At 46.7% G+C, this 72,089-nt stretch overlaps 2 protein-coding genes across 2 annotated transcripts; both read left to right on the forward strand.

The window, feature by feature from the left end:
* The first annotated feature begins 14,353 nt into the window (after window positions 1–14,353).
* Window positions 14,354–20,273, forward strand: LOC109770897 (tau-cadinol synthase-like). The gene is made up of 8 exons (XM_073495890.1): window positions 14,354–14,384; window positions 14,466–14,614; window positions 15,623–15,884; window positions 16,099–16,474; window positions 17,427–17,645; window positions 19,362–19,497; window positions 19,653–19,901; window positions 19,989–20,273. Exons 1-8 carry the CDS (start codon window positions 14,354–14,356, stop codon window positions 20,271–20,273), a joined length of 1,707 nt encoding a protein of 568 aa, XP_073351991.1.
* Window positions 20,274–29,383: 9,110 nt separating this feature from the next.
* Window positions 29,384–34,635, forward strand: LOC109770909 (zealexin A1 synthase-like). The gene is made up of 2 exons (XM_020329627.4): window positions 29,384–30,182; window positions 33,878–34,635. The coding sequence occupies exons 1-2, from the start codon at window positions 29,400–29,402 to the stop codon at window positions 34,511–34,513; spliced, it is 1,419 nt and encodes a 472-aa protein (XP_020185216.1). The 5' UTR covers window positions 29,384–29,399; the 3' UTR covers window positions 34,514–34,635.
* Window positions 34,636–72,089: the final 37,454 nt, after the last annotated feature.

A 72,089-nucleotide genomic window follows, 5' to 3' on the forward strand; every position in this document is an offset into this window, starting at 1 on the left:
AGCGTGGCTTCCACGGATGCCCCGCCTGGTGCTAGTGCACCGATGATCGAGATTCGTGCACCGGAGCCTCACTACCCCGTGGATGATGTAAAGGAGATGAAAGAATGTGATCTGCATTATCCCGTGGGGAACGTTTCCACGAAGGTAGCTAGCGGCAGTGCTTTACCCTGTACACCTGGAGCAGTCCACCACAACAACCCCATTGCATATGGCTATGCTCGTGTCACGGTGGATGACATAGTCCAAGGGTTTGAGGACCTGGAGATTGACAAACCTACACCCGAAGGGGAGAGAAGACTTGGAGATGTCAAGCGCCAGTTCATTCTATGGAAAAAGAAGTACATAGTGTTTCCAGGCGAGGCGCCAAGGCTAGCAAGTCCACCCCCCTCCGATGGTGGTGGTGGTGGTGGTGGCGGTGGTGGCGGTGGTGGTGGTCGTGGTGGTTCACCTACACCTCCTTCACGCCATTCGACGCCGTCCCCCGATCCACAACATCCGGCGGGTACGACGCCCCCCAATCCTCCTCCGGCGGGTACGACGCCCCCCAATCCACCTCCGGCGAAGAAGCAGAAGCAGGCGGACAACAAGGAAACCCGCTCCTGGACTATTAACCCGGACCCTTATGTACCTAAGACCACAAGGGTACCGGAGCCATCACTGAAGCCTCTCCTCCCAAGGCCTGGGGAACTTAGTGAAGCTGAAACCAAATTGGCCGCGTCTGCTGATTATGAGAAATGGAAGGCGGATATGAAGGCGAAAAAAGAGCCTAAGCCCAAGCAAGTATTCACTGAGAAGCAAAAGAAGTGGGCTAAGGATTTTTTGACGACACCGTCCCAAGCCGAGCTGAATATGCCTGACGACTATGGACATGAACTTCGTAGGCAAGCAAAAATATTGAAGAAGGAGAAAGAAGAAAGCAAAAAAAGCGGGAAACAAGTTGACCAGCTCAGGATGCAGAAGAAACAATCGATCCCCCCGCTCATAGTGAAAGCCGGTCCGGAAGAGGACCCCGAGATCATAGCAGCTGCGGCAACACTTGGATTGACTGTAGCGGGTGCCATGAAACAAGCGTCCGAGATGGGTTTGACTCTTCGTGCCTTCTAAGCCTTGAGGATGCGCCAGTATGTGAGATAGCATTACAATATGTGCGGAATGGGCCTCTCGTCGAGCCTGCGCGGGAAAAGAGTCTACCACCACAAATGTGAAATCTGCTACGTTGGTACAAGCAATTCATAACATGGGCCGACAAAGAATATGTTTATGCGGATGTTACAGATGAGCATCACACCAAACGGTACTCTGTAGAAGTTCATATGAGTGAATTGTTCCAGCTGTTCAATCTGCTCGACCTCGACAAATCTATGCTGAGTTGCTACGTTCTGTAAGTGATTTATTTCTACCTCATCTCGTTCTTCATTGCCTGCACTATATATATATTGTCCTAACTATATTGTTGCGTACGCTATTATGCAGATTGAAGATTTGGGAATGCAAAATAAGAAACATCCATGATGTTGGGTTCATTGACCCACATATCGTTAATGGACATGTGTTACAACATCACCCCGAAGACGTGGAGAAAGACTTGTACAAGTTTCTTAGAAAGCATCAACTCAAAAGTCATATTCTATTTCCTTACCATTTTGGGTGAGTGTTTCTCTCTTGTGCCCATTCTCTTTTGTTTACTCCATGCATGGTATGTCTAATCGATGAGTTATGCATGACTGTGCATGTAACGTGTCCGCAGGTTCCACTGGATTCTGCTAAATATTAAACTTCACACCTCCAGAGTTCTAATCATGGACTCTATGGATTCGGATCCAAAGCGTTGGGCCGACATGAGAAAAATGCTGCAAAAGTAATTATTTTCAATCATTTGAGCTCTATATCGATCGGTCTCTTTCGTTCATTTCCTAATATCAAGTAACTAATAACTCCCTTGTTCATTTAATTTTCTTTGCCCTGTAGGGTTTGGAGACGGTTCTCAGAAGAAATTGTCGGTGAATTCAAACATGAGCTAGATTTCAGAAGGTTAGTTAATGTGGATAAGCAGCCACCGGGGACCAATCTATGTGGATACTATGTTTGTGAGAACATCCGGAGACACACCTCTGAGCGGAAGGCATCGGATAGCGTGCGGAACGCGACGGATAACTTGCGGAGGAGGCTTAGTCCAGAAGCTCGCTTCCGACCAATTCAAGAAGAATTAGCAGGATTTTTCATGAGGGAAGTCATCAATCCTAAAGGAGAACACTATACCGAGGACGAAAAAATTTATATGCATACCCGAGATTGAAACTTGTTCGAAGTTGTATATGGTCATCCATCCTAATTGTGTATGGAAACTTGTTCGAAGTTGTATATGGTCACCCGAGATTGAATATATATTATATATTCCTCTTGAATTCTTCTTGTTTGAAATTTCATATGCATGTATATAGTAGCGTAGAATATGTGTACTGAAACTTTATCAAAATTAAAATAAAACACAAAATAAAATATAAAAGAAATAAAACACTCCAAACTAAAAAGAAACCAGGTTTAGGGGGTTAAAACCCTAAACCTGCGGTGGAGGCCTTTAGTTCCGGTTGGCCACGAGAACCGGGACTAAAGGTCCTCCGCCCCGACGGACCACGGGCGCCCACGTGGACGGGCCTTTAGTCCCGGTCAGCCACAAGAACTGGGACTAAAGCCTTTAGTCGCGGTCCGTATGAGGCGCGACTAAAGGGGGGTCTTTAGTCGCGCATATTTAGTCCCGGTTGCACAGCCAGGACTAAAGCCTGTTGCGAACCGGAACTAAAGGGCTTTTTTCTACCAGTGGCCGCTGCTGCTCCCTCGACAGTGCCGGGAAGAGGCAGGTTGCTGTGTGCTCGGATACGACGTGCCACAAGGCACACAGGTGGTAGTGAACGCCTGGGCGCTCGGCCGCGACGAGCGGTACTGGCCTGATTCACCGGAGGAGTTCCGACCGGAGCGATTTGAGACATCGGAGGTGGATTTTAGGGGACCGGACTTCGAGCTTCTGCCATTCGGCGCTGGGAGGAGGATGTGCCCTGGCTTAGCGTTTGGGCTTGCTAACGTGGAGCTCGCGCTTGCTAGTCTACTGCTCCACTTCGACTGGGAGACGCCGGGGCTAGATGATCCGACAGGGTTTGACATGACCGAGGCCTTCGGTCTCACTACAAGGCGGAAGAATGGACTCGTGTTGCGCCCTGTCCTCCGGGTGCCGTTGTCAGGTGTCTAGTTGTAATTGTCAAAATATTTTATAATGTATAATAAAAATGTGTAACGTGTAAGAAAAAAAATAAGACATCAAAACATATATACAAAAAAATGTTAAACGTGTATAAAAAAATGTTTCTCATGTTTAAAAAATATGCACATGGTGTATGAAAAAATGTTGATCAGGTGTTTAAACAAAGTTCACCAAATTGAGAAAAGTTCACAGACTTTGTAAAAGTTCATGAATTTGTGAAAATTACACAAATTAAAAAACGAACTTTAAAAAGTTCGTGCGTCTAAAAAAATGAAAATAAAGCAAATGAAAAATGGAATGCAGAAAAACTGAACAATAACTGGCAAAAAAAAACCAGAAATAGAAATGAAAAAACCAAACCAGAAGCTTCTGGAAGCTTCCAAAACCGGTTGGGAGCTTCAAAACCTTGAAACCTAGCGAAGGGAACCTGGGTCTGGATTGTGTACCATTTTGTCGTTGACTGGCGTTACTGGTGCCAAACGGGACTTGTTGTACTCACATCTGAGTCTCCCCTATCCGCGGCTTCCAAATCCTAACCCGTGTAGCTGGCGGGGCGACACTTGTCTTGACCCGGCAGTTAGCTGACCTGTGGTGTCGTCGCGGCAAGCAAATTCAAGTTTGGCCCTCGAGCCCACCGCCTTCCTCGGCCCCTGCTGTTGGCAGACCACAACTTCGCTCCAACTGGCCAACTTTGCGGTCATCTCTGCCGCTTGCCCTCGACGCTCACCATTGGAGAAATTCACCGAGGTTAATTTCTTCACTGATTTAGAACGAAATCACAATCTTTATGAAATTTAGACCGAAAACATTTTACTATTTTGAAGAAATTTATATTGGAATTGTTTGTCAATGCCACTTACGTTGATTGCTACTTTGTTTGACGAAATTGTGGAAAAAGAAATGATTTCCCCCCTTTGTTCTTGTAATGCAGATGAAGAAGGGTGTTAGCATATTTGAATTGTGGGAAAAAAACTCAAATGAATGGAAAAAAAACTTCTACATCAACACCAACTCCTCCTTCTATTGCGGTTGAGAGCAACCTAGAGATGGCACTAGCGCAAACACATGACGATGGTGTATCAGTCGATGAAGTTCCCCAACATGAGAGGGAGGGAGGGAGAGAAAGAGGGAGACACACACACGTGAGCGCACGCGCACGCCCACACACACACACACATACACACACACACACACACACAGAGAGAGAGAGAGAGAGAGAGAGAGAGAGAGAGAGAGAGAGACTATTGCATACTTTTGATCCAAAATTATTGAAGTTGGAACACACCACACACTTAATTCAGATTACTTTTCGAGTCCAAGAACAAATAGACGATAATGTCTTAAACGTGACAAAGGAAATTGTTAAAACATAGAAACAATCTGCAAAACATGATGATTGACTGAGGTTTCCAAGCACACATGCACAAATAAAGGTAAATGTGTATTAAGGTGCTAGTGTGCAGCTAATTTTCAGGGGGAATGCTGCAGAAATCATCAGCTCTTTTATTAGGCGGATTGCTAATGAAGTCTCAAATATGTGTCAATTACTTTTCCATGGGCAAAAGAAATTTAGTCCCAAGAAAACCAGATATTAGTTGTGACTTGCAAGCATATAGGAGCAAGCGCAGCTAAATGGGAGACAAGAGGCTAATGTTGGTGAAAAGAAGGAAACACACATATGTGCGACTATTTTTCATGTAGCAAAACCAATTCACACGAAGATAACCAAATATTACAGGAGATCACACATCATATGAGAGAGAGAGAGAGAGAGAGAGAGAGTTTTCGACCCCAATTATAGAAGATGATGAAGCAGTTCGATCATGAAGATGGTGAATCAGTTCCCCAATTAATTAGAATCAGATTTTTTAGCTTTAGAATATGATCCTGACAAGCGACTTCCCATCTCAAGTTATGATGTCAACGATGAGTATAGATTCAGGAGATACTTTGAGTTGCAAGCATGTCAACGAAATGATCATAAATTTGAGTTTAGAGATATAAGTGGACACCCCCATCGATTTTTCTTGCTTTACGAAATATAAGTGGCTTGAGTATAGTGTGCAGGAAGAGGATGTTTTCTGCTTTGTTAGCTATTTAAGGATAAAAGAAATTTTCCAGTGTAGATACATTTGTGGAGGGTGTATTAGGAACTAGAACACGAAACCGAGATTGAAGAGGCATATTAGTGTTGTTACTAGTGCTCACGCTGAAACTCAAGAGAAATATGATATGTTCACTACACCTACAACATCAATGCGGGAGCCTATTGCTTTAAACACCACACAATACAAGACTCCATATAAGCTCCGCTTGGCATGGACACTCAAGTGTTTGAGGTTTTTGGCCAATGTTTGGAATTTAGAGGGCATGGTGAAAGTGAATACTCACTAAATAAAGGAATTTTCCTTGAGCTTCTAAATTGGCTACCATGAAATTTTGAAGAGATCAACATGGTGGTTCTAAAGAATGCTCCACACAACTATAAGATGGTGTGCCATGATATACAACATGAGCTAATCAAGTGTTATGCTCAGCTGACTACTAAACCATACATTGAAGATCTTGATGCAAAATGTTTTGCAATACTTGTCGATGATCCTAGTGATGTGTACCAGAATGAACAACTAGCTGTTTGCTTGCATTTTATTGATCAGATAGGAAGGGCAGTTGTGAGATTTCTTGGTCTTGCCCATGTTGAAGACACTTCCCTTGACACTTAAGCTGCAATCAACTAAGGAAAAAAATTGGGTGATGAATATTTGAACAATTTCTTGGTTATATTTGTTGAGAAAGAATTCTTCAAGCAAGTGAAATATGAGGATGTCATCAGTCTATTCTAAAAAGGAGTCATAGAGTTATATTTCCTTCATTATTTTGTAACCTTTCTTAATTGGTATAGATATTGCCACAATTATATTTGGCTTCTTTTATCAATATATGGTCATTGACTTAGTGATGTTGCTCGGTTACAAGACATTTATTTTTTATGATGAATACCAATGAGAAAATTCCTGGCTCAACCACTTCGTGACGGGTGGTACGATCCTCCTCCTTGGATTGAGTGGCATGGGCCTCCTACTTTGCGAAGGCGGTGCGCTGGGCGGTGTGCACATCCTCCTACTCCTCGTGGTTGAGGGCTCTGCGCTAGGGCTGCATTTCTGATGGGGCCAATTTATGTGATGGTTTTACATTTTATTTCATGCCTACACGGTAGGCTTTGTTGGATTTTACTGCGTTTGTGTACTTCTTTTTGTCCATTTTTCTCAGGATGTGTTCTCCAAAGTATTTGAAATGCTAAGGAAAGAATTTCAGGAGAAGGTGATAAAATCATGTCAATTGATGTGATAAATAATGACCATAAAAGAATGAATCGCATTGGAAGAAGCTGGGGGAGGGTGGGGGGCTTGTGCAGGGCACCAGTGCAATCGATGTCAATTGGTATGAGTGCATGCGTTCATACCAGCCGGCACCACCCCATGGAATTGGAAGAAGATCAAATGTATGCAGATGCTAGAAACTCATCCTGAACATTGAATCCTAGCCTCCGGATGGCATCCCGAGGGGGAATTGGTGAGGAGATCGCCATCTTGAACACCACGCGCAAGGAGACGTCAACATCAACCATCTCCGTCAACCACCTTCATCACCATCCACCTTCATCTTATTTTAATACCGAACCTTTCGTGGATCACTTCATGCATTACTCGTTCATTCCCTTAATGTTAAACACCGCTATCTATATGATGTTTGTCGTTTGCTTGTGCGAGTAGGCCCCCTAGTTCTCGGGGATATGGATGAAGCTTGGTATGCATAGATGTGAAACGTTAATAAGGATATGGGATTCTCTGTTGAATATTTGGTTTAATAGCCATGGTGAATGTTGTAAAGGGGCCCCACTCAACATTTTAGCCGTGAGGCCACAAAGCATATTAATTTCGTTGTAAAGGTTAAGATGTCGAGGTAATTAGAGTTGATAGTAAAAGCCTCAATTTCATGCCTTTACAACTGATATGGGAATAATGAGAACCCTTGGCGAGGCCGCGTCCACGGGGAAACCCTTAATTACCGATGTGATAACCGGTGTGGGAAAACTATGATAGTGACATGCATGGTACAAAGTTTACCTCAAGTAGAACGTATTCTCTACCCGGATCCGCCCAATCACAAAAATCAAGAGTGGCTCGAGTATCTAGTTAGGACTATGGTACGATACATGTCGCAATAGACACATACCAATGGAAATTTCACTCTCCCTGAGTACGCCTTAATCCTTTGCCAGTTCTAGTGTTTTACTCACTCCCTTGTGCTCATTTAAATTAATTTTTATTATTTACTTTTGTTTGAACACTTCTCAAAATTATTATTTACTTCCGCCCTCACTTTGTTTCGAGTTTCCAATTATCTTGCATGTATAATTCTGTAAGTCTCTATAAGGGACAAAGTCCAATTTCTGTGCTCCATGTGAGATCGATACCCTTATTTTAAAAAGGCTACAACTACACCATGTGCACTTGCTGCCTATCAATTCCATGGAGTGGCATATCGACGCAGAGACGGGGGATGGAGACTGGGTGTATACCGTGGGTGTCATCCAGTTTATAGCCCTAACAGGCGCGCCCTGATGGGAAAAGGAAAAGGCGTGCTAGGGGGGTGGCATTTGTGGGTTACGCTTGCATGTCCGAGATGATGTGGCTGACAGTACAATACGCCTGGATTGCCCCCATTTATGCCTCCAAATGTGCTAGGTTTGGCGGAAAATTCGGACATATGAATCTGGTTTTTTTTGTGGGAGCATGTGTGGTGGGTTTTTTTGTGGTGACTATGTATGGACTCTCCGGCCAGACAACAGGGCGAAAGTAGGATATGCCCTCACAACACAGTTGCGGGTGGGTGTAATTAGCCGCCAACTATAAATATAAATTAAGGTCAAGTTGTTCGTGTGTGACCCGATCTAACTGCATTTTACTAAGGCCAACATCACTCATCCGACTGCTAGTGACGAGAAAATGCATATACCTATGTGCAGTTAGTTAGGAGCTCTTACTTAAAGTCTAGTCTTGAAGTCCTACGATAGACCAGAAGGATTCTTGTGGCCATCCCTTTCCTTTTCAAGCTAATTAACTAGCCAGGTGCAGGCTTCTCAGCATTTGATTTCATTTTCTTTCTTCCTTTAGTTCCATGACCCAGCAACATTGCTTACCTCTTGGAAGAACATGGATCCAGCAACATGCATGAAATTATGTGTACGCAATAGATGTCTGGACCAGACCAGCTTCTCTCACTTCCAACGGAGGCTACTTTGTCGGTTGGCGCTCATGGCTTGGCATGGGCCGTGCGTCGAGCTCTCAACTAGGAGGTGGACCGTGCGGCGAGGTGATGGACTTCTGCGTGGGTGGTGACCTGCCGACAATGCTATGGTCCACAGCTTGGTGGTGGTGATTCAGATCTGGTCGGCCAAGTGGGAGTGACTGCAGACTGTGCTGCAGTGACCTCCTAGGGATCCACGACTGTCGTGGTCACCGAAAGATTTTTGGGAGTGCTCATCTCTCAAGATCTAGTGGTTGTCTTTGGTGATGAGATGCAAATTATGGATGACTACTTCACATAGAGGGTTGGTTTTGCAGTGGCAGCATCACATGGAGTTGCTGGGATCGTAGAAAACTAGTGGCGACAACACTTGAGTGACTTTGATGGTGGTGCTACTCGAGCAACCAGTCCCGAGCTCTTTGGTGAAGTAATGCTACACGTTTCAGTGTTGAAGTAAATCCGCCGCCGACGGGAAAGAGCATTGGCCTAATCTCCAAAGGAAGACTTTAAGTGCTCTCCTAATGCAGGTTTCTTAGCACATTTTCATATGTATTTTGCTGATATGGCATAGTAGTAAATGAGGAAAGACAGGAAGGTTGTAGCTTAGCTAACATATAACTCTTGCACGTTTCCATTGAAAAAAATGTTGCTAGCCTAATCATATGTATCACTACTGGAAAAGGGATTATAGGTGATTACAAATTAGTGGCAGGTGAGATGGATCACCCGCCAGCTACTTTGAAAAGTTAGTTGTGGTGGGTGCTAAAGAGCGCCCTCCACAAGTTGTGCAGAAGCACTGGCGTGCGTTCTTCGCAGCCCGCCACACATACGGTCTCTTCGCTTGTTTTTATTTGTATAACTCATGTGTGGCGGGCAGGCCCTAGTGCCCGCTACAGCTACGTGCCCTGGCAGTGGCGGGCAGTTTCTTATGACCGCCACAAGTTGACCTTGCACAATGCCCACTGTTGACAGCATATTGCGGTGGCGGATAAGTAAGCATGCCCGCCACAGGTAGACCTGTCCACTACCTACGTTGCAGTTTTCCCCGGACGTCTCCCCCCAAAACCACCCTTCCCTCTCCCAAAAATGAAATTTCAAATCTCTCCGCCGCTCTCGCCCCAAACCCCATGCCTCGTCGCCACCGCACCCATCCTCCGCCCTCATGGCACGCTCGCCGCCATGGCCGTTCTCCTATGCCGTGTCCGCACACCCTCGTAGTTGCACGCCTCCTCTGCATCGCCCTTGGCCTCTCACCACTGTGGCCTGGCCGAACCCGAGGTCGGACACTCCTCTATCGAGCCCTCTTCTATCACAGCCCACTTGTCGTCGGGACTCCTCTGTCGTCGCCCCTAGTCGCCGGGCCTCTCCTCCGTCGCCGCCACCTACACACAATGGCTTCCTCTGCCAGCAACCGGGGCAGGACACCGCCGCCGGCAGTGGACTCCTCCACCTCCGGGGCTGCTACAAATCCCTCCCCAGCCTCCCGCTCAAGCAGTTCAGAGGTAAATTTTGGACGGAACCGAACTTAATTTCATGTGTTATGTTATTGTAGGAATCCCTTGTACCGATTCTATTGTCACTGTAGGAATTAATTATGGATGATGATACATGAATTTTTTAATCCATAAATATAATCATCTCATGAAGCGTCAACATTTAATTGGATTTCTCCAACAATACAGGGCTTCAAAAGAGTGCAGAAAATGATGAAATGTTGATTACTTTCTGTTTTGCGAGATTTCAGACACTCCATGTTTCATTTTTCAGCATAAGTCATGTCCAATTTTTATGTCCATCTTTTAACTTATATAGTTATTCCATAACATGAACTTAGGCAATGAATGAAGGATGCCCCTTCTATGGCGACATGAGGCTAGGCGCATGTTACAAAGTTCACCTAACTTGCAGTGAGATATGTATCGATCTTCAGGATGACTTTATGGAGTGGGCGGTATGTTCCATTTAATTGCAGTGAGATATGTGTCGACCTTCAGGACAACCATCAGGACGCCCACAATTGTCTAATTTAAGTTTTCTTTTTATCATGCTCAGCGCATCCCTTGTTGGGGAAGGGAGGATTTCATGCGTGTGACCAACCTGGCCATGGATAAGGAGTGGAAGATTCAGTTCGACATGAAGCCGCTTAAGAATGGCATTCCCTTAACCCTCACTTTCACCAACGCGGGAGGGAGAACGTATTTCCATGGCCAAAATTGGATGAACATTGCCAGAGAATTACAGATGCAAGCTCGGAGGTCGTTCTTACTTTTCCTTCACGAATTTGAGGAGGGTCATCCGGGCGGCAACAACAACTATCTTTTGTACGGTGTCCCACAATCATCGTAGTACCGCATCGGAGAATACCTGCGCCCACGAAAGCTGTGAATACCGCCCTAGCCGAGATTAAGAAGATGATTGGAGAGATGATGGACTTAGTTTCGTGTTGTTATGACAGAGCTGAATTAGTTTCATCTTGCTATGTTATCTATATGATCTGTGTGAACTTAGTTCCGTATGCCTTTATGTGGTAAATAAGCATGTTTAATTTTCTTACAAAAGAGTCTGCATTTTTTGTGTTGGTAATGCAGTGTTGTTAATGTGAGATTGCATGAATATTATTCTGTTGATTTTTAATCTCACATCTATGAACACAACAAATGAACGATGAGAATGAGTTCATTGGGATCCCCGAGTGCGACTACTTAAAGAGGACTACGAATATTATATGTTTATTTCTGCACATATTTCCTTCTGAACTTGCATTTTCAGATGATTAGTGTTCTTCTCCGAGAAGAGTTCAAGGAATAACGACATTTGGTGAGGACTAAGTATCATTCTAATAAAATGAGTTAAAAACTTAAAAAACTAGTTTGATGAATCAGACAAACGGGATACTGAATGCTCATGGGATCCATTATTTGCGGCAAGGCAACTAACTCTATATTGCGTACACATCGAACAAAGATTTTGCTGGCATACAAACATCGTTTCCAAGTTACAATAGCAAGTTTGTATTGTGCCCTTGCTTCTAATTTGTAGGGTCTTTCTTGTATTTTCCGGCAAAGTGTTTTAAATCGGTAGTGTACAAGGCACTTGGGCAGGAGAAATACAAGTTGCTCCCAGCAAATGGGAAGGCAAAGGCACATTAAGAACTTGCGGCTATCGCATGTGAACAATGTTTGTGTGGGAGGAAAATCTTTGCTTGGTGTTTGCGAAAGATAGGGCTAGTTGTTCCGTCACAAGTAGTGAATCGGGTGAGTGTTTACTACCTCGTCTATCTGATTCATCATGTTAGTTTTTTAGTCCATTGGCTCATTTTGTTAAAACGGTACACAGCCTTCATCTGATGTTCTTATTTTATGAGCAACACTATAGATGTTACCGTCAAAGTAGATCCTTTGAACGCTAATGTATATAATGATGAACTCTTCCATGCATCCTAGAAAAACCCATATGCTAATCGAGTACTAATGAATTACTGGGATAGGGTTGAGGACCGCGTGTCATCTCTCTTAAGTTGATTCGAGTTCACATCCGTATCTTTGGAGCGTTACTTACTCTTCTTCTGCAATAATAGTACAATGAGGCAAAAGACTTAACAAGCTAGATAGATGAACAGACGGACGGGATATTGAATGCTCATGGGATCAACTATTTGCGGAAGGATAACTTGCTCTTTCCCTTCCTTTCGTACACATCGAACACAGCTTTATCAGGTTTAATACCTGGTCTATCTGATTTATCAGGTTTGCTCTTTGAGTTTTTTGACTCATTTTGTTAAGGGTATGCCTAGGGCACATCTAGATGTTCTCTAAAACCGTACACCACCTTCGTCTGATGTTTTTATTCTATGAGCAACACTATAGATGGTACCGTCAAAGTAGATCCTTTGAACGGTAATGTATATAAGTTGAACTCTTCAATGCAACGATCCTAGCAAAACCCATATGCTAATCAAGTACTGGTGAATTACTAAAGTACTAATTATGTAGTGTGAACATTCATGCATAATTTTAAAATGCGTGTTGTGTATATTGAATTTCCTAAATTGTTTTTTTGCAAAACGCCGTCATGTCAGCACAATTGTTGCCATGGCTGCAAAAAAATTATTTGGCATGCCTAAGCTTTCAGTGCCGGGCGCTCCAGTAAGCACGCCACTGCAACTAGAATAAGTAGTGACAGGCACGTAAGCACTGCCCGCCACTGCCAATATTCTGCTACTGGCGGGCAAACTCCACCACTCGCCACTGATGAGGCTCTACTAGTGGCGAGCGCCCGCCCGCCACTGATGTGGTCATAGCAGTGGCGGGAGGTCGGTGGCGGGCGCCCCTGGGAGCCTTGGCCGCCACTGCTGGCCTTTTCCCACCCGCCACTGCTAGGCATTCCTGCAGTAGTGTATGCATGAGTTCCAAATCGTTAAATTTAGATGCAGCCCCTAAGAAACAATGCATTGGTCTAGTTGTGTCTTAAGCATTTATAGCTCCTATACATGAGAACGTGCTAAGAGACGGTTCATTGGAAGAGGCCTAAGTTTCGATGGTACCTCGGCTTTCCATAAGATAGTCCAGCCCTTCTCCTCTACTGCGTGGTTTAAAGGAGTTGTGTTTTCCTCAAGCCAACTTTCACTTGTGAACTTTGTAGTCACTAACATGGGATATGTACGGATCTGACTGAGACCACTGCTGTCCTCTCCAAGTTCCAAGACCAACAATTCTGAAGCCATGTACATAACAGAGTTCTCAGAATGGCATCCCCGTCCATGGGCGGGAAAGTATCAGGGATTAGTCCCTCTCTCCATTGAGCTGAAGTTTCATCTATCAGATCTTCAACTAGTTGAGTAGCTGAATTGGTGAGGCATACAAGTGGTCCATGAATTCGTCACGGGGGAACCAATTTTGGCACCACATCTTTATTGTCGACGGGACACCTATCCTTCGAGTAACACATCCCTGCCATGGACTAAGGATCCACATACCTGGGATGGATAAAGTCCAGTTTCTGCTTCTACATAGACGCGTTGGGATCTAGGTGACCCTGACATGCGGGACCCTGGCGTGGTTGTGGCTACACATGAGGGACGACGTAAGTATGATGTGTGACCCTAAGATGTTGAGATCTAAGGCTGCTCATAGTGGAAGTATTATATACTAGCATCACGTATATGTTAATACCTCCATAGTGCATAGTATCTTAAGTTTGTCTTTAGATGACCTCATTTATATGATACACTCGTAGGAGGTCTAAAAGAGCGTGCGTATGGTTGGATGAAGTCTACAAATCCAAAACCGGTGCAGTCTAGGCCTCACAGGTCAGAACCCACATCGGCTTTTCCAGCTGTGAGATTCTCATCTTGAGCTGCTTCTAAGCTATCGAGGGCGATTGGCGCATCTAGGCAGGTATATATAGGAGTCAACGCTACTCTAGAACCGGTGCTTGTTTAATAGTCGACTCCAACGAATTTTGTGTTAGCACTCGACTTAGCACTGGGTTTTGACCAACTCTGCGCTTGCTGAGGTGACCCTGACATAGTGGCTGCTATACACCATTGAAAACTGAAGTACAGTGAAATTTCTCCGGCTGCTAATGATGAGAAGATGCATACATATGGTGGCGGCTATGCATGAATATTCCAATGAGCCCCCTTGATATAAAGGCCTCTCAAACGCATGCATTCTCGTACCTCCCAAAGCTAACTATAGCGAGCTCGCTAGCTTTTTCCTGAAGAAGAACAGCACGCGACACTCGTAAGCTCTCATGGCATCCGCCGTTGCTGCCGGTGGCGGCGCCATGGCCAGAGCGTCCATCAAGCCTGGGCAAGGTCAGGCAACTTTTGTCTCAGCGACCAAAAGCCCAAGAAAACTAATGGCGAAACCATCGTGCTGTATGAAAATTGACGGAGGATTCGCCGGCGGAGCCCGGTCAGCTGTACAGGGTCGTCGGTCTGTGGCCTCGCCACTGGCTGCTGCCGCGGCTCCTGAAAAGCAGTCCGGCTTTGAACCCTCACCATGGGGGGACTTTTTTACTGGATATGAGCCAGAACCACTGCAGGTATACATGAAAAGCTGAAACCAAGCTAGCAAGGCTATTAAATCAAACCCCCTCCATTTCAAAATACAATGCATATATTTCTTTTTTCGAAGTTAAATTTTGTGAAGTTTGACTAAGTTTATAAAGAAAGGCAACATCCACAATACCAAATAAATATCATTAGAATTATCATTAAGTATATTGTCACATTGTATTTATTTTGAATTTTTTAAATGCCAACATGCTGAAACTTCACCAGACTTTCACTTAAAATAAATCTAATATGCTCTGTATTGCGAAATAAACGGAGTATACCCACTGGCATCTTTCCAATCAAATTGGAACTTTGGCTCCTTTTGGTATTATTAATTTTGGTTAATCCTATGAACATGACACACCATGTGCCAAAAAAGTTTTTTTCTTCAAAACAACAATATTTATACATGATTAGAATGAACTTGCTTTCACAATAACTAGATGATACATTGTCCCATAAGAAAAAAAATTGATGTGCCCGAAGAATATGACAAAAGTGCTCCGTTTGTTTTTTTTTTGACGAAAAAAAGGCTAGTGTGAAAAGGTAAGAAGAAAATGCCATACTGATGACGTGGCTCACCTTTGTTGAGAATCAATCGTGACATGATGTCACTAGCTAAAATTTTTTTGGGGCTAATCCGGAGGAAAATGATAGTTAGTGCAAAAGAACAACATTAGCGGTATTACTCCCATAATCGTGTGTGCATAGTGACATACAAAGATTTCCCTTATGTTTTTGCGAAAATATTACACAATTCGTATGCTTATAATAGAAAGAAAAACATTGTATTTACATGCTTCTGTTATTCTCACATTAACACCATATGGTGACCGAACAAAAATGGCTACGAGTCTTATTCATTTCTAACATGAGTACATTTATACAGTTTTGGTGGGAAATTTCCACCACTATTTGGATACCAACTGGATAACTTGATCATGGATCTATGTATTGCATCCCTTTGTTTTGTTAATTTAAGAAATCAATTGCAGAGGTCTGAGGAATGGATGTTGGTGAGAGCTAATGAACTGAAGGAAGATGTATGCATGATGTTTAAGTCTTGTAACAACATGGCAACACAAATTTGCTTACTGGATACACTCCAACATCTCGGAATAGATTACCACTTCAAAGAGCAGATCGACACTATGCTAAGCCAGATCTTGGAGAGTGAATTTTTTAGTAGCTCAAGCCTCAGTGAAGTTGCTCTGGGGTTTCGCTTGCTTAGGGAGCATGGCCATTGGGTTTCTCCAGGTATCTAATTGTATCTATTTATCATAGCGTTGGATGATGCCCATGACATTTAGAGGATGTAGATTAACAATTGGCTAGCTGATTGAATTTTGAAGCTTTGATTAATTGCTAATTTTCTTAGTCTGCATGCCTTGGAGTTACATTATCTGTATTTCAAACAGCTTGACAAGGATGACATTAGATCTCTGACAAAGACATCAATTTGTGAATGCAGATGTTTTCAATAAATTCAAGACACGAGATGGGAGCTTCAGTAAGGACATATCACATGATACAAAGGGGCTATTAAGTTTGTATAATGCAGCTCATCTTCATGTTCATAGTGAGCCAACACTCGAAGAAGCCATAACTTTTGCAAGGCATCATCTTAGATCAATGAGGGGTATTGATCTAAAGACCCCACTAGCTAATCAAGTCAAGCGGGCCCTTCACATACCACTGCCACGGGCTTGTAAGAGGATAGAAACACTGCATTATATCTCTGAGTACAAAGAAGAGGAAGGATATAATCCAGTTCTACTCAAGCTCGCAAAACTAGATTTTAACCTTTTGCAACATGTCCACTTGCAGGAGCTGAAAGCGATTACTGAGTAAGTTAAACTCTTATTTCTCTTTTGAATCACGATAAATTGAGATAATAATAATAATAATAATAATAATAATAATAATAATAATAATAATATGTGTGTGTGTGTGTTTTCATACATAGTGTAAATCATTACCAACAAAAGCTTTGTTGATTATGATACATCAAAGTTGAGCCATCTATTTTTTATACGGTTTCACAATTTCACACCCAACTTTAGTAAATGGACCACCACATAAATCACTCATATATTTCATGGGCCCTAAATTTAATTATTTACCTCAAAAATAATTACCTCTAATATAATCTTGTGATGTCATAAAAAATACACGTTACTTCCTTATTTGAAAATCGTACGTTTTTACTTTCGGGCTAACAAGATTCAAGGTGGTCTTTCTCCATGTTTTAAAGTTTATGTAAGCTATCCAATGTGCTTTCAACAGGCTATCCTTACTCACATATATGAGAATGAGCTGGTAGCATACTTCTGATACCAGCCATCCAAAAAACTTCCATCAACAGCTCAAAAGACTACTGAAAAGTTTAAGTTGGATAAAATTATCTCCTATTATCATTTTTGTGGTGAAATTGATGGCTTAATAATTTCCTACACATTACCATAGATTTGGGTACTTATGGATAATTTTCTAGTGCATGCCTATTGTTCGTCATATTTTACTTGATGTGGCTTAAGAGAGAAATATTTCTAGCTATGTTGAACCTAACTTGGATATAATTTACGCTTATTTGTTATTTTCATGGAATACTTACTATGTGTGTAGAATTTAAAAGTGAAATCCTACATAGCATGTTTTTATATATTTATTCCTAATTGTGTTCATGATCTCATGGAACCCCTTATATTTATGGTGTGATCCATTTTTCTGACATGGAGCAGGGCTAATGTTTACTAAATCAAAGAAATATATTATTGAAACTAATTATTTTATGTGCAGGTGGTGGAACAGTTTTTCTAGAAATATTGGACTAAGTTATATTCGTTGTCGCGTGGTGGAGAGCTACACATGGGCCTCTGTTGTATATTATCAGAGAGGTTTCAAACTACCAAGACGTATTATCGCAATGATGATTGTTCTTATTACCACTGTGGATGACACATATGATATCCATGCTACCATAGATGATTGTCGGAAGTTACATGAAGCCATACAAAGGTTTGAGTGGTGGACATTATATTTCTTACTAATCAGATTTGTCTTTACCTATGAAATACTAGTAATTGTTTCCTATTAGCCATTTGGAAGCTCAACTATTTATACATAGGCCAATTATTTAGTATAGTGAACCAACTTTTATTAAAATTATGTCAGTCATAATGAGTACAAAGTTTAAAATGGATCTGCTAGATTGTGTATAGATACAATATCTTGGATAAGACATGAACACATATTTGATACGAAGGGTTCCAAGACGACACACCGCGAAGAATAGGATATGCCTTATATGCCTATGGAAGTTAGTAGGAGATAATGTAAAATGAAATCCCACATGGTGAAAATCGACCGATGAGATGGTCTAATGCACTACACAAGGAAATAATTCATCTCCAATGCAACACTATAAGCACATGGCCCAATTTTAGAAATGTATGCAATATGGAATGTGTCAATAAAAAATAGCAACAGTGATGACTGGTGTCGCTTGAGTGAGGCTGACACCCAACCATTGTCGTTAATTAGACGAGTTCAAGATACATCCGCCGCAGATATGACATTGTTAGCATGGATCTAACAACTTTTCTAGTAGATGAAGGAGCTGCCACCATAGAGTGGAGGTGAAGTGACAGTTTTTCGGAGGTGGGGAACAACTACATCATCAATGTCCAATTAATGGTTCGTTGCTAGAGGATGATAGCCACATTTCTTCTCTGTCAAGGACGACCATGTCATAGATATGTCTATGTCGCTCAACTATAGCAAGCATGAGGTCACTGAGCTCCTCACGGTCATCCACTACCACTAAATGGTAACTTGGATGTGTCGGTTCTGAGGACACACATATGTGGGGATGGGAAGCTATCATTGAACGTAGGTAGTACTCTAGGTATCTAGATTTAGCCAGTGTTTGACGCATCATTAAGAGAAGGATGTTATGGGTTGTGACCTTCAACAATATGGTATCATTACAACATCACCCACATACCCGCTAAGACCGAATGTAGCTATGAAGTTGCACAAATGTGTATTTTCTGAACCATGTGCGATTGGTTTGTCATCGCACATAGTTGGGAGGTCATGTCATGGAGGTGGGGCAACACAAGGATCACATCAAAATATCTGGCAGCAATGGTTGAGACATGGCACAAAATTTACCTGATTTCAAGCACCCGTGGTGGGTAATAACCCTACGTCCCTCGTTGTCAATTTCTCATTATCTCAAAATATATTACAAGAGTATTTGGTGGCTAAAGGAACTTATAAACTAGCTGGTCTTGATCCCAGCGATCTCTAGTTCTCGGCATGGTTGGCGATGTAGAGTACTTTGAACCAATCTTCCAAATTGCTCATAGTTGCTTCGGAGTGAGTTGAATTGTGATTTGCATATTCCTTTTATGCCTTGGACCACAGCTCCTTTATATACACATCTAGGATTGCAGTACAAATCAGGTTGACTCACGCGTACTCCTGCCGTTATACGACAGAGAGAATAAAGTTCTGGTTAGCTCATATGAACCCATATTCCTCTGCGTATTCTTCCATCAACCCTGGTTTCCTTATTTTGTAAATTGTGAGATAGAATCTTGCAGTGAGATGTTCATCTTTTATCTGAATATGCCATCAGTAGGTCTTCATCTAGAAACAATTGTCAGTAACAAGCTAATAGAAGTGTCTCACAACTTTCTTTTGTGCCATACACAATTGGTCCTATAGATGGGATGAAAGTGCCGTTGATATTCTGCCGGAGTACCTGAAGAGGTTGTATATGGAGTTGCTGATAACATTTAAGAATATTGAGGATGAAGTGCCAGCCAACGTGGACTACAATGTTTCCTACCTCAGAAAAGCGGTAATACATACATGCCCTTTCTATGTTAGAAAATTTGAAATTAAAGAAATAAAATACATGTTATATATGTGACAAGAAAATATGATTAGTGATTATGCTTTAGCCCTTTTGATTAAGTTATTTGGCTTATTTTTTGCATGTACCCATGCATACAGTTTCAAAATCATGTTAGCGGTTATCTACAAGAAGCCGAATGGTCACACAATAATCACTGGCCAAAATTTGAAGATCAAGTAAATTTGACTAGCCTAACGGTAGGCGGACCAACACTATCGTTGAGTGTGATGGCAGGCGTGGATCGAAAAATAATGAAGCAGTCACTCGATTGGGCAGCTGGCATACCCGACGTTGTCAGAGCAGGTGGAAAGATTGTACGTTTCATGAACGACATTGCTGCATTTAAGGTATAAATTTATATATGATTTGAAGATTAATTATAATAATATGTAAACACTTCATGTCATTTTACGTATATTAATAATGCCGTATAGCGTCGGAAGTGTAAGGGTGATGCAGCAAGCTCCGTGGAGTGTTACATCCATGAGCATGGAGTCACAGACAAGGTGGCCATTGCAAGGATCGATGAACTAATAGAAGAGGAATGGAAGATTTTGAACAAAGCTCGCTTTGAAAATCATGAGCTTCTCCCAGCCTTGCAACCAATTATTGATTTAGCACGCAGCTCGTCATTGTTCTATGATAATAGGAACGATGTGTACACACTAAGTACACATCTTCAGGAGACCGTCGAGAGCCTATTCCTCAAGCCCATCTAGCCTTAAGACCATTATAGTACGCAACCATTGGCTGTTTAATTCTTCCACCTATATTTTTTGTTCTTAGTTTCCTGATGCAAATTCAAACCTTACTTTCCCCAGTGAGTCGTGTGCTTAGATGCATGAGCCTGCTCCATGTGTGTCATCAATGTAAAATAAATGTTTTTCCCACAATGCACATGAGAAAATTGTCACATATGTTCAAATATCGTCATATTCTCATTTGCACCCAGGAAAACTGTCATATTCTGAAAAATAAAAATGGCATATTTCAGATCTTGACATGTTGAAATTTAAACTTATTATACGGTTGTCATCGTGGAGTGAATGTGACCTAAATGTGAGACCTGGGTAAATTTAATGTGATGTGCATGTGAGATTTGGTGATGACCAGTTTGCAATGAAACTATTCTGAATTTGGTTTGTAGGGTTATCTGCAAACCACATGTGAAACTAAAATTTTATTTTATTTTATTATGTAGCCACTTTTGCACGTGAACCCGATAGGAATATATGCTGGTGCCAATCAGCATTGTGTATTATTATCCTAACCGGGTATGGATAGGAGTGCCCCGAGGAATATAACTGTGACGTTAATAATGTTGGTTGAAAGAATGTTATACTTTGCTTACATCATCATATGCATGTATACAACTACCCATCAGACTTTGCATGCTGTGATTGGGTCGTGCCAAGATGAGCGAATGTTCGCTCATTATGAAATCTGTAGAATTATATATCGGAGACAATTTTGTTTATGTAGCCGACTAGGGGCTGATTATCTTTGGCCGGGTTTCTACACGTTTCAAGGATTATGTCGTTCGAGGTTTTACAAACCAACTGAGGCCAAACTGTTCTAGCCAATTTCATATAATTGAGTTGGATAATATACGAGTACTATCTCCATGGTATAACCGACTTAGAGTTGTGTACTAGAACCAACTGGGAAATCATGTTATGTTACCAGCGACATAAATAGGGGGACTGGCAAGGGCCGTGGCTCCTCCCGGGCCCTCACAAATACACGTATACCTGCTTCCTAATCCTCCAAATGTGCGAGAAAATTTGTTTGATTCAGATCATTTGGCCCCTTTTAGCATTACATGACATGTTTGAACCCTCTATCTTAAAGTTTTGGCCCCAACACTCGTGAGGACATTGCCGGCTTGGGCGGGAAGGGCATTGTTGAACCTCCTGTGATAACCATTGCCGCCGGATGTGAAAGGTCTACATCCAGGATATCTTCACTGATATCTTCACTCTAGAAAAAGGTAAAGCCCATGGAAGGCATTAGGGGTGAGGAATTGGCATCTGCCATCGCCAATGTCGGCTAGAAGGTGGCGACGCTCAACAATGATATCGTGATGTGATAGTTTTCCTGTGTCAAGTGTACATGTCAGGAGGAGTAACTTTGCAAGGCCGACCTAATCACTGGCCTACAAGGAGGCTTCTGTCTTGTTGGCCTCTTCCTGTCGTCTTGGATGTTGTAGTGGTTCATCAATGGTGAGGGCCGCATAAAGAGAAGCTAAATTAGAGAAATCTGGACCCTCCTTTTCCTTTGAGAAAAAGGGTTTCCCCCCGCTTTATTATATTATAAAGCAATGAGCCAAGTATCCAACAAGTCAGTACAAAGTACAATCAAGTCATAAATTCACGCTGGAGGCACAGCAAGACAAGCCCCAAATAAAGAGAAAAAAGCTAATCCGGCTCAGGAGGTGGTGGAGGTGGCGGCGGTGGTGGAGCAAAAGCTAAAGCCGAGGAACGAAGACCTCCAATGATGTTGTCGATGACGTCCCGATTGCACCGCTTGCTAAGCGGTCTCCAGAGCTGTAAGAAGCCACACATTTTATAGATTGCATCGGTCACACGAGAGGGAATCACGCGTTCTATGACTAGTTTATTGCGGGCACACCAGAGGGTCCATGCCAGGGTACCAAAGCCACCCAAGTGGGGGCGCGACTAGGACTGGGGAGCCTAAGGACCTTTCCGAACAAGTTCAGGAGGTTGTCGTGGCACCAATTGCCGCCAACCACCTCCCGGAAGCAGCTCCATAAGAACTGCGCCGCTGGGCACCGGAAGAAGGTGTGGTTGCAGTCCTCCGGCACCATACAAATGGGGCAGAGGCCGTCCCTAGGGCCATTACATTTTCGTACCTCCGTGCCCGAAGGGAGTCGGCTTCGGACCCATTGCCAGAGAAATATACGGATTTTCAAGGGAAGTTCGATCTCCCAAATCACCGATAGTTCCACCGGTCCAGGAGTGAAGACAATCTCCTGGTATAGGGACCTAGTAGAGCATCTGCCGCTTGGCTCGAGATGCCAGGACAGCGAATCGGGCTCAAGGGAGGGGGAGTGGAGGGCAACACACTCAAGTAATTCGTCCCATTGCTCGAGCTCCACCGCTCCGAAGGTACGGCGGAAGGCGATCGCGCCCATGTCAGCCAAAGCCCCGGCCACAGAAAGCTGTGGGCGGGCACGGACCGAGAATAACTCGTAAAAGCGTTCCGTAAAGGGACAGGTCCCGACCCACCTATAAAGCCAGAATAGGTGCCGGACCGGAGCCCATGTTAATGGAGGTCCCAATACGCAAGACCGGCATCAGACGGATCACTGGTTGCCAGAATTGGGACCCTCCAAATCTAGAGGCGAAGACCAACGGTTGTCCGTGGAGGTACTTCGCGCGGATAATCTCCAGCCACAGCCCACCCTCATCGGTTTGAATACGCCAAAGCCATTTGGAGAGGAGGGCAATATTCATCCGCTTGGATGAAATGACCCCGAGGCCTCCTTGGTCCTTAGGCTTACAAATCTCAGACCACTTCACCATGTAATACTTCTGTTTATTGTTTTCTCCAGCCCAGAAGAATCTGGAGAGGAGTTTGGTGACCTCATGACGAAGGGATTCATGTAGACTATAGAATCCTATGGTGTACATCAATATGCTAATAAGGGAGGAGTTCATTAGAATTACTCGAGCGGCCTTGGAAAGCCATCTCCCCTGCCAAGGCTCCATCCTAGGTTGGAGCTTGGCGATTATTGGGCGGAAGTTTTTCTCCAGTAGAAGTGTGTCACTAATTGGCATGCCTAGATAAGTGGTCGGGAAGGATCCCAAGCGACAGTTCAAACGATTGGCGATTCCCTGAGCTCCCGCCTGGGAGTACCCAAGGACCATCACCTCACTTTTGGCGAAGTTAATCGTGACGCCCGACATCTCCTGAAAGCAGAGGAGGAGGAACTTGAGGTTCTGAATATCCTCGTCCGATCATTCCACCATCATAATGGTGTCATCTGCATATTGGAGGTGGGTCAGACCTCCGTTGGCCACAAGATGGGGGCAAATACCCCTAATGTGGCCCGCCCGTTTGGCCAAATCTAGGATCAAAGCAAGAGCATCAACCAGAAGGTTGAAGAGAAATGGGGAGATCGCATCTCCTTGCCGTACTCCTTGGCCAGTCATGAAGTAAGGCCCAATCTCCCCATTTATGTTCACAGCCATACGGGTCACTCGTCACTAGCTGCATCACCCGGGTTACTCAATGAGAGTGAGCCCACGCTTTAGCAACACCTCCCGAAGGAAGGACCAATGGACAATGTCGTATGCTTTATGGAAGTCAATCTTGAAGAACAAAGCGCAAAGATGCTTGCTCTTGACTTCATGGATGACCTCCTGGAGAACAAGGATCCCATCCAGAATATACCGGCCTTTCGTGAAGGCTGACTGGTTCGGGTGATGGATCCGGGGGGCGATTAGGGCCGCCCTAGTGGCATACCCCTTGGCCAAAATCCGAAATAACACATTGAGGACTGTGATAGGACGGAACTGCCGAAGGTCAGCGGCTCCCGGCACCTTGGGGATCAGGGAGATGATCTCATAGTTAAGCCGGGACATGTCTAATGTTCCTCTAGAGAACTCACGGAACAGGTCAAGGATGATCTCCTTGACCATCGGCCAGAATGCCTGAAAAGAGCGACCAGCAGTCCATCGGGGCCCTCGGCTAAGGCCGGGTTCATGGCTTTGACAAAAGTCTCCACCTTCGAGACATCAAATGGGGCGAGAAGGGCCGCATTCTCCTTCGGGGAGATTTGTTGGTCGGGCGACCAAATGTGGTCAACAAGGGCGATCCCACCCCGAGGGCGCCCCGCACCCCTTTTCCTTTGATCAACGGGCCCTCAAACCCATGGGAGTTACGAATAATTCATTGTTAGGTTTGCATCAGCCGCCCATGTATGCTTACGGAACTGGCTGCAATTAGCCGCCAATCGAAATACTAATTAACATGGGCTTCTATGTGTGTGAGAGCATGCAGCAAAGTTGTCTAGCTTACGGAACTGGCTGCAATTAGCCGCCAATCGAAATACTAATTAACATTGGCTTGACGTATTCGTGTGCGACCAGATCTAATTGCAGTTTGTGTTAAAATATTAAGGTCAAGGTGATTCATCCGGCTGCTAACGATGAGAAAATGCATATACTTATGCACAGTAAGTTAGCAGCTCTTAATTAGTCTCTACGAATGGATCCTGTGATATACCACAAGGAATCTTGCGGCCTTCCCTGTACGTTCCTTCCCAAGCTAATTGACTAAGTGCTGGCTTCTGAGCGTTTGGGCAATTTGTTAACTTAGCCAAGAAATACCACTACCTCTGATCCATAATAAGTGCCGTAGTTTTAAACTGACCCCAATTCAAAACTGTGAAACTTATATTGAATCGGAGGGAGTTGTTGTTTTGTGAATAGCGGTTACAGAACATTACCAGCCAAGCCTAGAAGTGTAAATTCCCTGATTTCCAATAAACCTGTCAAAATGCTTTTGAGGCAAGATATTTGTTGCCAAAAAGTTTTTCCTACAAGTCATCCTTGATAAAAAGTTGAAAAATGGCCTTTGCTAAGGAAGGCAGTATTTTTTTTACCTCAAGATCTTGAATCCCAAGTAGTGATTTGGTTACTGGGCAGAAAATTTGGTTACCGCCCGGTAATCGTGAATCCCGGTACCCCGCAAGAAATCATCGTACCAAGCAAAATAACTCAGTTTTTTGAATTTTACTGAATTTTTTGGATTCAAAATCCATTAAAAAATTGTCTGATAATTATTTTTCTGGTTACTGCTGTAACCGGAAATCTCCGTGCCCCACGAGATTTTTTTGCATCCAGAAATACAAAACCTTGATCCCATGACCACCCTGATCTTTTGGGTGCCAAACGATATCCCATTTCACATGGTTGTATTTCTTCTTTTCACTGTAGTTTTTGCAAGAATAAACTGGAGCTACAATAGTCCAACCTATGCCGCATTCATTTTTTCGACAAAGGGAATATATTCATATCGCGAAGATACCAATTATACCCGGCCTCTGTACCAATAAGATGTCAAAAGACATCAAGGATACACATAGCCAAAAAAGAAGTGAAAAGAACAAAAGAAAGAAAAAATACCCCGCCTCGATGATCAATCACTAACAGCAGCACTCTAACCACCACCGAAGACAACACCCGGATTACAAAAGAAGTTCTCCAAAAGCAACGCCTCCAAGAAGGAAACAATGCACAAGCGTTGTCGTTGCCCGATCAAAGATCTTGTATTTTCGCCCTGGGGAAAGTCTGATTCATCTAAGAAACAATGTGTTCAAAAAGGTCATTGCCAGGTACAACCAATAAAGGCCAGACCTTGGGTTTTCACCCTGAGAATCGAGACTCGGTACTCGAGGAGCGCCACCAAAAATGTAGTCCTTCAGTGTTGCCGGCCCCACTTGCCGAGGCCGCTGTTACAAGTCACCAACCACCTGGCACACAGTCTTCATCGCATCCAATATATTCTTCCGCCAAAGCTTCAAGACCTCCAATCACAGTCGCCATGACTTTCTCCACCTCTAACAATGCTATGAGAATCTTGATTTAGACATTTCTCATCACACCGATAAGAAAGCGAAGCTTCTCGCGCGCTCTCATAAGGCCGTGATGGCTGATAATCATGCACGACCGATGCATTTCCGATCTGGATATCCAGAGGCGACATAGGCCAATCTGTATTGATCTCCGACGGGGAACACCGAACCTCATCAGTGGCAAGATCGAAGAGGTTGACATATGGCAGAAAGACGAATTGGTGGATGAAAAGCGCTAGGTCCAAACCACCACCGTCGCGCCGCTAACTCCCCCAGCCGAGGGCCACGGCGGAGTCGGCCGCCCGCGACCCACACCGCACCTAGCCCGCCTCGCTCGAGCCGTCAGATCGGCCGGAGCTGCCGCCAGATCGCAGTAGCCGGCGATCCCGGCCACTATGCAAGCACACCACCTCGACGTCTGCCACGCCACCGCGAAGCTGTCATCGCCGACGACCTCCGGAGCGCCCGTCGCCAACGCAGCATCCAGGCCTGGCAGCCTCGGCCCGCGCCAGAAGCCCCACGCGAGGAGACGAACCCCCCCCCCCCCCCCCCCCCCCGTGCCGCCGGTGCCGACCGGCCTTCGCCCGGCTGCACCCGCTGGCGGCGGCGAGGGAGGGGATCCCCGGCGGCGGCGCCTTGTTTTACCTCCCTGACACGCGCGCGGGGCACATCGCGGGATGGATCGCTGATCCGGTTTTTCCGGGGCGTCCGAGAGGTGCGTCTGTTCCCGTGCAATATTCCTTTTAGAATTGGGAAATGATTACGATCAATCGGCCGATTCAGCATGGCGCGTTCGCCTCCACTAGGGACGAGACTTGACTGCTCCCTTCCATGCTCCCATCCGTGCTCCCGCATACGTGGCTTGATTTGATTGGAAGAAAATAAGGCCCGGCCCCACCCCCTGAAAATCAGGGGGGGAGATGATTAGATTAAAAAAGAAAAAGGGAAAAGAACAGCCGTAGGATAAAGTGGGAGCACGGATGGGAGCATGGAGAGGGAGCAGGCAAGCCGGATCCCTCCACTAGTGCGTGACGCGTGTTCCCTGTGGGCCCATGCACCGCACTACTCCTTTCTCCCTTTGTCTCAGTCGAGTTGCTCGTTTTTTATCCCATCTACATCTCCTTTTCTCTCCCATCTCTCTTGGTCATCTCTCGTGCCTGGTCGTGGGTGACTAGCAATTCACGCACATGGAGTGGTCGCCTGGACTATGTGAGGTGCCGCAACTCGTCGGGCCGTCGGGCGCTTCCACCACGACCGTTGGCCGCTGCAGGGTTGTTGGCTGCTGTGGAGCGCCCAAGCTTGGCACAACCCCACCAACCTCCTCCATGCAGTTCCCAATCATCACCATCCGCCTCCCGGTTGCAATTAGTCCCGGTTTTGGTTCGGCCAGAAAAGAGCATTAATCCCGGTTGCATTAGTCCCGGTTCGAGCGGATGGGCACCGTACAACCATTAGTCCCGGTTCAAATGGGACCTTTAGTCCCGGTTGGTGCCACGAACCGGGACTAAAGGGTGCAATGCCAATTAGTACCGGTTCGTGGCACCAACCGGTACTAAAGGTTAGACCTTTAGTCCCGGTTTGAGTCACCAACCGGTACTAAAGGTCCCATTTTCAAACTCTACCCCCCCCCCCCACCGGATCGCCTTTTCAATTTTGTAAAAAGCAAAAGAAAACGATAAAAACTTCAAAAATTAAAATCCTTCCAGATGTAGTTATGTTACTACATGTACTAGTTAGGAAAATTTAAAAACTTAAATTTGGACATGTTTTGCAAAAAGTGTAGGGAAAATGTAAAACGGCTATAACTTTTGCATACGATGTCAGAAAAAACGTATAATATATCAAAATGTTCAGCACGAAAATCCGCCTTCGATTTTGACCGCCTACGGCCTGTTTGCAAATTTTTAGAATCCTCAAATTCTAAAAGGAAAAAAAGTTATGCTCAAATTTCTTTTTTTTTGAATTTTTGTTAAATGTGGTCAAACTATGGTCAAACTACTTATTGAAGAAGTATTAGTGTTACTAAATAATTATTCAAGAATATTAGTGTTACTAAATAATTATTTCAGTTTTTTTGAATTTTGGTCAAATCTGGTCAAACTGTGGTCAAACAATGGTCAAACTAATTATTCAAGAAATATTAGTGTTACTAAATAATTATTTCAGTTTTTTTGAATTTTGGTCAAATCTAGTCAAACTGTGGTCAAACTATGGTCAAACTACTTATTCAAGAAATATTAGTGTTACTAAATAATTATTGTTTTTTACAACAATAGTTTCAAACTCAAACAGTGAAATGTGTGACTTCATGCTAAAGCTAAATTCCTGAGGGTTAATAGGATTGACATCTTACTATTGTTAGGAAAACAACAAGTGCAGACTTGGAAACGAGGGAGAATAGAACCCGGAAGTTAAGCGTGCTTAGGCTGGAGTAGTGAGAGGATGGGTGACCGTCCGGGAAGTTAGATGATTTAGAATGATGAGGGATGATTAGAGATTAGAGGTTAAATTAAGCAGTAATGAGGGGTGATTAGAGATTAGACGTTAAAATAATTCAGAAATTCGAAAATCAAAAAAAAAATTAAAAAAAATTCATAAAATTTCCTTTTAGTCCCGGTGCTTTAGTAATGACCCTTTAGTCCCGGTTCCAGAACCGGGACTAAAGGCCCTTATGAACCGGGACTAAAGGCCTTTTTTTACTAGTGTATGTTGCAAAAAGGCAAAGGCAATTTCTTTTTGCAACATGACCTATGTTGCAAAAGTTTTCTACAACATGACCTCTATTGCCAACATTTCTACAACACAACCTTTGGTGTAAAAGTTTCTGAAGTATTACCTCTATTGCAAAATTAAAGAACGCCGCTTGGCCACACGATCTAATGGCTCGCGACCCGGCTGATTTTTTTAAAAATCAGCCGGCGGACGTGTAGCACACCCCTTTTGAATTTAGAAATATAGAAGTAAAATTAAGATAGTTTATGAAGGATCAACATATTATCTATAATAAACAATCTTAATAAGTAAATGGGGTGCACTGGATTTTCCAATACTTGTTAATTTCCAATTCCTAGATGAAGTTGTGTTACGTATTGTCCCAAAGGAAAAACTGAAACATCAACGAAAAAAGGAAATTAAGCAGCAGCATGGCAGCTTTATTGTCTCGATGCCGGGAATATTGGTACTAGTACTATATATATACGAGCCAAAGCGACAATCACATTTGCAGCTAGCACAAAACAAAACAATGGGCCAACCGCCGGGGCCGTGGACGTTGCCGGTGATCGGCAGTCTGCACCACATCGCCGGGCAGCTCCCGCACCGTGCCTTGCGCGACATAGCGCGGCGGTACGGGTGGCCCGTGATGCTGCTCCACCTCGGCGAGGTGCCCACGCTCGTCGTCTCCTCCCGCTCCGGTGCGCGCGAAGTGATGAAGACCCACGACGCTGCGTTCGCCTCACGGCCCCTGAGCTCCACCGTGCGCGTGCTCACAAACGGCGGGCGGGACATCATCTTCGCCCCCTATGGCGACCACTGGCGAATGATGCGCCGGATCGCCGTGACCGAGCTCCTCACGGCCCGCCGAGTCCTCTCCTTCCGTGCTATCCGGGAGCAGGAGGTCGCCGCCATGCTCCGCGCCATCGCTGCCGGCGGGGAAGAGGTCGACATGCGCACGCGGCTGTCGGCAATGGTGGCGGACAGCACGGTGCGCGCCGTGATGGGGGACCGCTGTAGGGACCGGGATGTGTTCCTCCGGGAGGTCGACCGCGCCAACGAGCTTGGCAGGGGGTTCAACCTGGCGGACTTGTGGCCGTCATCGCGGCTCCTCGTTTGGGCCAGCGGCGCCGTTCGCCGTGCCGAGGAGTGCCGTGACGCCGTGTTCGGGATCCTCGACGGCATCATCGTCGAGCACCTGGAGAGGATGGACGGTGTTGGAGACGACGATCAGGACCTTATCGATGTGCTCCTGAGGATACAGAAAGACGGCGGCAGCGGCCTAGACATGGACTCTCTTAAAGCCGTCATCTTCGTAAGCAATCTCAGTTATGCTTACTAATGTATTTTTTGAGAAACACTACTTGTTTAATACTATGATCAATCATCAATCCCTTTCTCGCGAGTTTCAGTGTTTAATCATAGAGACGTAGGGTTGACTAATGTTAAAAAAATGACGTAGGGTTGACTTAGTAAAACATTTTCATAAATTATTTTAAACTTCAAAAAGCCTTTTCTTGTTAGCCCTAGGAGGGAACAAATTAAACTACTCCAGTCAGTTTGTGCTTAGAGCACGATAATCTAGCTGTGTCATGTCCAAGCAACTTCTGAATAGTAAACTCGTGTAGGAGTAGCAAATTTATGAAGCATGCATGCATGTGTATTGACTATTGAGGGGATTCAGTGCGTATATGGTTTGTGTCCTTTTTCAAACGGAAACATGACGGATCTTGGTTATAATTTTGCAGAAATGTTGACCGTATATACACTCCACAGCATCTATGAATTTCTTAGGATCCTCGTTTTGGATTATATATTTTCAGGACTAATTCATATATATGTAATAGTAGTATTTATTATGAACAAAATCATGTATTAGTACGAACATAAATGTTTTTGTTACGGATGTCATGAGTACACCCATTTTTGCTTGATGATCATCATTGAATCTATTCATGAAATTCTGTCAGCGTGGATGTGAGATATTCATGATCCCTATGCTAGTACATTTTTTTATGGATCATCGTCAGAGGAGAGTGTGTTCCTATGATTTCGTTAAGAAGAAGAGAGTTAACCTGGTTTCTAGGAAAAACTAGGCCCTAAACCACACAAACATGGTTGATTATGGGATAATCACACACACAAAATAAGAAATCCCTAACGAATCTAGACACCACAATCAATCCCAAACCAACGATCAAGGGCCAAAAAGACCTGAGGTAAAGGAGAAGAAGCTCTTTGGAACGCCTTCAAGAAGGAAGTGCTGGCCGTGGGCGCCAATGGCACCGGCACAATGCTTCGTCCAAGTACTCCATACTCCACCACCCCACCATCCCACCAAACCATGTGGAGGGGATCCGCCTGCACCCACAGCCGGAAACCTAGCTAGCTACAGCCAACAATGATCTAGTATCAGGATAAAATCCTCGACAACGTTTTCAAGAAGGAAATAGATGCATGTGGACACCTCCGCCGCCGATACGAACCAGCCAAAGCATATGTCCAAAGCCCATACACATTCCACCTCGACAAGCCTCTTAGGAGGAGGATAGGCCTCTAGCATACTCCAAACTAGCCTAAGCACGAACGAAGTGGCAATGGCAGACCACGCGAAGTACAAGAAAGGGCGAACCACCACCCGATGCCTCTCCTCCGCATCACATGTGACAACACCAAGGATACTAGCCTCGCCAAAGCCAGAACACACCCGTGAGGACTCCACCATGTGAGGTATGCACAGACCACCAGAGCACGAGCCCCACCCCTAAGGCCCCTTTTCTCTCATTGTGGCATGCCACAAGACGCCGATAACGAATCTGAGTGGGACCCTAGATCCACAGCTCAGAACCATCCTACAACAGCCACAAGTGGTAGTCACGTTGCCGGAGGAAGAGGATTTTCGCCGCTGCCACTGCCCAGAAAGCGCCGTCCCATGCCACCTCATAATCCCTAGTAAGACGCCAAACACCGCTGCGAACACCTCCTCCATGAGCCACCTTGCCACCCCCAGCAGCACAAGCCACCACCAAAGGTCAACCATGTGCACTGGCCGCGACAAGCACTGGCTCGGACAACCACTGCGCAACCACCATTGGAAGAAGTCGACACCGCCTACCAAGGGTAGTCAGAATCACGATTCTATTGTACGATTCTACGATCCAAACTAACCCTATGATTCTATGATTTGGTTAGTAGAATCTACATTTCTAAAATTTCTATTGTTAAAATTCTACGATTTGTGACCATACCATTAGAGCTCCGATCTGATTTAAGACCACGATACTAACTACCTCGGACCACCTGCAGCCCCCATGCACCTCAACAGACGGTTGCCAACCGCCACCACGCACCCAAGTCACGGGCCCATATTATGCCCGCATCCGCGACCACCGCCGAACGTAGTTGTGTGTCGCACCACCGTGCCAAATGATGCACCCCCCGACCCCGCCCATACGACCACCACGCTGTACTGCCACGACAAGGAGAACCACCACTACCGAGCAAAACTTTGACCCACACCACTATGAGGACAGAAAGCCTCGTCTCCGTTGTCCGCGCAACGGGCTTAGCCTAGTCGCATCTTCTGGCGGCGGCGAGGGGGGTGGACAGATAGTGGCGGAGCATCGACAACGGTTGGTTGGGGAGCCACCGGTGTCACTCCTGGGCGGAGCGACTCAAGGGTCTGGATCTTCAATCCAGAAATTGTCAAGTTATACAGTCACATTAAAAGAGACGATTTGTACTTGTTTTCTGTTTTTTCTTTTCTTTTTACAATAAAAATCTTTTACATTTTTCTAGAAAGAGAATCTATTATTGGTTCCTTGGAATTTATCACATATTTGATACTCCCTCCATTCCTAAATTTGAGCCCTTTTAGAGATTCTAATATGGACTACATATGGAGCGAAATTAGTGAATCTACACTCTAAAATATGTCTGTATATATCCGTAAGTAGTTTGTACTGAAATCTCTAAAATGTCTTACATTTAGAAACGGAGGGAGTATATGATATTGATTTTATTTGTTTATTTATTTCATATTTCTAGATGCTTTATTTACTACTAATTGGGGATTCTATCGTGGCAAGTGTTCTGGTGGGTGTTAATCAGGACATTCATTTTTGCTTGATCATAAACATTAAATTTAATTTATCGCAATATTTTGTTCAGTACATACACGAGTATTCATGCCACATACTACCCCCATTCCAAAATATATGACGCTTTGATAGGCTAACCTTATTACATCTAAAGAAATTATTTGTATTTGTTGGCTCTTCCTTTATGTTTTGTCGATGAAATATGTTAACTAGAAACAGAAGCCTGTTATTGCTTCCTTAAAATTTATCACGTATATGACAAAAGCTTATAACTAGCTTATCCAGCTAGCTAACAAAAAGCCTATAATTAGCCTTTCCTACTTATATGGCAAAATTAAGGGCATATATAGTATTAGTATGATACTTGCTGTCAACTCCTCGCATGAGTCTCCTCAACGCCTCACCTTTTGTTGGGTAACTGCCAATGAGACGCTCATCAACATGACGGTTCAACCGGTTAGCGTTTGTGTGGTTCTCTTCTGCAATTGATATGTAGCTTTCCAATCATTAAAACACTTCTACTGCCTAATCTATTTGGAGACTCCTGTTTGTTGTTCGGAGTGGTAGCGTAGCATAGTCTAGACACTTATGACCAGCTCACATATAATCTGAGTCACTGAAATTTCCTTTTATTTAGAATTGACGGCTTAGATCTATTTGCTCCTAGAATTAATGTGGTGGCTGGGAAGATGCCTCCAGTTAGTAAATAGATAGATAGATAAATAGATAGTAGTATAATACTACTCCACTTCCATGAATTAATGTGGTGGCTGGAGTAGAAGATTTCTGTATGAGCTTGATGGTTTACTCGGAGTCAACGAACTCAACCACTTCCATCACTGATCAATTTTAGTCAGAGTCAACGGACAGCATAGTTGATTTGTCAACTCAGAAAAAAATATGAATGCAGGACATCTTTGCCGCGGGCAGCGAGACGTCATCCACAACACTCGAGTGGATCATGGCGGAGCTGGTGAAGAACCCGAAGGTGATGCATCGGGTCACAACGGAGGTTCGCCAAGCTTTCGGGGCGGGCGGCACAGTGGTCGAGGAGCAGCTCGCCAACCTCGTCCCGTACCTGCAGCTCGTGATCCGGGAGACGCTCCGACTGCACACGCCGCTGCCGCTGCTGCTCCCCCGAGAGTGCAGGGAAGAGGCGGGTTGTCGTGTACTTGGATACGACGTGCCGCAGGGCACACAGGTGCTAGTGAACGCCTGGGCGCTCAGCCGCGACGAGCGGTACTGGCCCGATGCGCCGGAGGAGTTCCGACCGGAGCGATTCGAGAAGTCGGAGGTGGATTTCAGGGGAGCGGATTTTGAGCTCCTGCCGTTCGGTTCCGGGAGGAGAATTTGCCCTGGCTTGGCATTTGGACTCGCCAACGTGGAGCTCGCGCTTGCTAGTCTGCTGCTGCACTTCGACTGGGAGGCGCCGGGGCTGGATGATCCTGCAGGGTTTGACATGACCGAGGCCTTCGGCGTCACTACAAGGCGGAAGAATGGACTCGTGTTGCGCCCTGTCCTCCGCGTGCCGTTGCCAGGTGTCTAGTTGTAATTGTCATTTCTATTTTATTTAGCTCATTGGTTTGGGGTTGCTGAACTTATTTACAATCTGCCACGAAGTAATTCTCAAAATAATTAAAAACATTTGACAAAATATTTAATCCACCACACCAGAAAATTCCATGACTTGAATTTTCGGAAATTCCACTCTCCTCCCTCCTTTCAGAGTCGCCAGGAGTTCCCTGGTCCCTCTCCTTTCATTCACCATGGTGCCGTTGGCCGGAGAAGGGATGGGAGATGCGGTTAGGTACTTAGAGCATCTCCAGCCGTTGAGCCCCCCAGGAGGCCCTTTTTTCGCCGCTTGGGGGGCTGCCGGCGAAAAATTTGGCATGGGGGTGAAATTTCTTCCACTCGTTGCGCCCCCCATGTAGCTGGGGCCGAGGTCGGTGAGCACGACGAACGCTGCAGGGACGACGCGCTCGGCCACTCCTTCTGCTACGCCTCCGCCGCCGCCTACTCCTCCTCCTTCCGCCACGGCATCTCCGGCGCCGGCCCGTCCGCCACGCCGGCCAGCGGGAGCGCGAGCAGGCAGAGGTGGGCGTTGGGCTTCCTCGGCAGCGTCGAAGGCGCTCGCGGGGATGGTGCTCTTGCTCCTGCTCCTGCTTGGGGACGCCGGCCAGTGGTGAGCGCGCGCGCGGCTCGGTGGCCGGCCACGGCACGGTCAATGCGATGAGCGGGGTGACGAGGGAGCACGCGGGCGCGCATGGGGCGAGCGGCCGGGATACGCCGACGCGAGGCAACTGCGGGCCACGACCGGCGAGCGAGTTGCGGGGCGGGGGCCGCATCGGGCGCGGTGCAGAGGAGCGGCGCGGGGGCGGGCGCGACGGCCGGAGACGAGGCCATGGTGCGGGGAGGCGGCGGACGCCAGCGAGGGCAGCAGGACGCCCCTTCCAACCTCGGCGAGCAGGACGCGTTGGCGCACGCGAGATCTGCCCCGGCCACGACAGGAGGGCGCGGGCGAGCTCCGCCTCGGCCAACGCAGAAAAGCGCCGGCGAGCTCCGCCCCGACCACGCGCAGCTCCGCCCCGGACAGGAGGGTGCGGGCGAGCTCCGGCCACGGCGCCTCCCCGTGCAGCTCGGAGTGCATGCGGCTCGGTGTGTGTGCGTGGGGCAGAAGGAAAGAGAAAAGAGAGGAGAGAGAGGAGAGGAGAGAGAGGGGGATGGGTGGCTGACGTGGGCCAATCGCGTCGCTTAAACAAAAGCGCCGGTGCCCCCAGCTGCCCCCCGATAGCCTGGGTGTGGGCTGGGCTCGCCGGCTCTGATTTTTTTGCGAAAACCGGCGAAAAGTGAGGTCGTGGGGGTCGTGGCTGGGATGATTTTTATCTGCCGGCGCTGAAAAAATGCTCCTGGGGGGCTTCTTGGGGGCCGGCTGGAGATGCTCCTAGGCTGTCTTGGTAGATGCTAGGGATTTTCCATAAGGAATCTATCCAACTAGTTCTACGGCTCTACCTCGTGTACTTTGTATTTCTCAGCAAAACCGAGTATCTCATACTACACTCTACATATGGCCGGAAAGTACTCTACCGGTTCTGTGGGCGTGCTCTCAGACGAAAGTACTCGTCTATGAGTGACGTGTGCACGGTCCCAATGCCAACAATTCGTAGCAAGCTTTGGTGCACCGTCCATGATTTTCGTAAAGCAAGAGCAGGTTATGGCATTGGGAGGCAAGCAAATTGTGTTGGCAGCAACAGGAGAGCCGATGTTGATGGCGAGGAAGTCTCACAATACCCCGGCCTAGATCATAATGTTAGATCGCTTTGGATCGGATAGGTTAGATTCTTCGGTAAACCTACCTTCTGCCTGGCCTTGCGGGTTCGAACCAGCAGCCATGGTGATGTTGTGGCGGCGGTGATGGCAGTGAGATGGTGACGGTGGTGTGGAGCTATGTTGTGGCGGCGGTGATGGCAGTGAGATGGTGGCGGTGGTGTGGAGCTTCCTGTGAGCACCGCGCTAACTCTAGATCGGTAGGGATTGTAGGTGAGGATTGTGGCAGCGATTAACCTCGTTGAGTCGTGCCCCGGCCCCCATCTCTGTTTATATAGCACGGGTCACAGGGGCCCACCAACCATGGTTTGGTTGGGCGCCCCCGATCAGGGCGCGAGTCAGGGGCCCGTTCGACCCGTTGGGTTCTAACGGGAGAGAGATCAACCTAACATTCTCCCCCTTGATCTCAACTTTACTTTTAACTTTATACTTTCTAGTTTATTTGTTTCATCACATATTGGTACATAGAGCATGTTTCATCGTCACAGCTTAATTGCCGATAGAATCATACAGCTACAACATACGTTATGTTCAGAAACAAATTTTGTTCCTTTTGGGCCTATCCAGAAATCATAAGGCTTTTCCTTAAACCCATGCCAGCCAAGTGTTCCTTGAACACATTGGGTGGTAAGCCTTTCGCTAGCGGATCCGCAAGCATATCTTTTGTCCTTATATGCTCGAGACTTATAGTTTGATCCTGGATTTTATCTTTCACAACATAATACCTTATCTTTATTGTTTTGGCAGCATTACTCGACTTGTTGTTGTGAGCATAGAATACTGCAGGCTGGTTATCACAGTACATCTTTAGTGGTTTGTGAATACAATCTACCACTTTCAAGTCGGGTACAAACTTCTTTAGCCATATCGCATGCCCCGTGGCTTCGAAGCATGCTATGAATTCTGCATACATCGTGGATGATGTAACTATTGACTGTTTGGAGCTTTTCCACGAAATAGCTCCCCCAGCGAGAGTGAAGACGTATCCTGACGTGGATTTTCTATCATCTCTGTCCTCCGCAAAATCTGCGTCTGAATACCCTTTTATCTCTAGGGAATCACTTCTCCTGTATATTAGCATGTAGTCCTTCGTACCTTGCGCATAACGCAATGCTTTCTTTACCATCTTCCAGTGCTCTATGCCTGGATTCTCTTGATATCTACCGAGTACCCCAGTGATAAAGGCTAAGTCAGGGCGAGTGCACACTTGTGCATACTGTAAGCTGCCAACGGCCGAAGCATATGGTACTTCCTTCATTCGATCGATCTCGTACTGGTTTTTGGGACATTGGAATTTTCCAAAACTATCGCCCTTAACTATAGGAGCAGGTGTGGCTTTACTCGCATGCATATTATACTTTTTAAGAACTTTTTCTAAATATGCTTTCTGCGATAGTCCTAAGACTCCATTGTTCCTATCTCGGTGAATTTCTATGCCCAAAACATATGATGCTTCACCAAGATCTGTTATGTCAAAATTTGAGGATAAGAACTTCTTTGTTTCTTATAGTAGACTAACATCACTGCTAGCAAGCAGGATATCATCCACATACAAGATTAGGAAAATATATTTCCCATTTTTAAACTTTGCATAAATGCAATTATCCTCAATATTTTCTTTAAATCCAAAACTTTTAATTGTTTCATTAAACTTTAGATACCACTGTTTAGAGGCTTGCTTTAATCCATAAATGGATTTCTTCAGGCGTCATCCCATATTTTCCTTGCCTTCCATGATAAAACCTTTGGGTTGTTTCATGTAGACATTTTCTTTTAAATCCCCGTTGAGAAATGCCGTCTTTACATCCATTTGATGTAACTCTAAATCAAAATGAGCAACTAATGCCATTATGATTCTGAAGGAATCCTTACATGAGACTGGAGAAAATGTCTCATTGTAATCTGTCCCTTCTCTTTGTGTAAATCCTTTTGCCACGAGTCGTGCTTTATACTTTTCTACATTCCCTTTAGAGTCATACTTAATTTTGTAGACCCATTTGCAGCCTACTGTTTTGGCTCCTCTAGGAATTTCCTCTAAGTCCCAAACATCTTTGGAACTCATCGATTTCATCTCGTCTTCCATTGCCTTCATCCACATCGATGAATGAGGGCTTCTCATGGCTTCTTCATATGAAGTGGGGTCTTTTTCCATATGAACCATTTCTGTGTTATAAACTTTAAAGTCAGTAGAAATAGCTGACTTTCTTGGTCTTGTAGACCTTCTAAGGGCCTCAGTTTCAGGCACATTCTGTGCCTCAACTTCTGGCACTTCTTCTAAAATTTGCTGCTGCACCTCCCTTTCATGCTCAACAACGGGTTTAGTCGGCTCCTGACGGACAGGTTCCGGGTCTACCCCCATAGTTGTCATGGGTGGAGTTGCAACTGGTAGTGAGAAAAATGGCCCCTGAATCATTGGATTAGGTGCATGCACCCTCTTCTCCTCAAGATCAATTTTCCGAGCTACCAAGCTCCCCCTCATCATTTCGTCCTCTAAGAAGACTGCATGTCTCGTTTCTACAAACTTTGTATATCTGTCTGGGCAGTAAAAACGAAAACCCTTTTGATCTGTCTGGATAGCCAATGAAGTGGCGACTCACTGTTTTGGCATCTAACTTTGCAATGTTTGGATCAAACATTTTGGCCTCATCAGGGCACCCCCACACCCTGAAGTGTTGTAGGGAGGCACCCTTCCTGTCCATAGCTTGTACGGCGTTTTGGGCACCGACTTGCTTGGTACTCTATTGAGAATGTGAATGGTGGTTTCAAGCGCCTCCATCCATAACCCCAATGGCAAGTTGGAATAACTCATCATGTTGCGCACCATATCCATAAGTGTACGGTTGCACCTTTCAGCTACTCCATTCTTTTCTCACAGAGTGGGATACATTAAAAGCACCTGAGTTATCATATCTTTTTCTTGCCAGAATTTCTCCCGCCGTAAGGGATTTTTGACATAATATTATGTCAACTTTACCCCGTTACGCAGGTATTTTCCCAGACTTTCCCGCCATGCGGGTTTTATCATAATCATCTTTTCTCACCATGCGGGTAATTCCGTGTAAGGGAACATAAATGCCAGAATTGGCTCTTTTGACTGCATATTCAATCATCAAATTCAGGAATAAATCCAAATGCTCTTTGACACACATGCTTGATCCTACGTTGGTCAAATTAAACACGCATGTTGCTTGTTTCATCTCAAATCATGTTGACTGAAAAATCTTCTTCATAGAGAGTACATGAAAGACATTCATCAACCAAGACTCTCAATGATCTATCTCTTTTCTTTTGATGCCATTCTTTAGAGAGAACATACTCATGTTATGACCTTTCTTGGTCATCTTTCGGGTCACAAGTACCCAGCCATTCACTTTCACGAATGAAAGCATGGAAAACTTAGCCAATAATCAACAATAATGGGCATTAAAATAAACCTACGTTAGTCTGGTTAAAAGAAATGCACATTAAACTTTTGAAACTTTCTTTTATATCCTAAATCACCGTTGTGGTAGAAATAGAATAAACACCATCCTTCTACATTAATTTCATATCACCGTTGGGCGGAAATGAAAATAATGCATATAACTCATAAACAATGTGATGATAGTATTTCTATTAAACAACTTTGCTAAGAATTAATCATCATCATCAACTTTATTGCAGCAGGAACAAGAAATATACATTTCTCTAGTTCAAGAGCATTTCTTGATCTTTATCTGTTCTTTGAAAATTGATCACTTTGATGCAAAATTTATTAGAGATTTAAACTTTGAACATAAGACTCATAGAATTATAGCATTGTTATCATCAACGTTGGTCAGAAAATAACAATACCATATTTTAACTTTAAAACAAATATTTTTCTTTTGTCATAGCAGAAACTGTCTACCTCTTATTCCACCCACAGGGGAAAAACATAGCTAAGAACATTTCTTCCAAATAAATTTTCCCGTTGGTTCCAATTTAATTGGAGGATAAAACTTTTACTTTGCAGCGGAAACTTTACAATATTCTATTCAAAAACAATTCTGTACTCTTTTACTCTCTAAGCAATTTTAACCGTTGGTTCAAAAATGCATTAGAGAAGCAACAATTTAATCTGTTACTTTAGTTCTATTCAATTTTAAAAGAGCACTTTTAATTTCAATAATAAAATATCATCATATTATTAACAAAGTTGGTCATAAAAATAACATAATCATTTCATTTCAATAATTACTTTAATATGCTCTTTAAATATAATTCTATCTAAACTTTTATTTTCTTTGTAAAAGAGCACTATTAATTGTTTACGCAGCGGAAAAACATGAATAAAAATTCATGAACTTTTTATTCTTTATAGAAACTTTTCTTTGACCAAATAAGAAATTCATGAACTTTATTATTTTCTTTGTAGAATTCATGAACATTTCTTTTTCTGAAAATTTTCTATTTTCATTTTCAGAAACTTTTCTGTTTACTTTTCAGAACATTTTCTTTTACTTTTCTGTACTCTAAACAAAATTTCATAGAAAATCTATTAGAAAACTGCCTAAAAACTATTAAAACGAAAATGAAAAATGGCAGCTCCAGCCGGCCTCGGCCTGGCGCGGGAGACCCGTAGCGGCCCACGGCCTGCTCCCCCGCACGCTCGCGCGAGCCGAGCCTGGTCTCGGCCTGGGCCGCTAGCCTTGGCTCAGCGCATGCACCGCTGAAAGCCTCAGCCCAGCCAGGTCCGACTCCTCTCTCTCGGCCCAGAAGGCCCAGCGCGCTCTAGGGTTTAGATCCGGGCCGTCCACCGTGATCCAACGGTCACCCGCAGTTTTCTCTCGGACAAAACCGGTGCCCAGCGCTAGGGTTCGTCATTTCCCCACCCCGCGCATCTCTTCTCTCGCTCTAAGTCGTGGCGCTCGACGCCGGCCGCTCGGTCACCTCGCCGCGCCGGTCGCCGGCGACGGCGGCGAAAAGCCACCGCGCGCCACTGTGCCACGCCGCGCCATGGCGCTCTTTTCTTTTCTCTTCCCGCGCAACAGAGAGGGAGAGCGAGAGATGCGAAGGGTAAAGGCCACGCCGGCCGCCGGCGTCGCCACGGCGCCGCGCGAGCACCTTTGCTGTTCTTGTCCCCTTCTCCCTTTTTGTTCTTTAGACAGAGAGAGAGAGAGAGATCCGAAGTCGAGCCCTCCTCTGCTCCCCTTGTGCGCCTCTGTCTCTCTGCGCTGCGGCTGCGTCGGGGCTCCGCTGGCGACGGCGTGAAGCCACCGCACCGTGCGAACCGCGCGCGAGCTTTTCCCTTTCCCCACTCCATCTCCACTTTCTGTGACAGAGAGAACGGGGGCTACTTTGCGCTTCTGCTCCCCTTCGTTTTTCGATGATGGCAGAGCACTCTACGGCGAGATGCGGCGCCGTGGCCTTCCCCCTCACCGGCTGCGCGTCCACCTTGCGGTGAGCGCGCCGCCGTCGAGCGGTTTGGCTGTGGTGCCCCCTTTGCCCTTTGCAGGGTTGTTCTTCGTCCGAACGGCTCGGCTTGCCGATGCCCGTTCGGATCGAGAGGAACCGGTGAGGCCTTGCGGCGGCGCACTTTGCCGGCGAGCACTAGGCCCTCTCCGGTGAACCACTTTTCTTTTCTGTTCTAGGGTTCGTGGGGAAGGCTCTGTTTGGTTTGATCCGAAGAATCCTACACCCATCTGTCTGATACCATTGTTAGATCGCTTTGGATCGGATAGGTTAGATTCTCCAGTAAACCTACCTTCTGCCTGGCCTTGCGGGCTCGAACCAGCAGCCATGGTGATGTTGTGGCGGCGGTGATGGCAGTGAGATGGTGGCGGTGGTGTGGAGCTATGTTGTGGCGGCGCTGATGGCAGTGAGATGGTGGCGGTGGGGTGGAGCTTCCCGTGAGCACTGCGCTAACCCTAGATCGGTAGGGATTGTAGGTGGGGATTGTGGCAGCGATTAACCTCATTGAGTCGTGCCCCGGCCCCCACCTCTGTTTATATAGCACGGGTCACAGGGGCCCACCAACCATGGTTTGGTTGGGCGCCTCCGATCAGGGCGCGAGTCAAGGGCCCGTTCGACCCGTTGGGTTCGAACGGGAGAGAGATCAACCTAACACATAAGACTATGCACTGTGGGATGAAAACGAATGTCGCGATGCAGGGGGCCGAGGTCTGGAAAGCCAGCGACCCCGGTAGTGATGAGCATGCAGCACAAAGTACCGTAGGATCGCCAGGCGCTAACGGCGAGCTACTCCGTCATGCCTAAGAATATGATGCAGCACCTCCTCGGAAAGAAATCAGCAAAAGAGGCATGGAGACCATCAAGACCTTGCATCAGGGTCACAACAACCATGTCATGGAAGCATACCTTGAGTCCCTGATGAGAAGTTATGAGTGCCTGAACCTGGAGAAAAGTGAGATGGTTAATCAGTCTGCCGCTCGTCTCAAGACCCTTGTCAATGGCATACGTGGCTATGATTCAACCCTACAAGAAGTGGAATAGGGAGACGCAAAGGCCCATGTAACAAAACCGACTCTAATGCCTGATTTTGTAGTCATGAGATGAATTATTCCTTGTGTACGGCAACCAAATGTGCTTGCCTGCTGTCTACCCAAGCTACGACTTTGGTGAACCTCCTAAGTGTTGAAAATGATCGTGCACAAGCCCTTGATTTGTAGACCTACAGAGCTTGGCGCGCCTTGAAGCGGAGACGAAGAAGAGGCCAAGGTGCGTGTCCTAGAGAAGGAGATGTGACAATTTTCGGACGCCACGATATTTAATTCATGCTTTAGCCCCAAAGGTCCGAACTAATGGAGAGAGGCGAGCAATATCTTTCTAAACTCCTCACATCTATATTTTATCCTTGGACGCGGGATAGATGTATGCCGTAAATATATTCTTTAATATTGCATTGACATAGTCTTGAACTCAACATCTCTCACACTAATACCATACTGAATATATGTTCCAGCCAGTTCATCCACGAATCCGAATTGATGGAGGAAAGCGGACAATACGCGATGTAATCATACTGCATATGTCTAATAACTATAAATATGCAGTTTCGTTGTGCTCTAATTGATGTCCTATTTAGTAGTGCACATAACTTATGTCCTGGACAAATATAGTTTGTGTTATTTCTTTTATTATTGTTCTTTCCGAAAGAAATTGTGATACGGAGTCATGTAGAGTTTACTATCAAAAAAACTAGCAAAGTGTTGTCACTTGTCCATGAGGGTCAACAAAAAAGGGTTAAGAGGCAAAAGGATCAAGTGATATCAGTAGTGGAAGCTGCAACGGAACATATCTTCTGTGCCACAACACACATGGATTCAGGCTTCGCATTGATGGTTCTGATGTCGTTGAATTACCTTTTGCTGACACATTGCAACAAAGCTTCAGGGGAGGGAGGAATGCAAAGGACGCTCTTCGTCACTTATATCGCTTCGCAGCAGCCAAGGGGATGCACATAAAAAACCAGGCACAACAGACTGACAAGACAGGGGGACGCGGGACAGATAATGGGTTGAAGCAAACGAAATAGAGAGCAGGCGCTCACGAAAACACAAGCAACAACAGATCGAACGGTGATGGACTTAGATGAGACATTGGTAAATTGGAAGAGGATGACAACTTTATTATTGAGAAGATGGCATTTATTATTAATATTTTTACTGCCAGTTTTTTGGTACACAAGATTCTTTGGGTGATACCCAGAAAGGTGGCATCTTTTGTGGCATTTTTTCATTTTCTCATTTTAATTTTTTTCTTCATTCAGAAAAATAAATAGGCTTATTTAAAAACCAGCAAATAATTGCATGCCGAGAGCTACATGGGCTGGTTTTCTCCTACAATTGGCCAACTGGATCGGTTGCTCAACCGCCCCAGCCCTAACCGATGAAAATGTTCGCTAGTGGATCGACTCCCTGGCGAGCCAATCATTTAGGTTGTGGGTCTCGGCTGCTCGTGTATATAAGAACGGGCAGGTGCGTGAGTGTTGTACCATGTGGGATTTGAAAAGAGAAAAGAAGAGAGAAAACAGATGTGCCACATGACTTTTGCTAAAGTTTTTTGTGCGTGTGTGTTCGTTGTATTTTGATGTAAAAGATTTGTGAACAAACCCCAATAAAGCAGACACTCAAAACTTAGACGGTACAAAGAAAGATGGCTGGCCATCAGGCAGACATGCATGGGCATATGCCTCATATATAGTGTGTTTTTCTTCGCCTAGCAAATCACCATCCTATATATAGTTCAACAATGATGTAGAATATCACAAATGTCCAACGTACTCTCTATTTTTTTCATGGCTTCACCTTCCTAGTTACCGAAAGAAAGAACAATGCTTGGTCTACAAAGTGTGCTAATGAATTCTTCGCAGACACACGATGGTCCAAACGCAAGTTACAAACGCTAATTCTGCCGGCCAGATCGGCTGGAGTCCTTGTGACTTGCGTGCATGTATTCCATCTTCAGGCAGCCGCCGCCGTCTTTCCTTCCTGAGCAGGACATAAACCCTAACAAAACTCAATGAAAGATTAAAAAACGGTGCCCTCTCACAGGTAAGGGCCAGTATCCACTCCGCCCCCATAGCCCTAAGGTCACCGAAGACGAGGCGGACTGGCGGCAACGCCGGTGGGAGGTAGAGGAACCCTAGCTTTTGTGGGGAGGAGGCGGCTGTAGGTTCTGTGTGTCACAGGAGCCGGTGCGACTCTAGTCGTCACCCAATAAAAGTCCTTTAGATAAGTAAGAGTATCGAACCCAACGAGGAGCAGAAGGAGTTGATACACGGTTTTCAGCAAAGTTTCATTGTAAGTGTTGTAAGATAATTTTGCTAGATAGTTTGATAGGAAGATAAATGGTAACAAGCTAGCAAGTAACAATAGTAACAAAGTGAAGCAAGTGGCCCAATCCTTAATTGTGCTAAAGACAAGCCGGTGGTACCTCTTGTAGTGATTAAAACGCTTTTGAGGACACACGGGAATATCGCCAAGTTATTTTCACCATGATTCATCAAGTTATGTTCATTGCCTTCATAAGTGTTATGTGGGTGGACCGGAGCTAAGGTAATGCCCTATCACGCCCAATATGCGATACTATCCTAAAGAGACTCAAAGGTCCCACCAAGTATCGAACCGCATATTGACACGCTTTTGCAAGGTGGATATCATTACATCAATATTACATAATAGTTGGGGATACATACAAGAGGCATACAATGCCACATGAATACAACAACATCATACATAAGAGCAACATCCGACTACGGATGAAGCACAACAGAAACTCAAACGACATCCACCCTGCTAGCCTAGGCTGCCGACCCGGAACCTAACCCAAGATCGACGAAGAAGACGAAGAACTCCAACACGAATAAACATCACTCTCGCGTCATGATCATCGCAAAACCTGTACCTGCAACTGGTGTTGTAGTAATCTGTGAGCCACGAGGACTCAGCAATCCCATTACCATGGGTTTCAAGACTAGCAAAGCTTAATGGGTAAGGAAGGGGTAAAGTGATGAGGTTTCAGCATCGACTAAGCATGTATGGTGGCTAACATACGCCAATAAGAGCGAGAAGAGAAGCAACGGAACGGTCGTGAAACTAGCAATGATCAAGAAGTGATCCTGAACTCTTACTTACGTCAAACATAACCCAGAAACCGTGTTCACTTCCCGGACTCCGCCGAGAAGAGACCATCACGGCTACACACGCGGTTGATGCGTTTTAGTTAAGTCAAGTGTCCAGTTCTCTACAACCAGACATTAACCAATTCCCATCTGCCACATAACCGCGGGCACGGCTCTCGAAAGTTTATACCCTGCAGGGGTGTCCCAACTTAGCCCATTATAAGCTCTCACGGTCAACGAAGGATATTCCTTCTCCCGGGAAGACCCGATCAGTCTCGGAATCCCGGTTTACAAGACATTTCGACAATGGTAAAACAAGACCAGCAAAGCCGCCCGGTGCGCCGACATCCCGATAGGAGCTGCACATATCTCGTTCCCAGGGCAACACCGGATAGGTCAAGCTACGAGTAAAACCAGCCCTCAAGTTGCCCCGAGGTGGCCCCGCAGGCTGCCCGGTTCGGACCAACACTTAGAGAGGCACTGGCCGGGGGGGGGGGGGGGTTAAAATAAAGATGACCCTCGGGATGCGCGACTCCCAAGGGAAAAAGGCTAGGTGAGGCAAATGTAAAACCAAGGTTGGGCCTTGCTGGAAGAGTTTTATTCAAAGCGAACTGTCAAGGGGGTCCCATAAATCACCCAACCGCGTAAGGGACGCAAAATCAAGGAACATAACACCGGTATGACGGAAACTAGGGCGGTAAGAGTGGAACAAAACGCCAGGCATAAGGCCGAGCCTTCCACCCTTTACCAAGTATATAGATGCATTAATTAAATAAGAGATATTGTGATATCCCAACATAAACATAATCCAACATGGAGCAATCTTCACCTGCAACTAGCAACGCTATAAGAGGGGCTGAGCAAAAGCGGTAACATAGCCAAACAACGGTTTTGCTAGGAAGGGTGTCAAAGGTTAGAAGTTCATGGCAATTTGGGAGGCTTGAAGAGCAAGTGATAGGTAGCGCAGCATAGCGATAGAACGAAGCAACTAGCATAGCAATGATAGTAATGAGATCCAAGGTGACGGTCATCTTGCCTGAAATCCCGCTAGGAAGAAGAACGAGTCCATGAAGAAGATAAAGCCACGAAGACGAACGAATCCTCACGATCGCAACGACACGGGAACTATCAAGAAGAAGCACACAACAAGGTAAACACAACACACATGAACAAGGCATGATGCTCAATCAAGTATGATGCATGACAAGGCTACAAGAAGCTACTAATGGCAAGAGATGATGCATACAAGAACAACACATCAAAACAAGTTTAAATGAGGCCGGAAACAACATATAACAATTCCGGTAAGTCCTCATATACAAATTTCGAAATTGGTCCAGAACTGAATAAACTTTACGTTAAAGTTGTTAAACAACAAGTTAAGATGCATCAAGATGATCTACACGAAATTCTAGTCAAGTTACATATAAAGTTCATTAGATTCGGAGCTACGGCCTAGAAGATATGAGCAAAACAAGTTAAACATGGCATTGATGCAAAACACATTCAAACATCAAGCAAACACCCTCAAAACAAGGATGCAACATGACAATATGGAACTACATGCAAAACTAAGCAAGTTCATATAGAGCATGCTCAAAATGGAGCAACGGTGCAACACATACACTCCAAACAAGACATAGCAACAATCTGTCCAAAACAGCAACTAGGCATATTGCGAGCATCATAAAAATATGCTACACACCTCAACATGAAAACAAAAGGCATGGACCTGATGTACAGGTAAACCATGACAAAACATGAACATTGTGCTATCTCCAGAAATCACTAAAACATGTTCAAAAGGACATGACAAGATTGCAAATAATAACAGATTCACAGACTTGGCAGAATTCCAGGACATGGCAAAAATAACATCAGGTTGCAAAGTTTAGAGCTATCAAACAACATGCTACAGGAACATATCATAGCAAACAAAGACATGGCATGAATCTACTAATTTCCTAGAACAAAAGTCCCTTACTGATCACGAGCCAAAAAGGCACAGAAGATCTGATGGCACCCATCTAAACATAGCAAGTTTCATATACAGATTCAGACTTGGTGAAAATAACAGTTCAGGGCAGAAACAACGATAAGTAGGCATGTTGGTGAGCTTAAACCACTCACCACAGAGCAATAAATGGCATGACAAGGTGATAAAAATCAAGATGGCATAAATATGAACCTAAGAATGGCAATAGCATAGTCATAGGGTACATGGATCACTAGCAAATCATAGGGAAATAACGAACTTCATGTTAATAGACTGACAGCAACATTATTTAGCAATTTGAGAGCAAGATAACAACAAGCTACAGCAGACTATAAATGCAAACAAGGGAATAGATGGATAGCTCATAACATGTATAAGAAAACACCCTTAGTGAACATCTCCAGATTATGCATAGAATGACTTGTAGAAGCAGGTTTACATAGCAACAAAATATAACAGATTCAGACTTGGCAGAAATGGCCAAGTCACAGAATTCAGCAACATCACGGAGGCTACTTTGCATGCCTGTGCTAGTCACTACATAGACCACAAAAATATAATACAATTACCTCTGTAAAGATGGCATGATGTAGTTCAAAATATATGTAGAGCACATGCTCATAGGATGCACACACAAAATGCAATGAAAAAGACAAAACATCAAGTTATAACAGTTTCAGCAGATTAACATCATTTAGCACTCTTGCAACGATGATTAGGGCATCAAGATGAACTCAAACAAGCATGTCACAGTGGAATGAAATGAAGAACATCTCACGATGAACATTTTGATATATTATGCATGCAAAACGAAGCTATGTGCAAGAATCTACAGCAGGTCAAAGATGCACACATAAATATGGTTTTCTGGGGACTTGGTGCAAATATGGATAGGCGCAGGATAGCTAAAGTGTGCACAGACAGAGGATAAGGGGTTGCTCACCATGGGCTCGGACCAAGAAGCAGAGGAGGTTGGGCCTTGCTACTGTCCGCGGCTGGGCCTGGGCCGGAGCAGCGCCGTGGCTGGGCTGGCCGACGTGGGACCCACGCGGGCGGACGCAGCGGTCAACGCGGGGCACGGCGGCAGGGACGCGGCTTCCGGCGAGGTCGTCGGCAGAGGCGGTGGCTCGACGAGGAACGGAGGGTAGGCTGATCCGGGGCGGGGACGCCAGATCCGGCGAGCGCCGGCAATCGGGGACGCGGTTCCCGGCGGCGAGGAGCTCTGGCGGCGCAGTTCCTGCGAGAAGAACGACGACCATGGCCACGGGTGAGAGAGGGAAGGTGAGACGGGGAGGAAGGAGGAGACGGCGAGGGCGGCGTCCTGGGATCCGGCGGACGGTGGGGCGACAGAGGCGCACTCCGGCGGCGAGGTACAGACGGCGGGGTCAAGGCGCGGGAGGACGGCGACGCTCCCCCGATCCCAAGCTGGATCGAGCGGGAGGCTTCGGGCGGCTCAGGCGCCCTGCGGCTGCGGCTGCTCTAGATCCTTCAGAGAGTCCTCCGTGGATGCATCCCACGAAAGCACGTTTCAAGGCGGGCAGAGTCTGGACGGGTCTCGCACGCTGAGCCGTCTCGATGAGGTCGGTGCCAATGTCCGGCTCAGGGCACGGCTCACCGATCTTGCCAATGAAAACGTGGATTCCGCCGAAGGGGACCCGGTACCCGTACTCGATTGAGCCGCCGTCGGCGCCCCAGCCTGCGTCGTTGAGCTTGCCGCGACGACTCTTGGTCATCCGGCCCACAGCGTATCCCTTGAGCCCTTGGAAGCTGCCCTTCAAGAACTCAAATCCACCGTGCGCTGGCTCCACGGTGGGCGCCAACTGTCGTGGAATAGTCACGGGAGATGCCCTTGTGAAAGGACTTAGTCGTGGAGCCATCGCAGCTAGGAAGCTTAAAGGGGTTAAACGGGACAAAGGACATGAGGGTTATACTGGTTCGGCCCTTACGGTGAAGGTAAAAGCCTACTCCAGTTGAGGTGGAATTACTAGGGTTTTGATGACCAGGGAGCGAATCCGCTATGCCTGGCTACCGATTTAATGTTACTGCCCCTGAACCGCCGTTGGGTCGTCCCTTTATATAGAGAGGCTAACGCCCAGCGGCTCTGAGAGTCCCGGCCGGCTTATAACCAGTGTCTGGCTCGGACTCTTAACTATTCTTGCCTTACACTACAAGTCATGCCATAACGGCGGTTTAACACTACGGGCCTTAAGTCGCCTCTGGGCCTTAGGCCCATTACTAAACCTCCATCCTTAATCTGTCCTTGGGCTTCTGAATGAAGAGCTGTCGCAACGTAACCCGGCCCATCCTGGGCGGGTTACACCAGTAACTATATCCCCAACATTAGGCCCCAGATTGATTTGAACCGGTTCATGTCAATCTTCAATACTTTAAGAATAAATCTTCTGGCTTCTGTTTGCGCAAAGGCTATAACCCGCCATGACGTCATCCTCTGGATTCTTGGTAACCCGCCATGACGTCATCCGCCATGAATGCACGTTCTGCCCAACGTATCTCAACGGATCCTTATCTTAATAACTATCCCGAAAATCGAGGCGTCTCTGCAGCTGGATAATCATGTCTTCAGCCTCCTCGTTTCTCGCGCCCACTTATCAGCCGTCCCTTATAAATAGGCACGACCAGGTCCTCTCTCATTCTCCCCTTTCTATCGTCTTCCTCCTCTCGACATCCCAGAACCCGAGCTCCGCCGCCGCCGCCGCGCATCTCATCTGCACCAACCAAGGCCGCTGCATCGACCTGTCTTGACCAGAAAACCGCGGCGCACCTCCGCTGTTCATCAGCACCAGTAAGTCTTCGCCATCCCGTACATTAGATCCGCATTAGGGTTTCGCGAGTTCTCTGTGTTCTTCGTGGTTCCTCGCGACTCCTTCGCAGTCCTTCCACAATGGTTTCTTTTGATCCGAAAACAGCACAGAACTCCTGCGGTAGCAGTTTCACACCCATTTTCAATACTAACAGATCCCTTTTGCTTGCAAAAAGACCTCATTAGAGCTTATGAACTTCTCTGTACCAGTTTTTAGGTCTAGAAAATTTTCTTTTCTGGACGATCGTTTGATCCAAAATAATCACTGCAACCTGTGAAACTTGTTTGTGCAACACTTAGGCAAAAAACTGCATCGGTTAGCCATGGCGGCTCATATCACCGGCTTAAAAAGGCAATGCTTCATGAATATTCCGGATCATTCATAATAGATTTAAATTGCTCATCATATCCATGGCGGCTTAAATAACCTGACACAATTAGCCATATATCATTAGGCCCCTTCATAAGCCGCCACCTTAAATACTGAGCTGAAACTTCCCTCCGGCTTAAATTTGAACCGGAAATTTTATTTTGTCATAGGCTTCCATCCTTCACAATGTCGCCCAAGGCTCCCAAGGCACCCATTACATGCAACTGGGTTAGATCCAACGTCACTGATAGCACCTTAGCTGATTTCGTGAAAACGGGTTACCTGCCAAAGAAAGAGGTCATGTCCTATCGTGCTCCTGACCCGTCCGAAGAAAGACCTCAACCCATGGATGGAGAGGTTGTCATATTTGCTGATCACATGAGCCGGGGCTTTGCTCCTCCCGGCTCAAAATTCTTCAGAGATGTCCTGCACTTTTTCGACCTGCGACCTCAAGACATTGGACCCAATTCCGTGTCAAACATCTGCAACTTGCAAGTGTTCTGTGAGGTGTACCTTGGAGAAGAACCCAGCTTGCTACTCTTTAGAGAGTTATTCTATCTGAACCGGCAGAACGAATGTGCCCATGGGCCCAGCTTGGAGCTCGGTGGAATCTCAATCCAACGACGGAGAGATTGTCTCTTCCCTTATGCTGAGCCGCCAAGCCACCCGAAAGACTGGAACCAGACATGGTTCTATTGCCAAGACACTTCTCCGGCTAACGAGAACCCTCTGCCCGGCATCCGCACCCTACGTCTGGAGTCAAATCACCCCTTACCAGATAAATTATCTGCGGCTGAACGTCAAACACTTACCCACACCATAAACAAGATCAAAGCTCTTCTGGGGAACGGCCTAAACGGCATTGATTTGGTCCGGGTCTGGATTGCATGGCGGGTAATTCCTTTAAGCCGCCGCCCTGGCTTGATGTGCGATTACATGGGCCAGAAGGATGATCCTCTTCGGCACAGTCCTGACGACTTACCTGAGGACATCATTGATGACATGACCAAGTCTCTTCTGAACGAGAGCCTGGCAGATTGCGAGAGAACAGGCTTAAGTCCTTTCTTCAAGGCTAACCAGGCCCCAGCGGTAAACTATTGACCTGAACACCTCACCTTCCATTCTAACGATTTCGTCTTAATTCAAAAACCTTTGTTGTCTTTTACAGGCTAATGATAAATTTTGGAAAGTCAAATATGACCATGCTGCTGCAAAGAAAGCCAGAAAGGCCAAGAAAGCCGCTAGGAAAGCCGCTGCCCGTAAGAAGGGGAATAAACCTAGCGCCTCAGACCTGCTTCATCTGGAGGATACCTCCGAGTCAGAGGTAGCTCTTGACTCTTTAGGCTCCTTTTTTAACCACCTTATTGACATGAATTATCAGCAGGAGGACACTGGAGCGAGTCATGAAGTGACTGAAGAGGTAACTATAATTTCCTCTGACTTCGAGCCTTTGCCGAGACAGAAAGTCCGAAGGGTAACCCGGAAAGTAAGATTTTCACATCCTTTAGCTTATCAAGATCCTCAATTTCTTTTGAAGCGACAAATTCATGAGAGTCGGAGGCAGACCCGGACCAGCAAAGATGCAGACCTCTCCTCCGGCTTACCCGAAGCATCAAGGAAGCGCCGGACTGAGGTTATCTCCGACTTATATTCTTTTCATCCTTTTGCGGGCGTCACTCGTCAACCACTCAATTCTTCTGACTCAAACTACCAGGGAACTTCACCTTCCTCCGGCGACTCAATGCAGTCCAGCTTGCCGGCTTTCAAAACCGCACCTGGGTAATGATGATCAGTTTATTTTGTGCTTATCTTACTCATGTTTTTGCACTCACCCTTTGACTTTCAGTGTACAAGTAAAGGCCACCAAGAGGGCGAAGAAAAATAAGCCGGCCGAAGAGCCGGTCCTGGTTGAGCCAGAACTTAGGACGGCTGCTCCTGATGCTTCTGCTCATGAGCCGCCGTCTGCACCAACCCCTGACGCTCCAACTCCCACCACTGATCCATCTACGGAACCAGTTATGGAAGGCTCTGAGAACCCGGTGATCCCCAGCCCGGCTCATCCAGATGATCCGGACGTTGAAATCACCCGGACTGAGTTTGTCGAACCGGGAAGACCTACCGTGTTGGCTAAGTGCTCTGCCAAGGAAGAACTTCTGGAACGCCGCAGGGCCAAGCTGGACATCACTGATTATGCTCGTCTGAGCATTGGAGATATGTCTCTGGCTATGTTAATCAAGTGCACAACAGCCGGGATCTGGAAATTGATATTGTCGTGGAATTGTCATGGCAGATGTCGTTAGCGTGAGGACTTAGTCGTGAGGCCAGCGCATCTATGTAGTAGCTTGAGAGGGGTTGATTGGGATGAGAGATGCAGGGCGGATCAACGCACAAGACAAGGGTTTAGACAGCTTCGGGCCCCGGGAAACATCATCCGGTAACAACCCTACGTGCTGTTTGAGGCTAGGTCTCATTATGATCACGGGAGAGTCGCCGGCTCCGGCTCTCGGTGTTTAACCCTAGAGATTATTTCTTGTTGCTTGTCCCTCTTTGGGGTGCCCTGCCCCTCCTTATATAAGTTAGAGGGGCGGGTTACATGTGGAGTCCTAGTAGGACTAGGACTAGTCTATCTTCTCTTACAAATTAATTACAAGTCCGGGTCTTGCTTCCTTGTAGAGGAAATATTCGTCATCCCTTTCCTCTTAATCCGGCCCATCATAACGTGAGCCGGCCTTCTGGGCTTTGAGCCTTGTTGTCCATCTGACCCGCCCGCCGGGTTACTAATGAGTCGCCAAGATCGGGCAGGTTATCTGTGAATCGCCAAGCTCCGGGCGGGTCACCAGTGAGTCGCCAATTCCGGCCGGGTCATACCGCGGGATATATCCCCGACATTAGCCCCTAGTTTAATTTGGATTTATCCATGTTAAACTGATCCTGTAAAATAAACACAAGAACAAACTTGACAGGTTGTGCTCCGGGTTAAATTTTTGTAAGCCGGCTACTGATCATCTTTAAATCCTTGTCATTTCTTTCTTGATACATGCCCATGAACTCATAGAAAATCTCCTTTAGTAGATATGTTCAAACTTTGTGAATGCAAAAAATCCAGATACTTCTTTTGAGAAATCCGGGTCAATAGGCCAGCTTCAGAGTCAATTTGCTGGCATTGGTCTCTTGTAGAGAAATATTGTAAGAAACAATCCACTTGAACCGGTTTCCAAAGCACCGGCTTAAGAAATATTGGTCTTGAAATACTCATCTGATATTCAGCCGGTTTAAAGATGTAGAACTTGCCGGTTTAATATTACCAAAATTGCCGGTTTGTAAATATTGATGGCACCGAGTCATAATTGTTGCCGACGCCGGGTCATAATTGTTGATGACGCCGGGCTATGATTGTTGCAGACACCAGGTCATAATGATTGGTGACACCGGGTCAATCTGATTTGCTCAAAAACTAAGAACTCGAAAGTATTTCTCCTTATATCCGTGTTACCTGTAGCCCCCAAGTGACGGGTTGTCATGCTTGTATCAACCTGGGACTTGTAATTGTCTTATGCTCACAAAATTTCAACCGGTGTAGCCTCCAAGGGCCGGGTCATTATGCAATAATGAGCAGGGACTTTGTAGATGTAGACTTGAGCAGCAACATGTAGCCCCCAAGGGCCGGCTCAGTAAGATAATATTGAGCTGGGACTTTATATATATTTCCTTGAAAAGAATACCATATGTTGTAATCCTCTCCATGGGGCCCGAACCCACGTCCATAAGGTTAAGAGCTTTGTACTCTTCCAACTGAGTAGTGGACCTTTCAATATAATGGATTTAAACTTGTGTACCCTGAATTGTTGACAGGAGCAATTGGTAGCCCCCAAGGGCCGGCTCATTACAATGTGATGAGTCGGGTCTTCAATAAGGCCAGTAAAAATAACTTTGCATTAGCCCCCAAGTGCCATGGTGCATGTTGGCAGTGACATGGGACTTGCATATTTGATGTAATCTCAACTTTGAATAATGTAGCCCCCAAGTGTCGGGTCGTAAGCCTGCAGCGACTCGGGACTATTCCTTACATTGTAGAATAAATTATATCCATTGATAAAATAATAGCCATTGCGCCAAAGCGACTTTGAATACCTCATCGGTTGATAAGTAAACCCGGAGTTTAAATACCCGGCGGCTCTTGGCCGATGACGATTTAATACGCCTCCATTGTAAACCGGAATTTTTATAACCCGGCGGCTTATAGCCTTTGAGAAAATCAAGAATTGATAACCCTTTTGAGACACCAATTTTAATCTTTGATGATGGGCTTGAACTTAATCATTTATGCAAGTCATAGCTCTGTAAATCCTGCACAGAGTTTAAACAACATATGCCCTGGCGACTTAACGTTAAAAGCCAGGGCGGGTAACCACCCAAATGTAGTCTTATCCTGCACACAAGTAGATCACAAAATCCCTTGACGGTTTACCGCAGGGCGGGTCATAATATCTCATGTATAACCATTGTGATATTGAATTTGTACTGCCGGTTTACATGACCTGTGCAGTAAGTGTGATAACCCAATCTTTGATACGCGCATGATTCCAACAGCGCAATTCAAAACATACCGACGGCTTAAAGTCCATAGCCAGGGCCGGTTTAAACATAATCATGTATAAACAATATCATACCTGTGATATTGAATTGTACTACCGGCTTATGATACCTATGCAGTAAGTGTGATAACCCAATCTTTAGAAGCCAATGCTTCCACATAGATGATGATTGTCATAAGCCGGCGACTTATCATCGAAAATCAAGCCGGGTTTAAATAGAAACCACTCATGTACACTTTAGATGTGTTCAAAAGAGCTTCAAATAAAATCCCAAAAATTATTTGCAAAAAGAGACTTCAAAAATTTTGAGGCTTCTGATTCGAATACGATCAGAAAACCGTCCCAAAGGGGTTAAGCTAAGATTCGAATACGATCATATAGCCCCCAGTGGCTTTGGCGTTGCCGATCAAGAGGGTACCGACAGCTATGTCCTCTTTGGTTCAAATACGACCTATGTTTGAACAGGAAGCCCCCAAATGACCTTGAGAGTTGTTTAACGACGCTGATTCGAATACGATCCACGCCGGTTCCCAAGAGGGGTTGAGCTATGATTCAAATACGATCAAGAAGCCCCCTAGTGAGCTCGGTAGTGTGCCGATCAAGAGGGTACCGACAGCTATGTTCTCTTTGGTTCGAATACGACCTATGTTTGAATAGGAAGCCCCCTAGTGATCATGAGAATATTTAACGACTCTGATTCGAATACGATCAGGGTCACACCAAAAGGGTTAAGCTAAATTCGAATACGATCAGCTCCCAATGGTCCTTAAAGTAGGGTACCTATGTTTGAGTTGTGCTTTGTAACAGACTCTTTGGTCCCTTTAATTTTCCCTGAGAACTCGAACTTTGCGAGAGATAAATTCTTTTTGAACCGGAAATTCTTAAACCAGATATTGAGAGTTTCAAAGTTTTGTGATAGACAAATTTACCTTGAACCGGATTTTGAACCGGATTTGAGAGCTTCAAAGCTTTGTGGCAGATAAATTTCTCTGAACCGGATTTTAAACCGGATATTAAGAGCTTCAATGCCTTGTGGGAGATGCCAAGTCTCTTGCGCCGGATTTAGACCAGACTCCTTCTTTTTAAGCCGGAAATTTTCTGACGGCCTTTAAACTTTTTACCAATATGGCGGTAGCCTCCAGGACCGGGTTATTTTTCCCTCCAATGACCCGGAGTTCTTGATCGCATTGAAACCGACCAATGCTGCCGAGTCATATCATTGTAGCCCCCGAGTCTCCAGACGACTCGAGGAGTTGGCTTGAGATTCTCCATATTGACCATAGCATAAGGTGTATATCACTGGTGTTGATAACGCAATGTGAATCCACAGAAGGTTGAGGTGACTGCGGCGTGTTATAAATGATCCCGTATGAGCCGTGTCAGCAACTCGGCTAATGGTTCCTTCCAAGTGGACATTTTGAAGTTAACTAAACTGTAGCGGCGGTGACTTGTGCGCATGCCGATTGAGCCGTCCAATGCCGACGGCGGCTGATAACACATGACAATTTTCCTCCAAGCTGTTGGAAGAAAACCGGGCTTCCCAAGCAGTGACTTGCTCATATTCAATAATCCGCTCATGCAGACAGGTGCAGTCCTGGTGTGTCGATGTAGACCCGGCCGCAATAGACAGATGGATAAGAGACCGCCGCGTCAAAGGCAGCTCAAACAGATGAACCGGCTGCGACGCTGTAAAGCGGCGCGAGCGAGTCAACCATGTTTGTTTTAACGTAGTGAACAAATGTCCTGCATCAACAATAGTGCAGACCAAGGAAAAGATAAGCTGCTCTTTGACCAAAATACTATGTGTTCAGAACAAACTTGGATGAATATCACCTGATTCGCCCGGGCAACAGATGAGCCGGCCATGGCACTGTAAGCCGGTGCGGACGGGTGAGTCGGCCGTATGTTGATGTCAACCGGACCGTCATACGCGTGTCCGTGAATGGCATAAAAATTGTCCTGTGTAAAAATATTACAGGACAGAGTAATTGTTCTTTGACAAAAAACAATAAGTGTTAATAAGATAAATTTAGATGGATATCACCTGATGTTTCCGAACGGCAGATGATCTGCATGCACTGTAGGAATTAACTGAGATATATGGGTCACCAGTATTTCCTCCCCTTTTTTTTTGTGTGAGCTGATAAGGGCTCTTGACCTCTTTGTGAGAAGCAGCACTAGTAGACAAAGACGAAGTAGTAGTTGTCCCTTTTTTTAGCTCCACGTATCCTGTACGCAGCGTACATGCATGCCAGTACTTTTTCCTTGCTTTTCACGTGGAGCATCTTTGCTGGTCTTGAAACCACCTTAACAACCTGCAACAACTTCTTACAGCGATGGGATAAAGCAGACCGACAAAGCGCGAGGCAGTAGCCGGTTTCGAGGGCAGCAGCTGGATCTGGTGCCTCGTCGCGAGGTCCGCACGGGAGAGGAAAGAAAGGTACGTGCAAGCCCGCTGGGTGGAGCAGCGCCGTCACAACGGGGTGCAGTCCTGAGGGCCGCGAGGGCCGAAGCAGAGGACGCCCGTAGGGCGGTTTGGCCAACGGAGGACCAGGCGTGCCGCAATGGAGGCGGCTGATGAAAGGGTCACCTCGAGGCTATTGGAGGCGCGTCCGGCTCGGAGTCAAAAAGGAACAGGCGCGGTGGCTCAGGGGCGGACAGGCCGCTTGACCGGGGCGACTTAGACTGACAGTAGGTCAACGGAGGCGACTTGAAACAGAGGCGACAGGGGATCTCCCGCTGCTTGAGACGGCAGAGGCGATGGGAAGGTGCGGCCGGCCCGATGACGTGGCCCTGGCGGCTGAGGCGGAGGCGGAGACTGATTCCCTGGCTTTCTCCACTTCCAAAACTGCAGGCAATTTTTGTCTTCTTCCCATGAGGATGACTCGGTAGTGGCTCTTGATGTAACAATCGATTTGTCTCTTAAATCTCCGTGAGCATGTATATGTACTAATACTCTGGTCGACCTTGAGTAGATCTCACATAGAGTAGAAAAAGTACAAAGTGTACAGGACTAGTACTCCAGTACTCCGAACCTGAAACCTGGTAGCAGAAACTTTGCGCAACTCGGCGGATCAGACCGCAGAAATTTTTGTCGGTCTCGACGGAAATTACTATTTGACAGCTTGCCGGACTCGCATACAAACAAAGTCAATCTTCTGTTGGTTTCAATAGATGGCGTCGCGATCCTTTGCATTGTTGGTCTACGTGCACGAGGCGTTGGCCTTGGTCCGTTGAGGAGTTGGCAGCAGGCCTAGGGAGCCACGCCATGTAATAGCAATGGAATATGATGCTCCAAATTGGATTTAGACACGGATGACGGAGCCCACGAAACCTGTCGGTCTCGACGACTTGTACCTTGTATCAGTTGATGTCAGATGCGGGACTTCGACTTGCAGCGGCCACGGAAATTAACCCGGCCTCAATGGATCCTCTGATCGTGTGCGCTGGCGCATAAACACAACCCTAATTTTCTCTTGATCTCTCGTTTTGACTGTTTGTCGATGATGTTATCTTCAGCGCCGGCTCTTTTTCGTCCGGCACACCGTGAGTTTCTCGATCCCTGAAGAAATCCCTCCAAGAACTCAACACCACCGTGGCTGCCCCACGGTGGGCGCCAACTGTCGTGGAATTGTCACGGCAGATGTCCTTAGCGTGAGGACTTAGTCGTGAGGCCAGCGCATCTATGTAGTAGCTTCAGAGGGGTTGATTGGGATGAGAGACGCAGGGCGGATCAACGCACAAGACAAGGGTTTAGACAGCTTCGGGCCCTGGGAAACATCATCCGGTAACAACCCTACGTGCTGTTTGAGGCTAGGTCTCATTATGATCACGGGAGAGTCGCCGGCTCCGGCTCTCGGTGTTTAGCCCTAGAGATTATTTCTTGTTGCTTGTCCCTCTTTGGGGTGCCCTGCCCCTCCTTATATAAGTTAGAGGGGCGGGTTACATGTGGAGTCCTAGTAGGACTAGGACTAGTCTATCTTCTCTTACAAATTAATTACAAGTTCGGGTCTTGCTTCCTTGTAAAGGAAATATTCGTCATCCCTTTCCTCTTAATCCGGCCCATCATAACGTGAGCCGGCCTTCTGGGCTTTGAGCCTTGTTGTCCATCTGACCCGCCCGCCGGGTTACTAATGAGTCGCCAAGATCGGGCAGGTTATCTGTGAATCGCCAAGCTCCGGGCGGGTCACCAGTGAGTCGCCAATTCCGACCGGGTCATACCGCGGGATATATCCCCGACAGATATGGTGAAACAAATACATCAAAAATCTGAGCTATGACTCTCTTGCTTACTCCATAGTTATCCTTACCATGCCAGCCCCCAAGTCTATTACTTATGATGAAATATGTTGTAGACTTAATACCGGCTTAGTAATCACTTGTTTTAATCAAGTAGTTGAGCAGCATTATGCATTAGCCCCCAAGTGCCAAGTACCTTTGCCTGCAAAGTGCTTGGGACTTATTTTCATGAACCGACACTGTAAATAGAGCTCTTCAGCATACATTAGCCCCCAAGTGCCAAGTGTCTTTGCTTGCAAAGTGCTTGGGACTTAATGTTGCATTATAATCACCCTAACTGTGACCCGGAATTTGTACAAGCCGCCTTTAAGCAATTTGAATCGGAGATCTCTGATTTAAAGAACCGCTTGAAGACTCAGGAAAATGAAACCCAAAAGGCCAACTCCAAATTTGAATTCAGTGTATCTGCACAAGAGAAACTGAAGAAGAAGTTTGAAGCAGAGAGTCAAGCCTGGGCGGATGAAAAAACTGCTTTGCTCAGCCGGGCCGAACAAGTGGAGGCCACTCTTGCTGAAACAACCGCCGAGCTATCCGACTTAAAACGCCATGTATCTCAGATGGTCTCCGCAATCTTTGGTAAGTTACTCTGTAAGTTTTTAGCTAATTTACATCTTTCGTTTCCCATAAGTATCTCAATTGCCATCAGCTCACCTGACTTTGTGATGCAGGTCCCAGGAGTTCCAATCTCAACCAAAACGTGCTGACAAAACTGAAGGCGGTTTATACCTTGGTAGAGCAACTTTACACCGGGTCACAACGCGCCTTAGCTGTTGTGGCTCTGTCAAATGAAGTTCCCACTCATCTGGCGGATGTACTCAGGCGGCTTGCCGTGCTTCCTCAACGCTTCCAAGAGTTGAGACGAGCTTCTGCAAGAGCCGGAGCCATAGCCGCTCTGAGCCGGGCCAAGGCGTTTCTACCGGAGCTAGACCCGGCCGACATTGCCCTTGGGTATCCTAGTTTGAAGGAAGATGGCACTCCCTTTGACCAGAAGGACTTCGCCGCTTGCGTGAAGAGCATACGCCCTGTGGCCACTTTGATTGGTTATGATACAGACCTTACCAAATATCAACCGGGCTATGACGCGGAGAATCAGAGGATCCCAACACCTCGTTATGAAGCAGTCAGCCTGATTCCTCCAACTCGTAAGCATACCTTCGCCCCTGAAGTTTACCCGGCCGGGTTAATTGATGATGAAGCTCAATTTGAAGCCTCTAGTGGCATTGACTGGAAATCATCAACCTTCCAGGACATGGAAACAGCCGGAGGAGCGGAAAGGGATGAACCGGAAGCTTTAGCCCAACAGCACCTTTGATCTCTGAGGCGGCTCATGGTTATGTCTTAAAAACAATGCCTCACCTTTTGGACTCGGGGAGTCATGTAATAGAGTAGGACAAACACTTAATTTTGTTGTGCCATCGTGCACGTGTGTAGCGCTCAACACTGTTTAAGCTACTCTTTTATATTCTTCCGGGTTATGCTTGATCCTCTGCTTTCCTTATGTTTAAAGAGCTGTCTTTAATTGTCCTGCATAGAAAACAAATCACAAGTCCCTATGCGGCTTACCACATGGAGAGTCATATATTTTACATATAACCCGGAATATGAATCGAAGTCATAATAAACCGGTTCTCAATTATATCTTTGAGATAACCATAACAACATACCTGCGAGCCTTCAAGTACACTTCCAGTTTATGTAACCTGAATAATGAGGTTGAGAACTCAACTCCGGTTCACCAGCACATATAATGCTTATTATGTGCTATCAGCGTTATTAATCAAGGTTAAGCCGGTGGAATAAGAACCACCCTTGAACACTTTTGATATGATCAAAAGAACTTGTTTGCAACAAAGAGATCTAAAAAATTTAGGGGCTTCTAATTCGAATACAACCAGAGAACCGTCCCAAAGGGGTTAAGGTAAGATTCGAATACGATCATATAGCCCTCAGTGGCTTTGGCGTTGCCGATTAAGAGGGTACCGACAGCTATGTTCTCATTGGTTCGAATACGACCTATGTTTGAACAGGAATCCCCCAAATGACCATGAGAGTTGTTTAATGACGCTGATTCGAATACGATCCACGTCGGTTCCCAAAGGGGGTTGAGCTATGATTCAAATATGATCAAGAAACTCCCCAGTGAGCTCGGCAATATGCCAATCAAGTGGGTTCGACAGCTATGTTCTCTTTGGTTCGAATACGACCTACGTTTGAACAGGAAGCCCCCAAGTGATCATATTTTTAACGGCTAGATTCGAATATGATCATAAGCCGGATCAGCCTCCAAGTGACCATGTGATATTACAATGAAAATAACAATGACACATTTACCTTTGGAGGGGGAAAAAGGACAGAGGTCCTGCTTTATTATTTATCATAATATATACATGGCTATAGAAATATGTACATTATGAGAGCCGGTGGCTCAAGTGTAATAAGGCCGAAGATGAGCAATATTCCACGGCCGGCGGGTCTCCTCCTCCGACTTACGTGAATCTTTGTGCTCTCGAACATCGATGAGGTAGTATGACCCGTTGTGCAAGTTCTTGCTGACCACAAAGGGCCCTTCCCAAGGTGGGGATAGCTTGTGTGCATCTGTTTGATCCTGGATGAGCCGGAGCACCAAGTCACCTTCCTGAAAGGTCCTGGACTTAACCCGGCGGCTATGATAGCGGCGCATGTCTTGTTGGTAAATCGCCGAGCGAGCTGCTGCTACGTCACGTTGTTCGTCCAACAAGTCAAGAGCATCTTGACGCGCTTGCTCATTATCCGCCTCGACATAAGCCGCCACTCGAGGTGAGTCATGACGGATGTCGCTAGGGAGAACCGCCTCAGCTCCGTAAACCATGAAGAAAGGCGTGTAACCCGTAGACCTGTTAGGAGTAGTATTGGTGCTCCATAATGCAGAGGGTAACTCCTCCACCCAACAACCTGGCGTCCGTTGCAAAGGGACCAAAAGCCGGGGCTTGATGCCTTTCAAGATTTCCTGATTGGCTCTCTCAGCTTGACCATTGGATTGAGGGTGAGCTACTGATGAAACATCAAGCCGAATATGCTCTCGTTGACAAAATTCCTCCATGGCGCCTTTAGACAGATTGGTACCATTGTCAGTTATAATGCTGTGTGGAAAACCAAAGCGAAATATCACCTTTTTCATGAACTGAACCGCCGTGGCTGCGTCACACTTACTAACTGGCTCTGCCTCAACCCACTTTGTGAACTTGTCAACCGCCACCAAGAGGTGGGTCTTCTTATCCTTGGACCTTTTGAAAGGCCCAACCATATCAAGCCCCCAGACAGCAAACGGCCAAGTGATTGGAATCATCCTCAACTCTTGAGCCGGCACTTGAGCCCGTCTTGAGAACTTCTGACAACCGTCACATTTACTGACCAAGTCCTCTGCATCAGCATGAGCCGTTAGCCAATAAAAACCATGACGAAAAGCTTTGGCCACAAGGGATCTTGAGCCGGCATGATGGCCACAATCCCCCTCGTGAATCTGACGTAAAATTTCTTGACCTTCCTCAGAGGAAACACAACGCTGAAAAGCTCCAGTGACACTGCGATGATGCAGCTCGCCATTGACAATTATCATTGACTTAGACCGCCGGGTTATTTGTCTGGCCAAAGTTTCATCCTCAGGCAATTCTCCCTGGGTCATGTAAGCCAAGTATGGCACTGTCCAATCTGGGATAACGTGAAGAGCCGCCACCAACTGTGCTTCTGGGTCAGGAACAGCCAAGTCTTCCTCTGTAGGCAACTTGACAGAAGGGTTATGCAGAATATCCAAGAAAGTATTAGGCGGCACCGTCTTACGCTGAGAGCCCAGCCGGCTTAAGGCATCAGCCGCCTTGTTCTTTCTGCGGTCAATGTGCTCCACTTGATAACCCTGAAAATGCCCGGCGATGGCATCAACTTCACGGCGATAAGCCGCCATGAGGGGAACCTTAGAGTCCCACTTGCCGGATACCTGTTGAGCCACCAAATCTGAGTCGCCAAAGCACCTTACCCGGCTTAAACTCATCTCCTTAGCCATCCGAAGACCATGGAGCAAAGCCTCGTACTCAGCTGCATTGTTAGTACAGGGAAACATCAACCGTAGTACATAACGAAATTTGTCACCTCGAGGGGAAGCTAACACAACTCCAGCCCCCGAGCCCTCCAACTGTCTGGACCCGTCGAAGTGAATAGTCCAATATGTGTTATCCGGCCTCTCTTCAGGCATCTGCAGCTCTGTCCAATCGTTGATGAAATCTACCAATGCTTGAGATTTGATAGCAGTGTGTGGCACGTACTTTAGACCATGAGGCCCAAGTTCTATGGCCCACTTAGCAACTCTTCCTGTGGCTTCTCTGTTTTGGATGATATCTCCTAGGGGAGCAGAACTAACCACAGTGATAGGGTGGCCCTGGAAATAATGCTTAAGCTTCCGGCTTGCCATGAACACCCCATAAACAAGCTTCTGCCAATGTGGATACCGTTGCTTGGACTCAATGAGTACTTCGCTGACGTAGTAAACCGGTCGCTAAACCGGATGTTCCTTACCCGCCTCCTTGCGCTCCACCATGACGGCCACACTGACGGCTCGTGTGTTAGCGGCTACATACAACAATAAGGGCTCTTTATCGACAGGAGCAGAAAGAACTGGCGGCTCAGCTAACTGTCTTTTCAAATCCTCAAAAGCAGCATTAGCGGCATCACTCCAGACAAAGTCATCTGTTTTCTTCATCATCTGATATAATGGTATGGCCTTTTCGCCCAACCGGCTTATAAACCGACTCAAAGCAGCGATGCGACCCGCCGGACGCTGCACGTCATTTACGCACGCCGGCTTAGCCAGAGAGGTGATTGCCTTGATCTTCTCCGGGTTAGCCTCAATGCCTCTGTGAGAAACCAGAAAACCCAAGAGCTTGCCTCCAGGAATACCAAAAACACACTTGGCCAGATTAAGCATCATCTTGTAGACCCGGAGATTATCAAAGGTCTCTTTCAGATCGTCTACCAAGGTTTCCTTCTCTCTGGATTTTACCACAATATCATCCACATAAGCATGAACGTTGCGCCCAATCTGATTATGAAGACAATTCTGCACGCACCGCTGGTAAGTCGTCTGTGCACTCTTGATCCCAAAAGGCATAGACACATAACAGAAGGCTCCAAAGTGAGTAATGAACGCCGTCTTCTCTTGGTCCTTAACAGCCATTTTGATCTGATGATAACCAGAGTACGCATCCAAAAAACTCAAACGCTCACAACCCGCCGTAGCATAAATAATTTGATCAATACGAGGGAGAGCAAAAGGATCAGCCGGACAAGCCTTGTTTAAATCCGTATAATGCACACACATACGCCAGGTGCCGTTCTTCTTGAGCATGAGCACCGGGTTAGCTAACCATTCTGGATGAAAGACTTCAACGATGAACCCGGGCGCCAAGAGCCGAGCTACTTCCTCACCAATGGCCTTCCGCCTCTCCTCATTAAACCGCCGGAGGAATTGCCTGACTGGCTTAAATTTTGGATCAATATTGAGAGTGTGCTCAGCGAGTTCTCTCGGTACACCCGACATGTCAAAAGGTTTCCATGCAAAGATGTCCCGGTTCTTAGGGATGAACTCGATGAGCGCACCTTCCTATTTAGGATCCAGATTGGCACTGATGCTGAACTGCTTAGATGAGTCACCTGGAACAAAGTCAACAAGTTTAGTCTCATCGGCCGACTTAAATTTCATTACCGGCTCATCCTCCGTGGTTGGCTTTTTCAAAGACGTCATATCTGCCTGGTCAACATTATCCTTGTAAAACTCCTCTGTTGCACAAACAGATTCAGCGTAAGCAGCGTCACCTTCCTCGCACTCCAAGGCTATCTTTCGGCTGCCATGAACCGTAATGGTCCCATTGTGACCCGGCATCTTGAGCTGCAAATATACGTAACACGGCCGTGCCATGAACTTGGCGTAAGCCGGCCGCCCAAATAAAGCATGGTACGGGCTTCTTAATTTAACCACCTCAAAAGTCAGTTTTTCCGCCCTGTAGTTGTACTCATCTCCAAAGGCTACTTCCAGCTCGATCTTACCAACTGGATACGCCGACTTACCGAGCTCCACACCATGGAAAACAGTGTTGGACTGGTTGAGGTTTTTATCAGTTAATCCCATACGACGGAAGGTCTCATAATAGAGGATGTTGATGCTACTGCCTCCGTCCATGGGCACTTTAGTGAATTTATACCCACCAACCTGAGGAGCCACCACCAAGGTCAGGTGACCCGGATTATCAACCCAGGGAGGGTGATCTTCCCTACTCCATACAATAGGCTGCTCAGACCATCTCAAATAACGTGGAACCGCCGGCTCAACAGCATTCATAGCCCTCTTATGAAGCTTCTGGTCTCGCTGGCATAGACTGGTAGTAAACACATGATACTGTCCACTATTGAGCTGCTTTGGATTGGTCTGGTATCCCCCCATGCTGCTGCTGCTGATTACCCTGGCCAGATTGCTGATTAAAACCTCCTTGATTACCTTGAAAATTCTGAAAATTGGAATTTGAGCCGCCGCCCGGGCCATGAAAGCCGCCACCGCCTGAGCCGCCGCCCTGCCCATTGTTGCCATTGAAAGTGTTGGAATTTTTGAAGGCTTTCATGATTGCGCAGTCTTTCCATAGATGAGTGGCCGGCTTCTCCCTAGAGCCATGCCTTGGACAGGGTTCATTCAACAATTGCTCAAGCGTCGGGCCTGACCCGCCGGATCGGGGAGGTGGTCTCCCCTTACGTCGATGGTTGTTACCCTGCGCATTGGTGTTGGCCACAAACTCCATACTGCCATCAGCCTTACGTTTGTGACCTCCCTGGTTCGCCGGGTTATGCCGAGGGCCCTTGCCGTTGCCATTCTTCTTTCCCTTCCCTGTCCTTTCATCATCAGACGCGGGATCCTTGGTACTGTCAGAGTCAGCGTACTTGACCAGAGCTGCCATCAGCGTACCCATATCATTGCAATCGCGCTTGAGCCGCCCGAGCTTCATCTTCAAGGGCGCAAAACGACAATTTTGCTCCAACATTAAGACTGCAGAGCCGGCATCCATCTTATCAGACGAATGTATTATCTCTTTGACCCGGCGCACCCAATGGGTTGTAGACTCGCCCTCTTGCTGCTTGCAGTTAGTCAACCACAATTGACATAGATTGCCTACATGTATCTTTGAAGTTTTGGATGAACCGGGCTTTTAGCTCTGCTCACGACCTGATGGAATTAGGTGGTAGTCCCTTCAACCATGTGCGGGCAGTCCCATCCAACATCATGGTGAAGTATTTGGCCATTGCCGCTTCGCAGACCTCCAGCAACTCCATAGCCATCTCGTAGCTTTCAATCCATGCTCCGGGCTGTAAATCAGCCATATAATTAGGTACCTTCCTAGGTCCTTTGAAATCCTTGGGCAGAAGTTCGTTACGAAGAGCCGGCACCAGACAAGGGACACCTCCGGTCCTCGTAGCTATGCCTGCCTCGATAGAAGATGTTGGATAAACCGGGAGGGGTTGGGAAGCCGTCAGCTGAGCCGCCTACTCCGCCTCTTGACGTGCTCTGTCTTGGTCTACCGTGTTAAAGGCTCCATTATGCGCCGGGCCATGGCCGGCCGGCAAGTCACGGCGCCGGACATTGCTTGAGCCGGTCGCTGAAACCATGTGTCTGCTATAACTTGGGCTCCGGCTTGGACGAGGGGTTGAATGAATCCTGTCCCGGCTATATGAATATGCCTCCTGTTGCGCCAGAGCCGTCTGAAGAAGTTCTCTGACCCTGCGGGTTTCGACTGCCGTCGGAGGGTCGCCCTCGACTGGGAGAGCCGCCAGTCGCGTCGCCGCAACGATCATGTTTTCCAACGGATTAGAATAATGACCTAGTGGTATTGGCACGTATTGAGGTGGGGCAGTATTCACACGGGGAGGCCCCATCACTTGCGGCTGAACCGGCGTTCCAGCCCCGGGTGCCGTGATTTCTGGCGGGTTACTGGGCCCTGCACCGGGCGTGTTGAAGAGGTTTCGAGGATCATAAACCGGAGGGAGCCGAGATTGAGCCTTCTGATGCCTCGTTCTCATGATCTCATTGGACGCGTTCTGATCCATCGTGAGCCAGAAAGACTGCGCCTGAATCAGTTGAGTCTGGGCGTCCAGAGCCGCCCGTTCTGCAGCCATCCTGATTCCTTCCGCTGCCAGATCTTCCTTGGCTCGTGCTATATCCAGCTTCAACTGTGCCACCTCCGCATCGTGTTGAGCTTGATCCGCTGGGACGACCGTGGCGGTTAGCAGGGCAGTCATCTTATCCGTGAGATCCATCAGCACCTGAGCCGGCGAGTGCGCAGGGCCTCCTGCCCCAGCGGCGGGGTTTTGAACAGGTTGCGTGCCGGCCATGAAGATTCCAACCCGGCTTGGCGGCTCAAAAGGGTCCGAAATACTGTCGCCATCGGAACAACCCCCGAGCCTGCCGTCTTGAAGTTGATACAACGAGTCCATCTCACCTGTGGATGATTCCTCATCAGAGCAGATGGCCGTCTCATCGCTAGATCTAGATCCTTTAGAGAGTCCTCCATGGATGCATCCCACGAAAGCACGTTTCAAGGCGGGCAGAGTCTGGGCGGGTCTCGCACGCTGAGCCGTCTCGATGAGGTCGGTGCTGATGTCCGGCTCAGGGCCCAGCTCACCGATCTTGCCAATGAAAACGTGGATTCCGCCGAAGGGGACCCGGTACCCGTACTCGATTGAGCCGGCGTCGGGGCCCCAGCCTGCGTCGTTGATGTAGAGCTTGCCGCGACGACTCTTGGTCATCCGGCCCACAGCGTATCCCTTGAGCCCTTCGAAGCTGCCCTTCAAGAAATCAAATCCATCGTGCTCCGGCCCCATGGTGGGCGCCAACTGTCGTGGAATAGTCACGGCAGATGCCCTTGTGAAAGGACTTAGTCGCGGAGCCATCGCAGCTAGGAAGCTTAAATGGGTTAAACGGGACAAAGGACACGAGGGTTATACTGGTTCGGCCCCTTACGGTGAAGGTAAAAGCCTACTCCAGTTGAGGTGGAATTACTAGGGTTTCGATGACCAGGGAGCGAATCCGCTATGCCTCGCTACCGATTTATTGTTACTGCCCCTGAACCGCCACTGGGTCGTCCCTTTATATAGAGAGGCTAACGCCCAGCGGCTCTCAGAGTCCCGGCCGGCTTATAAACAGTGTCCGGCTCGGAATCTTAACTATTCTTGCCTTACACTGTTGGAAATATGCCCTAGAGGCAATAATAAATCAGCCATGTAATTAGGTACCTTCCTAGGTCCTTTGAAATCCTTGGGCAGAAGTTCATTACGAAGAGCCGGCACCAGACAAGGGACACCTCCGGTCCTCGTAGCTATGCCTGCCTCGATAGAAGCCGTTGGATAAACCGAGAGGGGTTGGTAAGCCGTCAGCTGAGCCACCTGCTCCGCCTCTTGACGTGCTCTGTCTTGGTCTACCGCGTTAAAGGCTCCATTATGCGCTGGGCCATGGCCGGCCGGCAAGTCACGGCGCCGGACATTGCTTGAGCCGGTCGCTGAAACCATGTGTCTGCTATAACTTGGGCTCCGGCTTGGACGAGGGGTTGAATGAATCCTGTCCCGGCTATATGAATATGCCTCCTGTTGCGCCAGAGCCGTCTGAAGAAGTTCTCTGACCCTGCGGGTTTCGACCGGCGTCGGAGAGTCGCCCTCGACTGGGAGAGCCGCCAGTCGCGCCGCCGCAACGATCATGTTTTCCAACGGATTAGAATAATGACCTAGTGGTATTGGCACGTATTGAGGTGGGGCAGTATTCACACGGGGAGGCCCCATCACTTGCGGCTGAACCGGCGTTCCAGCCCCGGGTGTCGTGATTTCTGGCGGGTTACTGGGCCTTGCACCGGGCGTGTTGAAGAGGTTTCGAGGATCATAAACCGGAGGGAGCCGAGATTGAGCCTTCTGATGCCTCCTTCTCATGATCTCATTGGAGATCCATCGTGAGCCAGAAAGACTGCGCCTGAATCAGTTGAGTCTGGGCGTCCACAGCCGCCCGTTCTGCAGCCATCCTGATTCCTTCCGCTGCCAGATCTTCCTTGGCTCGTGCTATATCCAGCTTCAACTGTGCCACCTCCGCATCGTGTTGAGCTTGATCCGCTGGGACGACCGTGGCGGTTAGTAGGGCAGTCATCTTATCCGTGAGATCCATCAGCACCTGAGCCGGCGAGTGCGCAGGGCCTCCTGCCCCAGCGGCGGGGTTTTGAACAGGTTGTGTGCCGGCCATGAAGATTCCAACCCGGCTTGGCGGCTCAAAAGGGTCCGAAATACTATCGCCATCGGAACAACCCCCGAGCCTGCCGTCTTGAAGTTGATACAATGTGTCCATCTCACCTGTGGATGATTCCTCATCAGAGCAGATGGCCGTCTCATCGCTAGATCTAGATCCTTTAGAGAGTCCTCCATGGATGCATCCCACGAAAGCACGTTTCAAGGCGGGCAGAGTCTGGGCGGGTCTCGCACGCTGAGCCGTCTCGATGAGGTCGGTGCCGATGTCCGGCTCAGGGCCCAGCTCACCGATCTTGCCAATGAAAACGTGGATTCCGCCGAAGGGGACCCGGTACTCGTACTCGATTGAGCCGGCGTCGGGGCCCCAGCCTGCGTCGTTGATGTAGAGCTTGCCGCGACGACTCTTGGTCATCCGGCCCACAGCGTATCCCTTGAGCCCTTCGGAGCTGCACTTCAAGAACTCAAATCCACCGTGCGCCGGCCCCATGGTGGGCGCCAACTGTCGTGGAATAGTCACGGCAGATGCCCTTGTGAAAGGACTTAGTCGCGGAGCCATCGCAGCTAGGAAGCTTAAATGGGTTAAACGGGACAAAGGACACGAGGGTTATACTGGTTCGGCCCCTTACGGTGAAGGTAAAAGCCTACTCCAGTTGAGGTGCAATTACTAGGGTTTCGATGACCAGGGAGCGAATCCGCTATGCCTCGCTACCGATTTAATGTTACTGCCCCTGAACCGCCGCTGGGTCCTCCCATTATATAGAGAGGCTAACGCCCAGCGGCTCTCAGAGTCCCGGCTGGCTTATAAACAGTGTCCGGCTCGGACTCTTAACTATTCTTGCCTTACACTGTTGGAAATATGCCCTAGAGGCAATAATAAATAGGTTATTATTATATTTCCTTGTTCATGATAATCGTTTATTATCCATGCTAGAATTGTATTGATAGGAAACTCAGATACATGTGTGGATACATAGACAACACCCTGTCCCTAGTAAGCCTCTAGTTGACTAGCTCGTTGATCAATAGATGGTTACGGTTTCCTGACCATGGACATTGGATGTCGTTGATAACGGGATCACATCATTAGGAGAATGATGTGATGGACAAGACCCAATCCTAAGCCTAGCACAAGATCGTGTAGTTCGTTTTCTCAGAGCTTTTCTAATGTCAAGTATCATTTCCATAGACCATGAGATTGTGCAACTCCCGGATACCGTAGGAATGCTTTGGGTGTACCAAACATCACAACGTAACTGGGTGGCTATAAAGGTGCACTACAGGTATCTCCGAAAGTGTCTGTTGGGTTGGCACGAATCGAGACTGGGATTTGTCACTCCGTGTAAACGGAGAGGTATCTCTGGGCCCACTCGGTAGGACATCGTCATAATGTGCACAATGTGACCAAGGAGTTGACCACGGGATGATGTGAGTTACGGAACGAGTAAAGAGACTTGCCGGTAACGAGATTGAACAAGGTATCGGGATACCGACGATCGAATCTCGGGCAAGTAACATACCGATAGACAAAGGGAATTGAATACGGGATTGATTGAATCCCCGACATCGTGGTTCATCCGATGAGATCATCGTGGAACATGTGGGAGCCAACATGGGTATCCAGATCCCGCTGTTGGTTATTGACCGGAGAACGTCTCGGTCATGTCTGCATGGTTCCCGAACCCGTAGGGTCTACACACTTAAGGTTCGATGACACTAGGGTTATAGGGAAAGTATGTACGTGGTTACTGAATGTTGTTCGGAGTCCCGGATGAGATCCCGAACGTCACGAGGAGTTCGGGAATGGTCCGGAGGTAAAGATTTAT

Source organism: Aegilops tauschii, chromosome 3 (genome assembly GCF_002575655.3).
Source record: "Aegilops tauschii subsp. strangulata cultivar AL8/78 chromosome 3, Aet v6.0, whole genome shotgun sequence".
Lineage (NCBI taxonomy): Eukaryota > Viridiplantae > Streptophyta > Magnoliopsida > Poales > Poaceae > Aegilops > Aegilops tauschii.

Coding starts and splice junctions, on each gene's coding strand:
- LOC109770909 (XM_020329627.4), top strand. CDS start 29,400: ATGGGCCAACCGCCGGGGCCGTGGACGTTGCCGGTGATCGGCAGTCTG. Junction 30,183..33,877: donor CTCTTAAAGCCGTCATCTTC/GTAAGCAATCTC, acceptor ATATGAATGCAG/GACATCTTTGCCGCGGGCAG.
- LOC109770897 (XM_073495890.1), top strand. CDS start 14,354: ATGGCCAGAGCGTCCATCAAGCCTGGGCAAG. Junction 14,615..15,622: donor ATGAGCCAGAACCACTGCAG/GTATACATGAAA, acceptor AATCAATTGCAG/AGGTCTGAGGAATGGATGTT. Junction 16,475..17,426: donor GAGCTGAAAGCGATTACTGA/GTAAGTTAAACT, acceptor TTTTATGTGCAG/GTGGTGGAACAGTTTTTCTA.